Consider the following 60,948-nt stretch of genomic DNA (forward strand, 5'->3'; position numbering starts at 1 on the left):
GCTGTACAGAAACCCAGCCTGAAACCCCAAACAGCCAGCAATGCAGATGTAGAAGCACATATCTGTTCACAATTCCTAAAACCTGAAAATGCCCCAGATCTTCCATGGCCTGCAAACGCACCAGACATGTCACTCATTGAGCATGTTTGGTATGCTCTGGATCGACGTGTACGATAGCATGTTCCAGTTCACGCCAATTTCCAGCAATTTCACACAGCCATTGAAGATGAGTGGGACAACATTCCACGGGCCACAATCAACAGCCAGATAACTCTATGCGAAAATGTTGCGCTGCATGAGGCACAGGGTGGTCACACAAGATACTGACAAGATTTCTGATCCAACACATTCATATCTGTATTCCCAGTCATGTAAAATCCATAGATTAGGACCTAATGAATGTATTTCAATTGACTGATTTCCTTTATATGAAAAGGAAAATCTTTGACATTGTTACATGTTGCGTTTTATATATTTGTTCAGTATATTTTTGTTCAGTATATTAACACAACTGCACAGATCAGGTTTCCAGATGAGATGCTGTGGCAGGTACTACGTCATGTAGCTAAATGTCTCAAAGACCATGAGCTCACTGATATGGCAAGTGTGTGTGTGTGTGCGAGCACTTGTTTCAGCTGTTAAACTTGGTAAGCCAAGTGTAAGCCATCCTATCATTATTATGATCGAATCATTCAGACCATGCCATAACCATTCTCGCCAGCTATGGCATATAGTAAGGTGAATAGTTAAACTATGGATGTGATGTACAGCTATCACTTTTGAATTGCTTACAGAGAAAAGCAAAGTGATGCAGCAAATTTTCCCACCAAAATGAACGCACTCTCTCGGTACACAGTATGACTCAATGACCTAGTTATTTAGAAGAGGATGAGCTGCAATTCCCCATACTGTGACGCTGATGCAATTACTACCCAGGGTTGTTTGTTTTCAACGAGCCATAAAGAACCAACCCTGACCTGACATTGACTCAACCGGATGTAGCCTAATAAGGGAAAGAACCATGACTCCTAAAACAGGGGCTATGTCTTGCATCAAGTACAGTTCTCATTCACAAGCCCTTCATGATCAGCAACAATGGCAACTTATGATTCAACATTCTACCATCATAATTGGTTAAACTATAAAAATGTATGTCTTATCATGAATGGTCACTATGTTTTTACTGATGTACTTGAAAAGAAAGGAGGTATTCTGGGGGGGGGGGGGGGGTCGTTGGATGTGTGTAAAAGTAATACATGTAATGATGCAGACATGCTCCTGAACAGCTGGTGTCTTTGTGGACCATTGGTGCACAGTTTATGGCTGATTAACCATAACTTAACTAACCATAACTAGGGGCAATGTGGGACAAGGTCCTATTTCTTAGACTTAAATACCATGGTGTCAAAAATATTAATACCAGTCTTTAAACAAATCTACAGATTTATTCTATTGGTATCAACAATTGATATGGTTTACAAACCCAGAATTTAAATCATATATGGCCAAGGCAGCAACAGCATGCAAAATACAAATGTATGCTTGGCAATGGCATGCATGTACCCCTCAACCTTTTTACATACATGTAGACACCATGAAGTGCCATTCATGTATTCCTGTGTCATCCTCACACCAAAAGTATCTCACTTATAGCCTAAGTGATCCAATGATTATCATTACAATTATAAGCAGGCTTCATGTGAGAGATGTGTCCTCAGGTACGCAACATTTCAACAAGTCAGTAATATATTTGCAGACATTCTAGTTAATGCCCCGCTCTTGACGAGTTGGTAGTCCACAAATAATGTCCATATCACCTTCCTCAATGTACTGCAATCAGTGTAGTTAATGTTCAATGAAGGGAGTCAGTGTTCCTCCGGTCATCCACCATCACAGTTGGAGACTAATAACCTCATCTGAACCAAGGACAGGAGGCTCCTAAAACATAGCCCAAATAGAGGAAGTATATGTTATTACAGAGACCGATCTGTGCAAACGTGTTAACATAATACCCGGCCTAAGTGACGATTTTCTTGCAGTTCACTGGCAAATTGCCTCATTGTTGAACATGTAATATGCTGTTCAAGCAAACATTCTAAGAGAGAATTTCCAGCTTAGTTAGTTCCCAAGAGACCATGTTTGGGGCAAAAAGTGATGGCAAAAAAAAAAAAAATGATGACAGTACAAAACAGTCTATTATGAAAGATTTGGATTTGAATAATGCACACTTCAACATATTCAAAAACATAGTATGGATTAGTGTGTGTATGTCATATATAAAGATATGAGGGAAATCAGTGTGGCCTATAAATTGAGTACCTTGACAGTTAAATTAGCTGTACTGCTCCACTTGAAACCAGGGGTGCTATAGCGCGATACCGCATCAGATGCTGAGAATCCACATCAAGATCCACAACATACTCTCTGAAAGAAAATATTGGACCAGAAAATTCAATGGAGTTCTTAGCAAACGACCGGGCATTTCAATCAATAAGAATACAGTGTCCGTGGAGTAAGCTTGTATGATATTCTTGAGGATAGTAACAGTCAATAAAAAAAATGTTATATACAGACACATGCTGCCACCTTCTGGATCTACAGAATACTGCAAAATAACTTCCAATGTGCTCCTCTTCACAACAGTAATCAAGAAAACTTCTATTCTTGACACATTATCATCAAAGTGAGATAGGTAGTAAGCCTATTCTAAGCTGTAGCACCAATCAATCAGTCCAATGATCATATGTGATACTGTACCTCTGGTCATCTGTCTCAGGTTCCACCAAGATGTTTTCCTGTCTCTCCCTCACACGTAGGAACACAAAGGAGTCCAGACAGGGCTCTGGTACTGGGAACATTTCATTTTTCATTGAAGTTAATCACGTGACAAGAGAATACAATGCTTCCATCCATGAACATTATGCCACTGATAGTTTTTACAAGCAGTCATTTGAATATTGGAATAGCTCATCTAAACATCTTGCCAGGACTCACCTGCTTTCAGCATATCCACTGTCTGTAGATTGGGGGGCATGTGTTTCAGAGCGACAGCCTTCAGATAGGTCTCTGTGTTGGCCAGATATCTAAATGGAAGAGAGGGAATACATCACTAATGTTGCAAACATATTATTATAATAATATAAGTAAATATGACATCCAAACAACTCAATGACCTTCCTCCAGGGATGGTCATTGTAACTGCAAACCGCAACACGTCACCATAACACGCACTCTTTGGCGAAAGCAAACTCCTCTGGAGACAGGAACGAAGGATCTCCCTCCACTCGAGACTTCTCTTTCTCCAACACATGTGGGAAAAACTTCTCAATCTACACAGGCAACAGAGGACCAGAGAGAAAGGTGTCAGTCTGAGCACTGATTTATAGTCCCTCTCACTAGAAGATCATATCATGCTGGGTTGTTGTTGGCATTACCTTTTGGAGGCGAGAGCGGAGGTAGCTGCTGAGGACAAAGCGGATCCTGTCAATCTCCATGCGGTGGACACTTGCCTTCACATCACCCCTCCTAACCCGCTGCAGGTTGGCCTCCTGTCAATGGAGACAACACAACATAGAAGTCCTGTTATTACTGGTACCTCACTGCTTACTGAGACAGCTGCTGCACCCCTCAGTTACTTGAGGAACCCCACCACCATTTACCATGTGAGTCAGCTGCTCCATCACACACTCTCCCATCTCTGACTTGTTCTCCAGAAGCTCAGGAGAGAACTTCTCATTCAGCCAGGCCTGGGTGACAGAGGAATACACAAAGTCCACTTTACATAGAGGAGCAGCAGTGCTAAATACGTGTTTTTGTTTTGACAGGATCCGTGCATTGCAAAACGTATCGGTCTGGCTACAGTATTTTAGTGAACATGGCTAATTAGCTAGCTCGCTAACGTTACCTCTTCCAGTTTCCCAATCAGCTCCGCTGGAGTCATCACATCTTCCTGGCCGTCATCTCCCCCGCTGGCATCATCAGACAACGTATCCGACATCCTATACTTGCATAGCCTACACAAAATGTGGTACTCTATTAAACTAGCTACGCAGAGTGTTACTTTTTTACATTATATCTAGACAACACTGTAAATGACATCGACAGCTCATTAACCTCCTCCGACGACACAGGAATCTCACACTTCCGGTTAAAGTTCGCGCCAACCGAAAGCAGTGCGTGATGACGTCTGTGGAGGTTCAAACATGCGCAAAAAATGCGCAGTCAGCGAGGGTAAACAAATGCCTCCATAATCTCTGTCCTAGTGTTTGGTTTACAAAATAATGTTTTATTATTATTTGCAAAAAGGGCATGTGTTTATTGGCATTAATGAAATACAGTGGTCTACTTTCCATGGATTAAGTGCTGCATGTCCCCTCAATTAATTCAAATAAATGTAGAAAATTACAAATGACCATGGTTATTTACTTACCAAAGAATGCAGAATAGGATCAGACAGGAATTATTTTAGATTTTATTCAGAAATAATAAACAATTACATCTGTGTTGTTTCATATATTATTTCCATGTAAAATTATTTTATCATACCATAAAAAAACGTACATAGCAGTAAACCCGAAGGCTATTGTTACAAATACAGAAAGACTTGTCCTTTGTATTAGTGCAATTCTGTCAGTTGCCACAGAGGGGAGCCCATCTCGGGATAATAATCACAACACAACGTTTCTCTGTTGATCACTCACAGAATGCAGCTGTGTTCGAGTCAAGTTTAGAACGAAGCAGGTACTGTCATTATCTCCATTTGACTTGTCACATTGTCTATAAGCTCTGAGAGAGTTAGGCTGGGCTATCACAGCCTAGTTTGAGGATAATGCACACCAGTGATGCTGTATCCAGTATGGGGATTCAACATAGGAATGGAATAGGGATAGGAGTAGAGAGCAGGCTCATAAGGGGAAGCATGGGTGTGTCCCGTTGTGGCATGACGGTACATAGGGTTGATCTGGGACTGAGGCAGTCTGTTGGTGGATAGAAAGAATGGGTGTACAGGTGGCTTCTGTCTAGAGTCTCCCCTTGTCCTGTCATAGGCTGGGACGAGGTAGGACACTGGTATGCTGACATTAGAGTGGAATACAGGTTGTTGCGTTGGAAGTGGCTTGGGCAACATTGTCGTGGACTTCTCCTTTTTCTCTGTCTGATAATGTCGAGGGACCATATGTAGTTTCTTAGTATAGATCAGATCATTATCATGTAACATGGGCCTATTTGGGTTCTGGTGGAATGTGTAACCTGGTCGAAAGGGTATAGGCCGCAAAGGCTCCATAGATTTGGGATAAACTTTAGTGAAACTGGAGGTGGATGGAACCAAGCAAGATCTAACAGTATACGTGCAGGACGTTGGTGGGGATATTTGGTGAGCTGGACGTCTGTTACTCCCATTGCAGACAGGGCTCCATACAGAATTTTTACTCTGACCTTTGATAGAAACTGTGTCACCCGGTAGAGGTCTGACCTGAGGGAAATCTCTTTGTCCTCCAGGGAAGCCAACGTATTTCTTGACATCAGGGCTGCAGCTCTGAGGCTTGTGGACCCCACTGCAGGCAGATATAGGGTTGCTGGAAAAATGAAGAGGTACTTCTGGAACTGGGGGCCTCTCTTCAGTTAGTGCTGGACAGTCCTCAGAGGAGATGGAGTAGGGGGATGGGCTACGGGAAGAGGAGGAGGACGGAGGGAGAGGAGAGCCCTCAGAGGTAGTGCGTGTCCGGCTAGAACGTACCAGCCCTGGGGACTGGGAGCAGTGGATCACAGAGGGCCTGCCCTTACGGTCCTCCTGTCTGGGGCTCTGACAGTCCTGGGACTGACTCAGGCTGGCCTGGGCCATACGCTTCTTCTTCTCCAGAGGGGAGATGATGTCTGAAGCAGCAGACTGGACCTGACCTGGCTGGGATAGGGAGTACGCTGAGGAAGAGAGGTCGTCACTGACGGTAGTCTCATTGTTTGGTGGAGGACGGTCTGGGTGGAGCCTTTCAGCTGGAGTGGTCCATGGAGACGATGGAGTAGAGTGTAGCTGGCCCTGAAATAATACAACATGGAGAGGTCACTTCCAGTCGTACAGTTTGGGGTACAGTAACTGTATGACAATCATAGGCTGGAGTAATAGAAAACAACCAGTGACTTTGTTATGACAATAGTCACGAACAGGTGAAAAGTGAAGTACCTCAGAGTCTGTCTCCTTTTCCAGATGGGGCCTCTTCCTCTTGCCCTCAGACTTGCTTCCCTCGGGGCTCCTCTTGTACTGTTTGCGTGGTTTGCTTGGAGGCAGAGGTTTGTCCTCCTCTCCCCTCAACTGTCTCTCAAAGGGTAAAACAAGCCTGTATTGAACACAAAGAAATTACACAATGAAAACAGGCAGAGATGGAGTGAATTGAAGACAGGTTATCTGGAGCAGTGTTCACCTCTCATAGTGTCTGCGGGTACAGGTAGCAGCGCTGGTGCTGCCTGGGCTGCCCCCCAGCTCATCATACACATTCTTCCACAGCCGTCGTGCTGTCACCTGTTGGAAAACACACCATAGTGAGAAAACACATCCCTCTAAGTCCCTCATCCAGAACCATTATGCATTAATTTGAGGTAAAGTATACGACTGTCTAATCTGTCTTTTTATATTAAGAATATATGGAGGGGGCCTCCCGAGTGGCGCAGCGGTCTAAGGCACTGCATTGCTAGAGGCGTCACCACAACCCGGGTCGGCAGGGATGTACTTGTCCCATCGTGCTCTAGCGACTCCTTGTGGCGGGCCGGGCGCATGCATGCTGACTTCAGTTGTCAGTTGTACGGTGTTTCCTCTGACACATTGGTGCGGCTGGCTTCCGGGTTAAGCGAGCAGTGTATCAAGAAGCAATGTGGCTTGGCGGGTTTGTGTTTCTGAGGACGCATGGCTCTTGACCGTCGCCTCTCCCGAGTCCGTACGGGAGTTGCAGCGAGGGGACAAGACTAACTACCAATTGGATATCACATAATTGGGGAGAAAATGGGGTAATAAGTACCACAAAAAAAGAATAGATTATATGGAGGGAGATGATTGGCCCATTACTAAAATAGAGAACAATGTCTTACTATAGGCTAAGCTCCTGTGAACTGAATTGGCATTTCATAGAAACCCTTCCTCTCTCAGCGCATTGAGTGTGTACACATGCCACAGAGTGGAAACTTCATTCAGCAGTCAGTGTGGACTCTGCTCTTAATGTGGTGGGTATGGTCATGTTTACATCCTGTCAACTAAAGATAAATGTTCCACACAAGAAGCTAAGCTGCATGGTCTCTTTCGCAACATAAAAAAATGTGAGTAGCTGCCACTGCCATCTCTGTGTGATCAACAACCAGGTCAAGTGTAAAAAAATATAGAACTGTACTATATGGGTGTACTCACAGAGTCGTAACTGCCAAGCTTCTCAACAGCTTTGTAGATTTTCCACAGGTTAACTGCGAGCAGAAACCATATGCATTTGAACATTGGGGACATTGCACAGTTCTATAATTAATATTATATTGTATCATTACCTATGAATTTGTCTTAACACATGCATTTACAAACTACCCCAAAGATTGAGGTGATCTGGGGAGCAGGGAAAACGTATCTATATAATAGAGATTGAGTAATAAAGCTATGGCTAAATCCTTTGAACATGGACTCACTCTGCTTAAAGCCCAGGTGTGGTATCCTCTCTATGGGTGTGCCTCTGTCCTTCATGAAACAGTGCAAACTGGCTATGAAGGACCTCTCCTCTGTCTCCATTGGGCTAGACCTGGGAGGCTCCTCACATTCACTGTCTGAGTCAGAAATCTCCATCGCTGCAGAATTCTACGGTAAAGACCATCAGATAGATGTAAATCCAAATTATATGGATGCATACTATTACTGAACATATAAGTCTTCAAAACAGAACTGCAAGAAGAAAATAAACCAATCATACATTAGGAAACTATTTTTTTTTTAAATGATCTCAATGTCTTTTCTTGGGCAACTAGAATTTGAAGTGAAACATTCAGAACATGACAGAGTTGGCTTTACCACTTTCAATAAGTAACCATACATCCTGTATAAAGGGAAACCAACAGACATATGGGGTTTTCGGTCTAGACCTGATTATCAGCCTGGTGACAAGGATGTCTAGTTGAATAACAAATATGAAGATATCGAGCTCTTTATACAGTATGAAAAGGTCTCTTTCCCACCAAAGCCTTTACTCACAAGCCCTTTGTTATACATTTATTTTCCACTGACATGAAAGTGAATGTCATGAATGTAATTTAGAAATTACAAAAGACTGAGTAGCCTAGCAAGTAGTTCACATGATTAGAATATGTTCCATGAGAATGAAAAAAAGAGTGAGGTTAAAATGAAATTGCAATTATCTGTTTGAAATGATCAGTAGAGCTCTTGGTCCAGCATACACAGTAGTTTTCAGAGGCATATTTCAGGATTTGATTATTATGTTGAACTTGGAGCTTACTCTGTAAAAACGTTGTGTAAGCAAACACAAACCAAACACAAACGAGTAGAAAAGGGAAAAGTCACAAAATGCGGTGAATACCAAATGAGAAATGAAACAGTAGAGGCATGCAGAAATAAAGCCCTGAACAGATTACTGTCCTTACATTCAATGCATTCATTGGGATGAGAAGTGTCTATGACACTTCAAACTGGTCAAACTGACACTAAAATTACCAAGGTATAGGAAGCTGATATTCACAAAACTACAGACACCGTGTCATCATAATTTGTACTATAAATATTTGAAAAGTAAAACTATTATTTTTGGCAACAGTCAAAATTCTCAAAGGGACAATGTCTGATTATATCAGTTTTGTGCACAAGCATACAGGTTGAATTTGCACAGAGCTATGGACTGATAGTGTACAAGTTTGATATTTTTTATTACAATTTCTGCTCTCAAATGAGAGCAGAAAATGAAATACTGTATGTCAATACAATATCCCAATCCAAATGACCGAATACAGAGACTATTTTGTTTCTGTGGCGTATGCTGAGCTGTAGGCAACTGTCAAGCAGAGTTTCATATTGAATCAGGTTCCTCTCTGTGGTTACTGGTTCCGAGAAGCAGGACCCAGTAGTGAGTAATAGTGAAGATGTAGGCCCCTATTTGGGATAGCCCTGACTGACTCACAGCTCTATACAGCTGTCCCATAGACACGGTTCCCAGCTATATCACCCTATCTTTTATCAATGGGCCTCCTCCAGCACCATGCAATGTTCTCTCGCTTTCGTCTTCTTCCTGCCTTGACTGGCCAGCTGCTACTCTCTCGCCAGCTCTCTCTCTCTTGCTATGGATACATTTCCATGACTTACGTTGGGTAGTAGGTTATTTTCGAAGTCATTTTAGGACAAGTGCTTTACAAATTTGTAGAATAATCGTTCCACACACAGCCATCTTCACATCTAATCTAATCAATGAGATGAAAGATACAATGCAAAGTTCTTATGAACAAAGCAAAAGCATGTATGACTGGAATATGGATTAGTCATATAGGGCAACATTTCCAGAAAAGCAGAAATAGTATTTTTCTGAAAACTTAATCCATGTGTTGCATATGACTACTGAACAATGTGATGAAACAATTTTTACAGTAAGCAGTACATATTAGAAGATAAGCCTATTGTTTTATTTGTATACCACTGGATGTCATAAGGTGAATGCACCAATTTGTAAGTCGCTCTGGATAAGAGCGTCTGCTAAATGACTTAAATGTAAATGTAAATGTAAATGTAATGTAAATGTATACTATACTGAATAAATGTATCCATGGCTGGACCACAAAACAGAGAGATGTCAGTCAGCTCTACGCGACATAGGTTTCATACAGGAAACGACTGCAGTCCGAGTCATAAAGCCCACCATACAATCATCATAGTTAACCACACGAAAATAAGGCATGAATATCGTTGTGAAAGACTGTCAGTAAACAGCATCTACATTTCCACCACATTCACATTTTGGAAAAGGGCGTAGGAAATGTTGTCGTCAATGTGTCGATAAGACTCTCACTATGATTGTTGGTGGCGTGCCGGGTTGATGCTATCGACAGGCCACTTGTCACCACAGAAACCACTGGGCTTTCATCTCACAGCAATGTCTTGGAAATTTGATGCATCTCTGCACTAACTTTTATTTTCTCATCTTCAATTACCAGAACTGTGTCTAGTGGAACTCCAGTTTCTGTTTGTAGAGAGAAATGTATATTCTTTCACGCTCTATGAGACACCGCCTACTTACTATAACATTAAATAATCACTTTACTGATTACTGATCTGAGGAATAAGATAAAACGATCAGATGTGATATTGCATGGCGCCACTTCCCAATGGGTACAAACGTCAATTCAACATCTATTCCACGTTGGTTCAATGTAATTTCATTGAAATGACGTGGAAACAATGTCTATTCAACCAGTGTGTGCCCTGGGGGTTAGCAATATTATTTCATTGATGATGAGGATTTTCTGAGGAGTGTATGCAACAATGAACATGTGCAAAAAGTAAACATATAAATACACTCCTCAATAACAACTTCAATTAAATGTGTTATTTGTATAATGTAACTCATTCCCTTTTCCATATATTTCTGTTATCATATTGTATGCCCACACATGAAGTCAGACATATCAGAGACATGTAAAGAATATGTACTGTATGTAATGAAGAAGAAACAAACAATTCTTCAGAAAAAATGTATCCCTTTATAGGAGCCTAATACTTGACATGCTAATTTGATGTTTGAAGAAATAGAGAACTGAAAGCAGGGGGAAATGAAACACACAACACAAGAAATTAAGGATGTAAACATACTGGAAGTGAATGTGTTCTTGCAGACGCACATCAAAATTGAACTCTCTCTTTCCAATGTGGATGTAAATTCTAAATTCATGCAGAAAAAGACAGCCAAGTGTCTCAAGCTGCCTGGAGTCAATATGAGTCATATATGACCTGTCCTGTCTTACCTGGTTCAGTGTCCCCTCCACACCTCTGCCCTCCTCCATGACTGGTCTCTGACTGGTGTCTCGCTCCCCTTCAGGATCAAATACTGCCACAAGGCACAGAGAAAAGACAGTCACAACTAGGCCAGAGCACACACCCTCCACTCCATATGGGCAATTTGTTTACCATAAGCAAAGAATGGTGTATGTCCCATGCATCCTCAGTCAGGCCATTTAATCCAGAACAAGATGCAATGAAACCCTACCTATGTGAAAAGCTGATGCTTTGGTTCACCTATGATTGCATTTCCAGTCCTGTGCCAGCAGCAAGAACAAGTATACGTGTGATCTATCACTGAATATTCTGTAAGCTAACACACTCCAGTAACAACGAAAGAAAATGCAGTTTTAATATAAAGCCACATGGTTACAACACCACTTCCTGCTTATGAGTCTAACCGCAGTTATGTGGTACCCTGCCTGATATGAAAGCATTACAACATGTGAATGAAAATGCAAAATGTAATGTAAAAGGCAGTTTTATTTTCAGTATTTAATTTGCATACTTTGACAAGTATGACAATTTGATCATACACCAAACTCAAGGTAATACAAATGATGCCCCCCCCCCCCCCCCAAACACACACACACATCATTTTCAGGCATAACATGTTAAGTGCCTGAGAATAGCCTTAGTACTGATACAAATTTAAAAGACTTAAAGGCTGAAGTTGATAGCAAATGGATCCATGTTCAGCCATGACAACTGAAAGTCAAATGCATTTGTCATTGAACACCCACATTCTAACCTCTTCCTCAAGGAGAGTAGCAGTCTCTTCAATAGCCCACCAAACATAATTGATATCACCTGTCTGCAAACCCAATATACAATTTTCTTTCGAAATCAGCTTGAATCATGCTTTCCATAGAACTTTGAGACCTTGGACTATAACGTTATATCTGAATTTGTCAAAATTTTGTTGCCATAGCCTTGTTCTTTTCAATGTTCTCCACCTATATAGTACTCTAAATACCCAAATTCATGTTGTTATTTTCAAAATAATACAAGACAAAAATTGCTGACACCATTCAAACCAATGAGGGTTCAGAACTTTAAAGCCAATTATCTCAGAATAATCTTTTTGCAGATAGAAATGTATATTCCCAAGCTCTCGACTTCCCTATTTCATTTGTTCAAATATGTACATTAGTCAATGTATAAAGGACATTTTTGGAAGGAAAAGGGACGTTATTGTGGCAGAGTAAATTGTAATTCTGTACACAGAAAATTGAAGTACTTAGTATATCTCATGCAAATTAATCTAGTTTATACTAACCTGCTTAAAGCTAGAATCCTTAATTGAAACAATAACAGTAGTCACTCCATCTACGTTTTGGTAAAAAGCTGTGGGATGGCCTTGGAGAAATGTAGCCACTCAAATTCATAGGCAGAGCTATGGATGCAAGGACTGACCATCCATGATATCAACCTTAGTTTTAATCATGTTTTGGAGGCAATACCGTGTGAGTTTATATTTACATTGTTTACAAACATTGGGGTATAACTTGAATTTTGGGTTCTGTTTCTGATGTGGTACAAAAGTTGAACTAAGATCATGAGCAATTTAGAAGTTTATACTCTTCAAGAATCAATGGGTATATATCATTAATGTATATGTCCAAAAATGGATGTAGAAACTAAGGATTCCAGCTTTAAGTCATGATACATTGCAATTGACCAGTGTTCCAGTTTTATCAGCCCATCAGTTATTTAAATACTTACTTTCTCCAAGCCAGTAATTAGGAATGCTCCTTATATTTCTATATTGGCTTGAAATATGTATGTCAAGTGTTTCTGCTTAGTGGCGAATTACAGTACAAGTCAAAAGTTTGGACACACCTAATCATTCAAGGGGTTTTCTTTATTTTTACTATTTTATACATTGTAGAATAATAGTGAAGACATCAAAACTATGAAATAACACATATGGGAAAAAAGTGTTAAACAAATCGAAATATATTTTAGATTTGAGATTCTTCAAAGTAGCCACCCTTTGCCTTGATGACAGCTTTGCACACTCTTGGCATTCTCTTAACTAGCTTCACCTGGAATGCTTTTCCAACCGTCTTGAAAGAGTTCCCACATATGCGGAGCACTTGTTGGCTGCTTTTCCTTCACTCTGCAGTCCAACTCATCCCAAACCATCTCAATTGGGTTGAGGTCGGGTGATTGTGGAGGCCAGGTCATCTGATGCAGCACCCCATCACTCTCCTGCTTGGTCAAATAGCCCTTACACACAGCCTGGAGGTGTGTTGGGATATTGTCCTGGTGAGAGAAAAAAATGATAGCCCCACTAAGCACAAACAAGATGGGATGGCGTATCGCTGCAGAATGTTGTGGTAGCCATGCTGGTTAAGTGTACCTTGAATTCTAAATAATTCACTGACAGTGTCACCAGAAAAGCACCCCCACACCATCACACCTCCTCCTCCATGCTTCATGGTGGGAACCACACATGCTGAGATCATCCGCCCACATACTGTGCATCTCACAAAGACACGACGGTTGGAACCAAAAATCTCAAATGTGGACTCATCAGACTAAAGGACAGATTTCCACCGGTCTAATGTCCATTGCTCGTGTTTCTTGGCCCAAGCAAGTCTCTTCTTATTATTGGTGTCCTTTAGTAGTGGTTTCTTTGCAGCAATTCGACCCTGAAGGCCTGATTCACGCAGTCTCCTCTGAACAGTTGATGTTGAGATGTGTCTGTTACTTGAACTCTGTGAAGCATTTATTTGGGCTGCAATCTGAGGTGCAGTTAACTCTAATGAACTTATCTTCTGCAGCAGAGGTAACTCTGGGTCTTCCTTTCCTGTGGCGGTCCTCATGAGAGCCAGTTTCATCATAGCGCCTAATGGTTTTTGTGACTGCACTTGAATAAACATTCAAAGTTCTTGAAATGTTCCGGATTGACTGACCTTCATGTCTTAAAGTAATGATGGACTGTAATTTCTCTTTGCTTATTTGAGCTGTTCTTGCCATAATATGGACTTGGTCTTTACCAAATAGGGCTATCTTCTGTATACCACCCATACCTTGTCACAACACAACTGATTGGCTCAAACACATTAAGGAGGAAAGAAATTCCACAAATTAACAAGGCAGACCTGTTAATTGAAATGCATTCCAGGTGACTACCTCATGAAGCTGGTTGAGGGTAAGCCAAGAGTGTGCAAAGGGTGGCTAATTTGAAGAATCTCAAATATAAAAGATATTTTGATTTGTTTAACACTTTTTTGGTTACTACATGATTCCATGTGTTATTTTATAGTTGAGATGTTTATTTAAAAAAAATATTGAACCTTTATTTAACTAGGCAAGTCAGTTAAGAACAAATTATTATTTACAATTGACGGCCTACACCGACTAAACCAGGACAATGCTGGGCCAATTGTGCGCTGCCCTATGGGACTCCCAATCACGGACGGTTGTGATACAGCCTGGAATCGAACCAGGGTCCGTAGTGACGCCTCTAACACTGAGATGCAGTGCCTTAGACCGCTGCGCCACTCGGGAACAATGACGGCTTACCAAAGAGGTCTTCACTATTATTCTACAACGTAGAAAATAGTACAAATAAAGAAAAACCCTTGAATGAGTAGGTGTGTCCAAACTTTGACTGGTACTGTAAATATTTTATGTTTTATAACATTTATTTAAAATACAAATAACATTAAGAATCGTACCCTTTGCATAGAAAATGATGTCATGTTTATATGTACATGTATGTTTTTATGCCTCTATTAAAAACGTTCTGTCAGTTAACTTGCATCATGCATGAATTACAATAGCCTACCCAATGTAAGTGCCATTTCACAACTTCCCATCACATTTTATTTCGTCTAATTAAAACGTAAATGTGTGATCGACGTTACAAAAAACAATAGGCTGTTGTCTAACTGCAAACGTTGAAATAAATGATTAAACAGTGCCACAATTTGCAGCCTACGTCATCATTATAACTAAGTGTGTGCTTTTGACAAGACATGTTGATTCCTCTCCAGCTAAAATAATAAAAGCCGATGGTGCATAACAGGATTAATAAACTTCCAAACTGTTAAGAAAAACAACTTACCCATTTGCAAAATAATCCTTTGACTCGCGACTTGAAGAACGTTAACTTTGTTTCAGCACCACTTTAATGAAGAAGCTTCTCTAATTTAGCACACCTCGAAATAAGACGTTGTCAATGGATTATTATTGGTTGGTCATGTCTCCACTACAGCAAGTGAGTCTGGGAGTTGAAGTTTTAGACTCTGGGAGTTGCAGCTCTCTGAAACCCCAATAGTAGTCTCAAGGTACATTGAATCAGTTTTAATAATTGTTTACTCTCATGTAGCCTTTCTCAAATTGATGACCTGAGGCAATTTGTAATGAGTTCACTAGACTAGGCTACAAAGATGTAAAAACAAAAACGAATTATATATTTTATCGTTATATAAGTGCACATGTTGAACTAATAGCAAAAGAAACATATTGTCTGAATAGTCATAAAAATATGATTATCTGACATTCTGATCATTTCAACAAAACCACACATTTGCATTTCATCCATGGGAATAATTTGGCCAATCATAATCTATATCTATACATAAACTTTGAATTTGGAAAATAAGGCTGTATTTAACAAAAACCTATCAAATCAAATGCAATATTGGTGCAACAAACTATTTTATCCAGATTTGCTTTAGAAGTTTCAAAAGTCAGTGAAATTCTTCCACTTGTTGCAGATAGAGTATGACATTTAGATATATGTTTAACCTTTAAATGTCAAAATAACAAAACTATCAGTTGGCTGGCCTGATCTCAGAGGGATTTTTTTTTTAAAGACAAAACACCCGTTTCACTGCTGTTTGAAATAAGGATTGGTGAAATAGAATTACATTTTATATACTAATGACTTGGGCAAGTGTTGAGCAATTTCACAGAACTTACAGTTGGTCACATGCATTGGTTAAAAACATGTCATAACTATATTACTGTTCTTCTTGGTTTGTGCAATTGTGATATTGATATGAGTTGATAAAATATTTCATTTGACTCAGATTGTGATCACATGTTGAATTCACAATTTACTTGTATTAAGCTGATGAAAACATGCACTTTTAGCTCGATGTAAAAGTGTTTGTTAGATCAGGAATATATACTGAACAAAAATATAAACACAACAATTTTACTGAGTTACAGTTCATATAAGGAAATCAGTCAATTGAAATAAATTCATTAGGCCCTAATCTATGGATATCACATTACTGGGAATAGATATACGCATCTGTTGGTCACAGATTCCTTAAAAAAGGTAGGGCGTGGATCAGAAAAGCAGTCAGTATCTGGTGTGACCACCATTTGCCTCATGCAGCGCAACACATCTCCTTCGCATAGAATTGATAAGGCTTTTGATTGTGGCCTGTGAAATGTTGTCCCTCTTCAATGGCTGTACAAAGTTGGTTGATATTGGCAGGAACTGGAACACGCTGTCATAAACGCCAATCCAGAGCATCCGAAACATGCTCAATGGGTGACATATCTGGTGAGTATGCAAGTCATGAAATTACTGGGACATTTTCAGCTTCCAGGAATTGTGTACAGATCTTTGCGACATGCTGAAACATGAGGTGATGGCGGCGGATGAATGACCTAATGGGTCTCAGGATCTCGTCACGGTATCTCTGTACATTCAAATTACCATCGATAAAATACAATTGTGTTCATTGTCGATACCATAACCCCACCACTCTGTTCTCAACGTTGACATCAGCAAACCCCTAGCCCAAACTACGCCATACACGTGGTCTGCGGTTGTGAGGCGGGTTGGACATACTTCCAAATTCTCTAAAACGATGTTGGAGGAGGCATATTGTAAAGAAATTATCAAATTATCTGGCAACAGCTCTGGTGAACATTCCTGCAGTCCACATGCCAAGTGTATGCTCCCTCAAAACTTGAGACATCTGTGGCACTGTGTTGTGTGACAAAACTGCACATTTTAGAGTGGCCTTTTATTGTCCCCAGCACTGTGTTATGATCATGCTGTTTAATCAGCTTCTTGATATGCTACACCTGTCAGGTGGATGGATTACCTTGGCAAAAGAGAAATGTTCACTAACAGGGATGTAAACAAATTTGTGCACAACATTTGAAATAAATAAACTTATTGTTCATATGGATAATGTCTTGGAACTTTAATTTCAGCTCATGAAAGCCAGGACCAACACTTTACATGTAGCGTTTATATTTTTGTTCAGTATACATTGGACCTCGCAGGAGGGTTCTGTTCACACTGAGTCATAGTGAATCTTTACAGAATGCAAAATGATTCTACAAACCACCAGATTAACTGTTTCTTTACAAAACATATACATTATTGTATTTGTCAATCTATCCCTGAAATTGGAAACTTATGGAATTGTAATTCAAATAGGTATATGTAAATCTCAAAGATCTAAAATTCATGGCACCTATAAGTTAATACCAAGATAAACTGAGCATTGAGAACAGATGAGAAATGTGATGTAAAGAAAACCCCCTGCTATTCATCTCAGTCTTCCAGTGACAGAGGGGGTTGTGATGAGGTCAGCAGACTGTAAACTGAACCAGTTCAGAAGAAATGTTGTCATTCCAATCAGAACAGGTTTGACTCACAATCCTGGGAACGTATCATCTAATGGCCTTCTAGTCACACTTTGCATACTACCATTAGAAAACCACTATAGGCCTACATCTTTTCTATTTCTTTGTCATGTTTTGTGACTTTGGGTTTCTTGTAAGTTTCAACCATTTTCAGTAACACAATTAAATTACTTTTTAAAAAGGGGACTATGGAAGGTTTTTAGGCATGTTTTTTTAGTTGAGGGAAAATTAAGTGAGATCTTATCTTACAGGATGGGGGAAATGTTAAATCTTGCTGTTCTTGTGAAACTGAAACAGAGGTAATAACAATAAAAATCCCCAGCCGTTACCTTTATGCTCTCATTCCAGGAAACTGCTTATAGAACACACAGCTGAGGTTCATGTACAGCGCATTCGGAAAGTATTCAGACCCCTTCACTTTAATCCACTTTTTTTTTAACGTTAGCCTTATTCTAAAATGGATTTTTAAAAAGCAAACAGGTTTTTAGACCAATTTGTAAATGTATAAAATAAAAATAAATACCTTATTTACATAAGTATTCAGACCCTTTGCTATGAGACTCAAAATTGAGCTCAGGTGCATCCTGTTTGATCATCCTTGAGCTGTTTCTACAACTTGATTGGAGTCCACCTGTGGTAAATTCAATTGATTGGAGATTATTTGGAAAGGCACACACCTGTCTATACAAGGTCCCATGGCAGAGCAAAATCCACGAGTTCGGGAGAAATTGTCCATAGATCTCCAAGACAGGATTGGGTCGAGGCACAGATCTGAAGAAGGGTACCAAAAAATGTCTGCAGCATTGAAGGTCCCCAAGAACACAGTGGCCTCGATTATTCTTAAATGGAAGAAGTTTGGAACCACCAAGACTCTTCCTAGAGCTGGCCACCCAGCCAAACTGAGCAATCGGGGGTGAAGGGCCTTGGTCAGGGAGGTCATCAAGAACTCGATGGTCACTGACTGAGCTCCAGAGAACCTCCCAGAAGGACAACCATCTCTGCAGCACTTCACCAATTAGGCCTTTACGATAGAGTGGTCAGACGGAAGCCACTCCTTAGTTAAAGACATTACATCCCGCTTAGAGTTTGCCAAAAGGCACTTAAAGGACACTGACCATGCACAACAAGATTCTCTGATCTGATGAAACCAAGATTCAACTCTTTGGCCTGAATGCCAAGCGTCACATCTGGAAGAAACCTGGCAGCATCCCTGCAGTGAAGCATGGTGGTGGCAACATCATGCTGTGGGGATGTTTTTCAGCGGCAGGGACTGGGAGACTAGTCAGGATTGAGGGAAAGATGAACAGAGCAAAGTACAGAGAGACCCTTGATGAAAACCTGCTCCAGAGCGCTCAGAACCTCAGACTGAGGCGAATGTTCAACTTCCAATAGCAAAACGACCCTCAGCACACAGCCAAGACAACGAAGGAGTGGCTTCGGGACAAGTCTCTGAATGTCCTTGAGTGGCCCAGCCGGAGCCCGGACTTGAACCCGATCAAACATCTCAGACGAGACCTGACAATTGCTGTGCAGCGACACTCCCCATCCAACCTGAGAGCTTGAGAGGATCTGCAGAGAAGAATGGGAGAAAGTCCCCAAATACAGGTGTGCCAAGCTTGTAGCGTCATACCCAAGAAAATTCAAGGCTGTAATTGCTGCCAAAGGTGCTTCAACAAAGTACTGAGTAAAGGGTCTGGATACTTACGTAAATCTGTTTTTTCCCAAAAATGTCTAAAAAGTTATTTGATTTGTCATTATGGGGTATTGTGTGTAGATTGAGGGGGGGACAATTTGATCCATTTTAGAATAAGTCTAACGTAACAATGTGGAAAAAGTGAAGGGGGCTGAATACTCTCCAAATGCACTGTACGAGACAAAGTGATACTCCTAACTGTGCCATCAATATCAAACAGTTACTGCTCTTTGAAAGTTTCAAAAGCTTTCACTCCAAACAGATTTCAGAATAATCAATATGCCACCTTACACAATTCTGTTCCTATTCTATCAGCTAGCTCATACCGCCCTCGTATGTTTAAATTGACTTACTGCTGCCACAACAACCAACATTTACAAAAGATGTTATAAGACAGGAACACATTTCACTTTAACTCTTTTAATTATGACGAACGTATTTGCATTACAATATACTCCTGAAAAACAAAAACATGGATACATCACACCTTGAAATGACCATGACCCGTTTTAAATCATTCTTAAATTCCCTTATCATTAATTAAAGTGACAATGTCTCACAAACTTTTTCTTTCACAATGATTTCATTATAAATTAAAAAGCAGTGACGTTGCATAGCCTAATGGTTATGGAGTTTCAACAGATTACAATGAGAGAAAGCACTTTCCAGAGGACGACGTCATCCTGTTACACTCCTTTGGCACTGTCACATGATAACAGCATCTGATCAAGGCTCTTCTGCTAGATTAAGCCAATCACAGACCTGTATTTTGATGGAAGCTGGACCTGGCTGTGAAAGACTGGTTAAGCAGAGACTAGTTGTACCCAGGACTAGGGTTGCAAAATTCTGGGAACTTTCAATAAATTCCCAGGTTTTCCAGAAATCCTGTTTGGAAGATTCCAGATTTTCTGTTTATGCCCTTCCTGATTCCAGGATTCCTCCAACCACAATTTCAGGAAAACCAGGGAATTTATTGAAAGTACCCGGAATTCTGCAACCCTACCCAGGATACATATGAAAACGGCAACAGCGCGAGAGAGGAAATATGATTTATGCTTTGTTTTGTGTAACTGGTCCCTGAAATAGTCCATCATTAAAATTCTCCAGGGGCTGAAGAGAACAGGAAGGATATGGGGATGAGCTCTTTAGCATAACCATTATATACAGTTGAAGTCAGAAGTTTACATACACCTTAGCCAAATACATTTAAACTCAGTTTTTTAGGCAGTCAACTTATGTTAAACAATAAAACATAAAATCTGGGATGTGAGTCTGCAGTATGTCACCACTATGGCACCATATTCTTTTAAGTCACAAAAAGTTCTCCAAACATGACTTTGAAATAAACTTCTGACCCACTGGAATTGTGATACAGTGAATAATAAGTGAAATAATCTGTCTGTAAACAATTGTTGGAAAAATGACTTGTGTCATGCACAAAGTAGATGTCCTAACCGACTTGCCAAAACTATAGTTTGTTAACAAGAAATTTGTGGAGATGTTGAAAAACAAGTTTTAATGACTCCAACCTAAGTGTATGTAGACTTCAGGACTTCAGCTGTATTTAAAAAAAAAAAAATATTTCACAAGAATATGATTGTGTCATTATTTACACCCCTATTTTCCCTCGAGTTCAGCCACCCAGAGAGCATAGCAAATATTCAATTCCACTGCAATACCAAACTACTGTTGGAAATTCACACAGGATTCCTTTCAAGCAAACAAATTTCTGACAAAGAAATACTCACATAAAATATTAGTCTGAGGAAAAGGCAAAAAAGGCCAAAGATCATAGTTGGTACCATTATGTGAGCGATGAAATATTATCCTGAACCCAACAGGAGTGAATGCTACAAATAACAAAAATAGTATATCTGGAACAAAACTGGATTCACTTTATAAGGAATGTGCTATTAATGTTCGCAATGGAAACTTGAATTGAAAAATCTAAAAAGCCTGACAATTTACTGCATCACATTAAAAGGTGAGAGATTCAGTTTGGGGTTGGCCAATATATGGGTTTTCATCAAAACCTAAACTATGCCATCTAAGGGCTCACAACATCAACAACATAATTGAATTGCTTCCTTCAACAGGGATAGATTTGTGCAACCCCTGGTCCCATGGTTATTGTTCATATATTGGTCCTTAATGTGGCAGATCCAGTTCAGCAAACTATTCTAAAGGGTTCACTGTTGAGTTACTTCTGACCTGCTGTGTTCTGGACCCTAGCAGTTTTCCTACTGCCAAATTCTTCTGGGGGGGATCTTTTCTATTCTGCCTCCAATATGCTGATCTAGTGAGTGGGCGAGGTATGGACCTAAATAACCTCCACGTAATTGGCTGGGAACATTCCAAAATGCCCGTCTGGGCTGTAGCCCCGCCACCAGCCCTCGTCAATCATCTCGATGCCAGTAATGATGTCATCAGGATCGAAGGAGATCTCGGTGTCATCAGCTGTGGAATGAAAAGAGGAGCAATACCTCAGATCACCATGCCCATTCAGATATCCTTTATGGTATTATTTGACGGTGTCTACTCCCTCACAGACTGCCAGTTTCCTACTAGCAGTTCCACCCATATTGATTCTCCGTATTGGGGCAAAACGTCACGGTTACACATTTTTCACATAGAGAACCAGTTCAGTGGACCGAGTGTCAGCTGTAAATTGTCAGTAGGCTGTGATGATGCTTACCAGCCTGGTAGTCGTATAGAGCCCTGGCACAGACACCTCGGTCCGTCTTCTCCCCTGCAGGCACCTCAAATGTGTTCTCTTCCACCTGAGGGAATAACAAGGGGTGCTGTACCTCTGAGAATGCCCTTCAAGTGTTAAGTTCAACTGCAAATATTACCCGTTACATCTTCTTTTGGCATGAATGGCATTTGAATAATGAGAAGGTATTTTCAGATTACAAAACATATGTTATCGCCGTTTATAATTAAATCCTCACCCTTGCGGAATGATTCTCACATGTGCCATGTCAAATATTCACCTGTGGGGGCTCCTCATAGAGATCATTTTGGGCTGGCTCTGTGGGATGGTTGTGCTGAGTGGGAGGAGCTGGTGCCTTCACTGAAAGGGGAAAAGGTCAATTGTATTTTTTTTAAAGACTATCTCCCTCCACCAACAGGTGGCAGCAGCAGCAGGGATCCAGAATACAAAGTAACTTAGAAATGTGTCCAGAGAAATGGTCATGATGAGTCACAGATGAGAAGAATGACTGTTCTGTGTTCAGACTGAGGTGCATGTGGAGTAGGGCCCACCTTCATCTTGCCACTGTTCCTCAGGGACTGCATCCTGAATAGGGGTTGCATCCTGCTCATCCAAGCACTCAGACTGGGATGACTCATCCACAACGAGCTCATCCACACTGGGTTCTTATTACGACATACATACATGTACACATGATATAGGAGCACAGATACACACAAATGTACACATATACTAAGGCATGCACTCAGAAATATTCAGAAACTGAATATATCAGCCAGGTCACCCGTGATACAAGTCAGTAGTCAACGTTCATCCATGGCTGAGGATGTCAGGAGATGTGGAAACCGGCCACTAAGGGCAACAGTGAGCACTGTTACCTTCAAGTAGGTTTCGGTTTTGCTAGGGTGCATCTGCCTCTGATTCCAATGGTTGCATGTTCGAATCCAGCGATAGAAAGTTTAAGAATTTTGTTTTAAGCCTATTCTAAACCTTAACCATTCGGTGTTCATTTTATTTTTTATTTAACTTTTATTTAACCAGGTAGGCTAGTTGAGAACAAATTCTCATTTACAACTGCGACCTGGCCAAGATAAAGCAAAGCAGTGCGACACAAACAACACCACGAGTTACACATGGAATGAACAAGCGTACAGTCAATAACACAATAGAAAAAAAAGAAAGTCTATATACAGTGTGTGCAAATGGCATGAGGTGGTAAGGTAATAAATAGGCCATAGTAGCGAAGTAACTACAATTTAGCAAATTAACACTGGAGTGATAGCTGTGCAGATGATGATGTGGAAGTAGAAATACTGGTGTGCAAAAGATCAGAAAAGTAAATAAAAACAATATGGGGATGAGGTAGGTAGAATGGGTGGGCTATTTACAGATGGGCTATGTACAGCTGCAGCGATCGGTTAGCTGCTCAGATAGCTGATGTTTAAAGTTAGTGAGGGAAATATAAGTCTCCAGATTCAGCGATTTTTGCAATTCATTCCAGTCATTGGCAGCAGAGAACGGCCAAAGGAGGTTTTGGCTTCGGGGATGACCAGTGAGATATACCTGCTGGAGCGCGTGCTACGGGTGGGTGTTGTTATCGTGACCAGTGAGCTGAGATAAGGTAGAGCTTTACCTAGCATAGACTTATAGATGACCTGGAGCCAGTGGGTCTGGCGACTAATATGTAGCGAGGGCCAGCCGACTAGAGCATACAGGTCGCAGTGGTGGGTGGTATATGGGGCTTTGGTGACAAAACGGATGGCACTGTGATAGACTGCATCCAGTTTGCTCAGTAGAGTGTTGGAGGCTATTTTGTAAATGACATTGCCGAAGTCGAGGATCGGTAGGATAGTCAGTTTTACGAGGGTATGTTTGGCGGCGTGAGTGAAGGAGGCTTTGTTGCAAAATAGGAAGCCGATTCTAGATTTTATTTTGGATTGGAGATGTTTAATATGGGAGTTTACAGTCAAGCCAGACACCTAGGTATTTGTAGTTGTCCACATATTCTAAGTCAGAACCGTCCAGAGTAGTGATGCTAGTCAGGCAGGCGGGTGCGGGCAGCGAACGGTTGAAAAGCATGCATTTAGTTTTACTAGCGTTTAAGAGCAGTTGGAGGCCACGGAAGGAGTGTTGCCTAACCTTAAACACTTTTGACGTTTGAGAAACATGGATGAACATCTAATTCTGACGTGAGACAGATCTAGTTGGAATATATACTAAACCATCTGAACTCTCATGGAAAAAGACAAGCACACTGGATGAGATTGATGATTACAGTAATCTAATGTGGGCATGATGATTACAGTGAATGTTTATTATTGTTTTACTACTTTCTTCTCCCCAATTTCGTGGTATCCAATTGGTAGTTACAGTCTTGTCTCGTCGCTGCAACCCCCATATGGACTTGGGAGAGGTGAAGATCGAGATCCGTGCGTCCTCCGAAACACAACCAAGCCGCACTGCTTCTTGACAAAATGTGTCAAAACAACCACCGTACACCTGGCGACCGTGTCAGCGTGCACTGCGCCCGGGCTGCCACAGGAGTCGCTAGCGCGATGGGACAAGGACATCCCTGCCGGCCAAACCCTCCCCTAACCCGGATGACGCGGAGCCAATTGTGCGCCAGCCCGTGGGTCTCCCGGTCGCGGCCGGCTGCGACAGAGCCTGGACTTGAACCCAGAATCTCTAGTGACACAGCTAGCAATACGATGCAGTGCCTTAGATCACTGTGTCACTCGGGAGGCCTTGGTTACAGTGATCTAATGTGGGCATGATGATGTACAGTGGACTAATCATGGGCATGAGCCTCAGGGTGACGTTAAATTGCAGTAACAAGAGAGCAAATGGAGTACCATTAAGTCAATAATTTGGACTGATTGATTGAAAGGGAACAGCATCAAGTAGAGATTGGACCGAAACAAACATCTCTTGTATGTCACAGTCATCCACGTGTGAAGTATTTCTCTCTGTCTGTGTGTATGTGAGATAGGACAGTGTCAGTTTGTGTCAGTGGTATGAGTGAGCTCAGACCTGCAGTAGGGACAGGAGAGGCAGAGCCTGCAGAGAGTGGGGAGGCTTGACGCAGGGGCGAGCGGGACGCCTCAGGCTCACATGTTTGCTTAGAGAGAAAAGGGCTTTGCAAACGCCCTGAGAAACACACACCAGAGCAGACAGACATACACATTGGCCGGAGAGGTTACCCAGCAGAGCAGACAACACAAAGCAGATGTGGTCTAGAGACAAGATGTGATACGAGACAGTCTGTGTCTGAATGAGTTAAAGCTGATGAAGGCAGAGTAATGCAATAAGAATCTCCTCCTGCATGTTTCAACATGGCTCAGACAATCCCCTGATCTTACCCACACCTGACAGACAGCTAGCAAGTCCATTTAGGACACACCCATGGCAGAAACATTTTACCAAATAATCTAAAGTCCTCATTAGTAACTACACTTGGCATATTAATAGCAAACAGTTGAATTGGAATTAGTAGCCTACCTGGCTGGGGGCTGGCAGGGGCGTGGGCAGCATCAGCAGGGGTGTCCATGCCCTTCTCTCTCTGCTTGAACATCTCTCTGGGGTTCATAGAGCGCTGGGAGATCAGAGAGGCTGCCTCCTGAAACACACAGTGAGAGTCAGACATGCACACTGGCCACTGTACAGCTATAGAAAGGGAAGGGAAAGGGGGATACCTAGTCAGTTGTACAACTGAATGCCTTCAACTGAAATGTGTCTCCGGCATTTAACCCAACCCCAGGGTTAACTGCATCGCTCAGGGGCAGAAGGACAGATTTTTAACTTCTCAGCTCAGAACTCTTATTAGTTTAACACCCCAGTGAAATTCACTGCTGATAAGCAAAATGGCATAATCTCCAAAATAATCTACAGCAGGGGTCAGCAAAACCTGGCCCGTAATTGATTTTCTTTGCCCCCCCTCCCCCAAAAAAAAAGAAAAAAGGGGGGGAATTCATGCAAAAATGAGTTCAGGTGGGCCTTCACACCTCAGCAAACAAAGGAAAGGAGGGGTGCTCAACAACGATAAAAATCATGAGACGTTCTTACCAAGAAAACTTCCAAAATTCTAGGTAGAAATTAGTTGCTCTCACCACTGGTGTCCCCCAGGGCTCTGTTCTAGGCCCTCTCCTATTCTCGCTATACACCAAGTCACTTGGCTCTGTCATATCCTCACATGGTCTCTCCTATCATTGCTATGCAGACGACACACAATTAATCTTCTCCTTTCCCCCTTCTGATAACCAGGTGGCGAATCGCATCTCTGCATGTCTGGCAGACATATCAGTGTGGATGACGGATCACCACCTCAAGCTGAACCTCGGCAAGACGGAGCTGCTCTTCCTCCCGGGGAAGGACTGCCCGTTCCATGATCTCGCCATCACGGTTGACAACTCCATTGTGTCCTCCTCCCAGAGCGCTAAGAACCTTGGCGTGATCCTGGACAACACCCTGTCGTTCTCAACTAACATCAAGGCGGTGACCCGTTCCTGTAGGTTCATGCTCTACAACATTCGCAGAGTACGACCCTGCCTCACACAGGAAGCGGCGCAGGTCCTAATCCAGGCACTTGTCATCTCCCGTCTGGATTACTGCAACTCGCTGTTGGCTGGGCTCCCTGCCTGTGCCATTAAACCCCTACAACTCATCCAGAACGCCGCAGCCCGTCTGGTGTTCAACCTTCCCAAGTTCTCTCACGTCACCCCGCTCCTCCGCTCTCTCCACTGGCTTCCAGTTGAAGCTCGCATCCGCTACAAGACCATGGTGCTTGCCTACGGAGCTGCGAGGGGAACGGCACCTCCGTACCTTCAGGCTCTGATCAGGCCCTACACCCAAACAAGGGCACTGCGTTCATCCACCTCTGGCCTGCTCGCCTCCCTACCTCTGAGGAAGTACAGTTCCCGCTCAGCCCAGTCAAAACTGTTCGCTGCTCTGGCACCCCAATGGTGGAACAAACTCCCTCACGACGCCAGGTCAGCGGAGTCAATCACCACCTTCCGGAGACACCTGAAACCCCACCTCTTTAAGGAATACCTAGGATAGGATAAAGTAATCCTTCTAACCCCCCCCCCCCCTTAAAAGAGTTAGATGCACTATTGTAAAGTGGTTGTTCCACTGGATATCATAAGGTGAATGCACCAATTTGTAAGTCGCTCTGGATAAGAGCGTCTGCTAAATGACTTAAATGTAAAATGTAAATGTAGTTGGAGCACAAGATTTATTTATTTTAGCTCTCTTTAATCCATTGTACAGGACGCAAACAGGTGACTGACATTGAGGTCAAGCTGAAGTCTTCCTCAGAGTGACCTGACCATTGCGCTTAGCTCCTATTTATAGCCCAGTGGCCCATTGAGACAACAATGTAAGACAATTATAATTGAAACATAAGGTAAATGGCAAATTGTAGCACAAAATACTACTAATAATAAGAGAAATAGTGTGTCTCGTTAATAAATAGGCCATGTCAAAATATACATAGGTGATATGTGTTTGTTTGTGAATCTGGAAACACAGCGACCCCAAAAATCTAAACAAGAACATTATAGAAACGACGACAGTGAAAACTCGACGACAGTGAAAATTGTTTAGCCCAGGGGTGTCAGACACAGTACATGGAGGGCCGGCCTATTGTCAGCCTTATGTTCTGCAATGCAGAGTTTTAATGCTCATATAATTTGACCAATATAAGCAGCACCGCAGACGCATTTGAGCATGTATATAACATTTGTTGTGCTACAATTAATGACGCTTTGGATTTTATATTCTTTCCCTGTTCTCGGGTGGTAAAAAACATAAGTATTGGCCAGTCAATAATAAAAAGTTTACCACCTGAGAACAAGTAAAGAATACAAAATCCAAAGCTTCATTATTTTCTTACATTGTTGTGTCTCAATGGGCCACTAGGCTATAAATAGGAGCTAAGCGCAAAGGTCAGGTCACTGAGTACGACTTCAGCTTGACCTCAAACCGTCAGTCACCTGTTCACATCCTGTACAACGGATCAGAGAGAGATAAATGAAATCAAATCCTGCTTTTATTTTTGTTGAGTGCTCCAACTCCTTTCTACCTCGAAGTAATCTGATTTGTGTGTGTGTGAAATATATACACTGCTCAAAAAAATAAAGGGAACACTAAAATAACACATCCTAGATCTGAATGAATGAAATATTCTTATTAAATACTATTTTCTTTACATAGTTGAATGTGCTGACAACAAAATCACACAAAAATGATCAATGGAAATCAAATTTAACAACCCATGGAGGTCTGGATTTGGAGTCACACTCAAAATTAAAGTGGAAAACCACACTACAGGCTGATCCAACTTTGATGTAATGTCCTTAAAACAAGTCAAAATGAGGCTCAGTAGTGTGTGTGGCCTCCACGTGCCTGTATGACCTCCCTACAACGCCTGGGCATGCTCCTGATGAGGTGGCGGATGGTCTCCTGAGGGATCTCCTTCCAGACCTGGACTAAAGCATCCGCCAACTCCTGGACAGTCTGTGGTGCAACGTGGCGTTGGTGGATGGAGCGAGACATGATGTCCCAGATGTGCTCAATTGGATTCAGGTCTGGGGAACGGGCGGGCCAGTCCTTAGCATCAATGCCTTCCTCTTGCAGGAACTGCTGACACACTCCAGCCACATGAGGTCTAGCATTGTCTTGCATTAGGAGGAACCCAGGGCCAACCGCACCAGCATATGGTCTCACAAGGGGTCTGAGGATCTCATCTCGGTACCTAATGGCAGTCAGGCTACCTCTGGCGAGCACATGGAGAGCTGTGCGGCCCCCCAAAGAAATGCCACCCCACACCATGACTGACCCACCGCTAAACCTGTCATGCTGGAGGATGTTGCAGGCAGCAGAACGTTCTCCACGGCGTCTCCAGACTCTGTCACGTCTGTCACATGTGCTCAGTGTGAACCTGCTTTCATCTGTGAAGAGCACAGGGCGCCAGTGGCGAATTTGCCAATCTTGGTGTTCTCTGGCAAATGCCAAACGTCCAGCACGGTGTTGGGCTGTAAAGCACAACCCCCACCTGTGGACGTCGGGCCCTCATACCACCCTCATGGAGTCTGTTTCTGACCGTTTGAGCAGACACATGCACATTTGTGGCCTGCTGGAGGTCATTTTGCAGGGCTCTGGCAGTGCTTCTCCTTGCACAAAGGCGGAGGTAGCGGTCCTGCTGCTGGGTTGTTGCCCTCCTACGGCCTCCTCCACGTCTCCTGATGTACTGGCCTGTCTCCTGGTAGCGCCTCCATGCTCTGGACACTACGCTGACAGACACAGCAAACCTTCTTGCCACAGCTCGCATTGATGTGCCATCCTGGATGAGCTGCACTACCTGAGCCACTTGTGTGGGTTGTAGACTCCGTCTCATGCTACCACTAGAGTGAAAGCACCGCCAGCATTCAAAAGTGACCAAAACATCAGCCAGGAAGCATAGGAACTGAGAAGTGGTCTGTGGTCACCACCTGCAGAACCACTCCTTTATTGGGGGTGTCTTGCTAATTGCCTATAATTTCCACCTGTTGTCTATTCCATTTGCACAACAGCATGTGACATTTATTGTCAATCAGTGTTGCTTCCTAAGTGGACAGTTTGATTTCACAGAAGTGTGATTGACTTGGAGTTACATTGTGTTGTTTAAGTGTTCCCTTTATTTTTTTGAGCAGTGTATATATATATATATATATATACATACATACAAAAGTATGTGGACACCAGTTCAAATAAGTGGATTTGGCTATTTCAGCCACACCCGTTGCTGACAGGTATATAAAGCATAAGTGCCTGACCTCACTAACTCCCTGCAGCAATGTTCTAAAATCTAGTGGAAAGTCTTCCCAGAAGAGTAGAGGCTGTTATAGCAGCAAAGTGGTGGACCAACTCCATATTAATGCCCATGATTTTGGAATGAGATGTTCGACGAGCAGGTGTCCACACACTTTTGGTCATGTAGTGTATGTGATCGTGTCTCAATGTAATCATGGTATGAAATTATTGTTGTTTTTAAATAAAAAAGCAGGAAGCACCAGGAAGCACTCGTTCTATAAAAATGTGTTCAGATGAAGCAGATGCTAAACTACAGGACTGTTTTGCTATCACAGACTGGAACATGTTCCGGGATTCTTCCCGGAACATGGAGTACACCACATCAGTCACTGGCTTTATCAATAAGTGCATCGAGGACGTCGTCCCAAAAGTGACTGTACGTACATACCCCAACCAGAAGCCATGGATTACAGGCAACATTCGCACTGAGCTAAAGGGTAGAGCTGCCGCTTTCAAGGTGCAGGACTCTAACCCGGAAGCTTATAAGAAATAACGCAATGCCCTCCGACGAACATTCAAACAGGCAAAGCGTCAATACGTAGCCGACGTGAGTAAGACCTTTAAACAGGTCAACATTCACAAGGCAACATTCACAAGGGGCAAGACGGATTACCAGGATGTGTGCTCCGGGCATGTGCTGACCAATTGGCAGGTGTCTTCACTGACATTTTTAACATGTCCCTGATTGAGTCTAATACCAACATGTTTCAAGCAGACCACCATAGTCCCTGTGCCCAAGAACACGAAGGCAACCTGACTACAGACCCGTAGCACTCACGTCTGTAGCCATGAAGTGTTTTGAAAGGCTGGTCATGGCTCACAGTAACCCCATTATCCCAGAAACCATAGACCCACTCCAATTTGCATACCGCCCAAACAGATCCACAGATGATACAATCTCTATTGCACTCCACACTGCCCTTTCCCACCTGGAGAAAAGGAACACCTATGTGAGAACGCTATTCATTGACTACAGCTCAGCGTTCAACACCATAGTGCCCTCAAAGCTCATCACTAAGCTAAGGATCCTGGGACTAAACACCTCCCTCTGCAACTGGATCCTGGACTTCCTGACGGGCCGCCCCCAGGTGGTGAGGGTAGGTAGCAACACATCTGCCACGCTGATCCTCAACACTGGAGCCCCCCAGGGGTGCGTGCTCAGTCCCCTCCTGTACTCCCTGTTCACCCATGACTGCATGGCCAGGCACGACTCCAACACCATCATTAAGTTTGCAGACGACACAACAGTGGTAGGCATGATCACCAACAATGACGAGACAGCCTACAGGGAGGAGGTCAGAGACCTGGCCGGGTGATGCCAGAATAACCACCTATCCCTCAACGTAACCAAGACTAAGGAGATGATTGTGGACTACAGGAAAAGGAGGACTGAGCACGCCCCCATTCTCATCGACGGGGCTGTAGCGGAGCAGGTTGAGAGCTTCAAGTTCCTTGGTGTCCACATCACCAACAAACTAGAATGGTCCAAACACACCAAGACAGTCGTGAAGAGGGCACGACAAAGCCTATTCCCCCTCAGGAAACTAAAAAGATTTGGCATGGGTCCTCAGATCCTCAAAAGGTTCTACAGCTGCAACATCAAGAGCATCCTGACTGGTGGCATCACTGCCTGGTACGGCAATTGCTCGGCCTCCGACCGCAAGGCACTACAGAGGGTAGTGCGTACGGCCCAGTAAGTACATCACTGGGGCTAAGCTGCCAGCCATCCAGGACCTCTACACCAGGCGGTGTCAGAGGAAGGCCCTAAAAATTGTCAAAGACCCCAGCCATAGACTGTTCCATCTACTACCGCATGGCAAGTGGTACCAGAGTGCCAAGTCTAAGACAAAAAGGCTTCTCAACAGTTTTTACCCCCAAGTCATAAGATTCCTGAACAGGTAATCAAATGGCTACCCGGACTATTTGCATTGTGTGCCCCCACCCCCCAACCCCTCTTTAACGCTGCTGCTGCTACTCTCTCTTTATCATATATGCATAGTCACTTTAACCATATCTACATGTACATACTACCTCAATCAGCCCGACTAACTGGTGCCTGTATGTAGCCTCGCTACTGTTATAGCCTCGCTACTGTATATAGACTTGCTACTGTTATTTTTCACTGTCGTTTTATTTCTTTACTTACCGATTGTTCACCTAATACCTTTTTTGCACTGTTGGTTAGAGCCTGTAAGGAAGCATTTCACTGTAAAGTCTACACCTATTGTATTCGGCGCACGTGACAAATAAACTTTGATTTGAAATACAATCTTGTTGGTCTTAGTTGTGATCAATGTGCAGTGTCCAAATTCTTATACAAATTATTTTCCATCCCCCCAATCATTTGCTCAAACAAAAATCATCCCCCGGCTGAAACTAGTTGCTTACCCCTGATCTACAGTATGAATAAACATGTACAATTTCTTTATTATGTCTAAAGAAAATGTAGAAGATACAAAGAATGTACAGACAGGGAAATTACTAAGTTAAACTGTGGAGACTTTGGATTCAAGCAAAGAACAGATTTGATTGAGTCATTGAAAAGGGAAGCAGTTCTGAGTCACAGGGTATAGGGAGATTTTGGACAATCACATTTAACTCACATTGGCTTTCTCCACAGATTCACCACGCTTCATCCCTTTCTTCTGAGTTGCCTGGAAGTCCTTCTCCTGTTCCTCCTGATGGTGCATCCCACATAATTGAACACTACCTCTGAGGCTACACCTAACGGTTCTGTATAGTTTGTTCTTGTGCTAATCTTATCATGTCCTAAATTTGTGCTTTGACATTTAAAAACATAATTTAGGTGGGGTTCATGTTGCACAGACTGACCTACTGCCTCCCACATAGCGGAACTGATTTTAACTGATTCTCCTCAGACTGCAGGCCAGTCCTGCTGTAAGCCAGCAGAAAACTCACCCATTGTTGTTTCTCATCTTCTCTGCTCTCAGCTTCCTGCTGCTGCTGGTACTTCCTGTTAAACAAATGGTTGTTAAAAGGGGGAAGTAGACAATGCAAACCTGTCTGTCAATAAGGTCAGCTAGATTACCAACAGCTAAGTGAACTAACCACAGTTTTACTCACTTCTGCTGGTCGATCATAGAGGCCCTTTCCTTGTCTCTCTTCTCTCTGAGAGTTGCCTCCTTGGCCTCTCGATCCTTCCTGTCTTTCTCCAGCTTCTGGCGCTCCTCGTCTGCCTTGCAGCGCTCCTCCTGTCGCCGCTTCTCCTCATCTTTCTGAGACAGACACACGGGCCATGAGCACAAGGTTAGGGTAATGTAAAATGTGTCATAACAGCCGCATGACACCAGAACACGCTGAGCTATGATCAAGCAAATCTAACAAGTCTGTAGAGGATCAGTGAGTCCCTGTAGTGGGAGAAAGGTGTTGAAGCTGGCTTACCTCTGTCTGCGCCCAGAAGTTGTCTTTATTGGTGCGCTTGATTTCAGACATAGCGTTGGTCTTCTGATACACAGAGCCCTGTCATAACAAAATGTGTTAGATAATAACAAAAATCTCCTATGCTCCAAACAAGTTGTCACTCCTGGACACCAACCCCTACCCAGATCCAATACTGACGCAGCATGTTGGTTGATTATGGGGAGTTAACAGGCTTTAAACAACCTGCCTCGTCTCTCTGGCTCCAGCCCTGGCCAGCAATCATGAGCCTCAACTAAGCCACTGGATTCTACTGCAGACGAGTCATTGTAAACAACCAGCTGCACCATCACAACAACCAACACATTGGAAACTAACTCACACTGAAAAACTCGTGACAAATAAAATTTGATTTGTTACATGCGCTGACTACAACAGTGAAATGCATACTTACAAGCCATTAACCAACAATGCAGTTAAGAAAATTAAAAAAACGAATAAAAAGTAAGATAAGAATAACAAATAAAGGAACAGCAGTAAATAACAATAGTGGGGCTATATACAGGGGGTACCGGTACAGAGTCAATGTGCGGGGGCACCGGTGTTGCTGTAATTTAGGTAATATGTACATGGAGGTAGAGTTATTAAAGCGACTATGCATAGACAATAAGAGAGTAGTAGCATCGTAGAAGGGGGGTAGAAGCTGTTTAGAAGCCTCTTGGATATAGACTTGGAGCTCAGGTACAGCTTGCCATGCGGTAGGAGAGAACAGTACGACTAGGGTGGCTGGAGTCTGAATTTCTAGAGCCTTCCTCTGACACCGCCTGGTATAGAGGTCCTGGATGGCAGGAAGCTTGGCCTCGGTGATATACTGAGCCGTATGCACTACCCTCCGTAGTGCCTTGCGGTCGGAGGCCGAGCAGTTGCCATACCAGGCAGTGATGCAACCCGTCAGGATGCTCTTGATGGTGCAGCTGTAAAAACTTTTGAGGATCTGAGGACCCGTGCCAAATCTTTTCAGTCTCCTGAAGGGGAATAGGTTTTGTCGCGCCCTCTTCACGACTGTCTTGGTGTGCTTGGATCATGTTCCTTTGTGTCCACATCACCAACAAACTAACTTGAAGCTCTCAACCTGCTCCACTGCAACCCCGTCAATGAGAACTGGGGCGTGCTCGGTCCTCCTATTCCTGTTGTCCGCAATCATCTCCTTTGTCTTGATCACGTTGAGGGAGAGGTTGTTGTCATTGCACCGCATGGTCAGGTCTCTGACCACCTCCCTATAGGCAGTCTTATCATTGTCGGTGATCAGGCCTACCACTGTTGTGTCATCAGCAAACTTAATGATGGTGTTGGAGTCGGGCCTGGCTGTGCAGTCATGAGTGAATAGGGAGTACAGGAGGGGGCTGAGCACGCACCCCTGAGAGGCCCCCATGTTGAGGATCAGCGTGGTGGATGTGTTGTAACCTACCCTTACCACCTGTGGGCGGCCCGTCAGAAAGTCAAGGAACCAGTTGCAGAGGGAGGTGTTTAGTCCCAGGGTCCTAAGCTTAGTGATGAGCTTTGAGGGCACTATGGTGTTGAACGCCGAGTTGTAGTCAGTGAATAGCATTCTCAAACACAGTTGAAGTCGGAAGTTTACATACACCTTAGCCAAATACATTTAAAAACTCAGTTTTTCACCATTCTTGACGTTTAATCCAAGTGAAAATTCCCTGTCTTAGGTCAGTTAGGATCACCACTATTTTAAAAATGTGAAATGTCAGAATAATAGTAGAGAGAATTACTTAAAAGATTAAATTATTTCTTTCATCACATTCCCAGTAGGTCAGAAGTTTACATACACTCAATTAGTATTTGGTAGCATTGCCTTTAAATTGTTTAACTTGGGTCAAGCGTTTCGGGTAGCCTTCCACAAGCTTCCCACAATAAGTTGGGTGAATTTTGGCACATTCTTACTGACAGAGCTGGTGTAACTGAGTCAGGTTTGTAGGCCTCCTTGCTCACACACACTTTTTCAGTTCTGCCCACAAATATTCTATAGGCTTGAGGTCAGGGCTTTCTGATGGCCACTCCAATACCTTGACTTTGTTGTCCTTAAGCCATTTTGCCACAACTTTGGATGTATGCTTGGAGTCATTGTCCATTTGGAAGACCCATTTACGACCAAACTTTAACTTCCTGACTGATGTCTTGAGATGTTGCTTCAATATATCCACATAACTTTCCTTCCTTATGAAGCCATCCATTTTGTGAAGTGCACCAGTCCCTCCTGCAGCAAAGCATCCCCACAACATGATAACATGACACCATCCCAACCGTGTTTCACGGTTGGGATGGTGTTCTTCGACTTGCAAGCATCCCCCTTTTTCCTCCAAACATAACGATGGTCATTATGGCCAAACAGTTCTATTTTTGTTTCATCAGACCAGAGGACTTTTCTCCAAAAAGTATGATATTTGTCCCCATGTGCAGTTGCAAACCGTAGGCTGGCTTTTTTATGGCGGTTTTGGAACAGTGGCTTCTTCCTTGCTGAGCGGCCTTTCAGGTTATGTCGATATAGGACTCGTTTTACTGTGGATATAGATACGTTTTTACCTGTTCCCTCCAGCATCTTCACAAGGGCCTTTGCTGTTGTTCTGGGATTGATTTGCACTTTTTGCACCAAAGTACGTTAATCTCTAGGAGACAACGCGTCTCCTTCCTGAGCGGTATGACGGCTGTGTGGTCCCATGGTGTTTATACTTGCGTACTATTGTTTGTAAAGATGAACGTGGTACCTTCAGACAGTTGGAAATTGCTCCCAAGGATGAACCAGACTTGTGGAGGTCCACAATTTTTTTCTGAGGTTTTGGCTGATTTCCTTTGATTTTCCCATGATGTCAAGCAAAAATGCACTGAGTTTGAAGGTCGGCCTTGAAATACATCCACAGGTACACCTCCAATTGACTCAAATTATGTCAATTAGACTATCAAAAGCTTCTAAAGCCATGACATCATTTTCTGGAATTTCCCAAGCCGTTTAAAGGCACATTCAACTTAGTGTATGTAAACTTCTGACCCACTGGAATTGTGATACGGTGAATTATAAGTGAAATAATCTGTCTGTAAACAATTGTTGGAAAAATGACTTGTGTCATGCACAAAGTAGATGTCCTAACCAACTTGCCAAAACTATAGTTTGTTAACAAGAAATTTGTGGAGTGGTTGAAAAATGACAACCTAAGTGTATGTAAACTTCCGACTTCAACTGTAGGTGTTCCTTTTGCCCAGGTGTGAAAGGGCAGTGTGGAGTGCAATGGAGATTGCATCATCTGTGGATCTCTTGGTGCAGTATGCAAATTGGAGTGGGTCTAGGTTTTCTGTCATTTAGGCAGGTTACCTTAGTGTTCTTGGGCACAGGGACTATGGTGGTCTGCTTGAAACATGTTGGTATTACAGACTCAGACAGAGAAAGGTTGAAAATGTCAGTGAAGACACTTGCCAGTTGGTCAGCGCATGCTCGGAGTACATGTCCTGGTAATCCATCTGGCCCTGCGGCCTTGTGCATGTTGACCTGTTTAAAGGTCTTACTCACGTTGCCTGCGGAGAGCGTGATCACATTCGTCCGGAACAGCTGATGCTCTCATGCATGTTTCAGTGTTACTTGCCTCGAAGAGAGCATAGAAATTATTTAGCTTGTCTGTTAGGCTCGTGTCACTGGGCAGCTCTCGGCTGTGCTTCCCTTTGTAGTCTGTAATAGTTTGCAAGCCCTGCCACACTCGGCGAGCGTCAGAGCCGGTGTAGTACGATTCAATCTTAGCCCTGTATTGACGCTTTGTCTGTTTGATGGTTCGTCGGAGGGCATAGCAGGATTTCTTATAAGCTTCCGGGTTAGAGTCCCGCTCCTTGAAAGCATCAGCTCTAGGCTTTCGCTCAGTGCGAATGTTGCCTGTAATCCATGGCTTCTGGCTGGGGTATGTACGTACAGTCACTTTTGGGACGACGTCCTTGATGCACTTATTGATAAAGCCAGTGATGGATTTGGTGTACTCAATGCCATCAGAAGAATCCCAGAACATATTCCAGTCTGTGCTAGCAAAACAGTCCTGTAGTTTAGCATCTGCTTCATCTGACCACTTTTTCTATCGACCGAGTCACTGGTGCTTCCTGCTTAAATTGTTGCTTGTAAGCAGGAATCAGGAGGATAGAACTATGGTCAGATTTGCCAAATAGAGGGTGAGGGAGAGCTTGTACACGTCTCTGTGTGTGGAGTAAAGGTGGTCTAGAATTTGTTTCCCTCTGGGTTGCACATTTAACATGCTGATAGAAATTAGGTAAAACTGATTTAAGTTTCCCTGCATTGAAGTCCCCGGTCACTAGGAGCACCGCCTCTGGATGAGCATTTTCCTGTTTGCTTATGGCGGTATACAGCTCATTGAGTGCAGTTTTAGTGCCAGCATCGGTCTGTGATGGTATGTAGACACCTACAAAAAATACAGATGAAAACTCTAGGTAGATAGTGTGGTCTACAGCTTATCATGAGATACTCTACCTCAGGCGAGCAAAACCTAGACTTCCTTAGATATCGTGCACCAGCTGTTGTTTACATATACACATAGGCCCCCGCCACGTGTCTTACCAGAGGCTGTTCATCTGCAGTCTTGTGCAGTAAATCTAACCAAAATGTCCGCAGAGAAGTTATTACCGAAACAAATTAGCTATATGAAGGCATTTTATCGGACCACAACACATCTTGCCTCACTGTACAACATAATGTATGCACAGATCCTGATAAAATGATGAAACAAACTCATAATGCACAACTAAAATGTTTTAATCTCTAAAAAGGATAAGACGCTGTATTTGGTACATACCACAGGCCCCTGGGGACCAGCGTCTCGGAACTTGTTGGACTCTTTGTGGAAGCTATAGTTGGCCCCCGAGGCCTTGCCCACCTTTTGCATAATAGCCTCAGGTTCCACATCCTCCTCTGCACGGGCATTTATTGTGACATGTGCGCCCTGGAATTACAGCAGACATTTTAGCTACAAATAACACGCATCACAAATTCCAGATAAGGCCATGAAAGGGCTGTCCGTAGGAGGGATATTTGATATCTGACAACCACCACCCATAGGATTTGTTGACATGCAGTTAGCAAGGTGACTTTCATGATAACTGATAATTCAAGAGCCGATTTAGAAACCACAACTTCACCCAAAGCAGCCTCCAACTGCTGCTTAACTCAAACTAGGGCTGTCAAACGATTAAAATAATTTAGTTAATGGCATTAATCGCGATTAATTAAAATGTTTGGATTTGCTCAAATTCGGTCCTAACGATCTGGGCCTTTTTCCATTTAAAAAACAGTGCATTAAGTTACAGGCATACTACGCTTTGATTGTCAGAGAAGGAAACACAAAATGATCTACATCAGAATGTTTTAATAGCTTAACTGTGTCAAAAAATGTTGCGCCAATAAACATGTCACGCATTAACTTTGACCTCCCTATCTTAAACACCAACATGCTACTACTGGCACTTACAGGGGTGTCTATTCCTTTCCTGCAATAGCTATACATTTCATTTCCTGTTAAGGCCAGTGTTACAAGTGTACACACAAAAAGTTGCATCCAATCGATTTTCTTCCTTAACTAAACACAAGTTGTCTGTGTGGAGAAAATGTCTATACCATGCCAAATGAAATACCTTGAGAAAATTTGCCATGGAGCTGACATGATTGGCACATAGTCCTTTCCTGGCATCTTTCACACCTTCTCCAGTCTGAAACACAAATACTCATGAGCATCATTCAACTTAAATTACAAAATACAGAGGAGTGCCACCTTCAGAAGAAAAGGGAGCGTAGCACAGCACTCACCCAGTTGATGAGGACGTATTTGCACAGGCCAGAGTTTGGGTCCTGGACACGACAGAACGCGTACATAATTTTCCCGCTGCTAAGTTCCTCCACCAGTTCCTCCAGTCCACCATCTGAAACAGTATTGTAATGTTGGCACATTGTAGAATGTATGTTCTATGCAAAGTAATGTACATTACTGTGTAAAGCTTACATTTTGTATACAATATGGCTACATGGCAAACAATACTGCCGTAGGCACTTTCAACATGTTCCGTTTTTGACAGGGTATGTGCTGGAAGATTCTTCCTGCATTATACATGATTTGTTTGCTACCTATCTTTTCACATATGAAAATTGTTCTTATTTTATTGAAACAATAAAAGACCCACCTACTGCAAAATACTTACTACCTTTGCTTTCATCTTTTAAATTGCCTTACTGTGCTTAGAGAGCAATTCAGTGGCACACCATAAGTTAAGGTGATGATGATCTCAGACAACACTGCAGACTCGATTCCAAACGGAAAACATTTAAATGTTGGAGCCTTTCTAAGATCCTGTGTACCACACTCACCTCCCTTCTCTGCCAATCGGATATCATTAGTGTTCCCCTCATAGGTGTACAATGCCCTGCAGAGAAGAATGCCTGGTTACAGGATCACACTACTATTGCAAATAGTAGATTGTTGTTTACACTGCTTATTAGGCTACCATACTGTCAACATCATTGTTCACATCCATGTAACACTTAGTAACACTTGCTTAAAAAGTTATTGCAGAATAGCATCCTGGTTAGGTGATGTGCCCTGATCAAACAAAAACATGACACTGGGTTGAACTGCATAACTTTGGAACAGACCATTAACGTGAGCAACTGAGATCCTATAATAGTGTACTATGTAATTATATGGTTAAAAAAAACACTTCTGAGAGTCTGGTCCCCATTCAGCAACAGGAAGTGTGCTAAGACTGAAACCCTCTGGGTTTGATAAACCTCTTGAGAGGTAAACCAGGTTAATTCATTAATTCAGGTCATCTTGATCTTTAAACACTTCTTTAGCTAAAATTTGCTGCCTAACGTTAGGTGCATGCAATATTTAGGCATTGCAATGACCTAAGAAATCAACAAAATAAAAAACACAAACAGCTAACGTAGCTACTAATGTTATCTAGCATCATCCTTACTTAGCTAACTAGCAAGCTAAAACGCTAAGGAAATTGGCAGACAACATGACATGGTCATCCGATTTGTATAATTGGCTACTGTACAAACATGGCAATAATATTTATACTGTTTCGTTGATACAAAATTCGTTCTCATTGCACAACAAGCAAGCCAGCTAACTAACTTACATGATAGGCAAGGGAAATTAAATGCTGTTAACTAAGGAACTAACGTAGCTAGCTAACTAAAAATAGCGGATGCACCATTTTATGGCGATGCAATTAGATAGCTAGATAACGTTAGCGAGCTTTCCTGCGATGCTACGGTCCTTACCAATTGGTGTTGCATTTCTCATCTACCACCTCTTTGTAGGCATTTGTCAGGGCAATGCCGTTTTTGCTTAGGTTCACTGCCATCGTTCAGTCACTGAAACAGTTGTGTATAGCCGTGATAAGCCCGTCCTACTCGCAGAGGAGAGGCGGTAAAACCGAATCGAATTGACTTCTGATTGAGATCTCAGCACACAGGAAGCTCGCCTTCCAGCAGCACAAACGATGACGTCACTCGTACGGTAATGAAGCAAGCTTCCAAATAAAAGCCCACATTTCAAAACATTGCAATGTAGATAACTCATTTAAATATATTAAAATAAAAAATATGGTTTTAAAAAACATTTTTCTACCCCCAGTAATGAATTAATGCAATGTTAACACTGATATGTTGAGAATATTTGGCTGTAGAGAGAAAACTAGTCTTCCTGTTTCAGCTAAAGTGAGGTCGGAAATACTCAGTAGGGTCTCTACTAACCAAATATGTGTGGTTTTGGAGGCAGACTGTGTCCTACAAACGCAGCAGCACTTCGTTCTCTGCCCACTCTATAGCGCCCAATGCAATATTCTGTAATAGACTGTACATTGGATACATATTGGCTTGTAGAGAGAAAACTGTTCTACCTGTCTCAGCTAAAGTGGGGTGGGAAATACTCAGTAGGGTCTCTACTTAACAAATATGTGTAGTTTTGGAGGGGGACTGTGTTATAGACATATGCATTTAGTCCTATACATTATAGTCATTCCAAAACAATACATTAATGTACTGTTGTGGTTAATATCAGTTGTAAAGACAAAACACGAATATTTTTTTTGCTTACCCTGTTTTCTTCCAGTGTGAAATGAAATGTACACAAAAACAGACACAATGTAAACAATGATGGACTGGCATACGTTTCAACAACCTAGATTAACCTAATGGTGATGGTAATGGGTGCACGTTTACACATTTAAATCAGCCTAACGTGTAAAAAAAAAAAAAAAAATGCATCAGGTCAATCGCTTGGCCTGACAAATAAAGTCATTTTTAGGCAGTATTCTAGTAAAATCATGTTGCTAGTGGTTTATACAGTGCATTTGGAATTCAGACCCCTTGACTTTTTCTACATTTTGTTACGTTACAGCCTTATTCTAAAATGTATTAAATTGTCCCCCCGTCATCAAACTTAACACAATACTCCATAATGACAAAGCAAAAACTGGTTTAGAAATTTTAGCAAATTTATACAAAATAAAAACTGAAATATAACGTTTACATAAGTATTCAGATCCTTTACTTAGTACTTTGTTGAATCACTGAAAACAATTACAGCCTCGAGTCTTCTTGGGTATGACACTACAAGCTTGGCACACCTGTATTTGGGGAGTTTCTCCCATTCTTCTCTGCAGATCCTCTCAAGCTCTGTCAGGTTGGATGGGGAGCGTTGCTGCACAGCTATTTCAGGTCTCTCCAGAGATGTTCGATCGGGTTCAAGTCTCGGCTCTGACTGGGCCACTCAAGGACATTCAGAGACTGGTCCCAAAGCCACTCCTGCCTTGTCTTGGCCGTGTGCTTAGGGTCGTTGACCTGTAGGAAGGTGAACCTTAGCCCCAGTCTGAGGTCTTGTGCGCTCTGGAGCAGGTTTTCATCAAGGATCTCTCTGTACTTTTCTCTGTTCATCTTTCCCACAATCCTGACTAGTCTGCCAGTCCCTGCCGCTGAAAAACATCCCCACAGCATGATGCTGCCACCACCATGCTTCACCGTAGGGATGGTGCCAGGCTTCCTCCAGATGTGACGCTTGGCATTCAGGCAAAAATAATTACATCTTGGTTTCATCAGACCAGAGACAATCTGAAACTTTTTGTCCAAAAATTATGCAGAAAAGCTAATCCATGCTTGTATCACTTCTAGATTAGACTACTGCAATGCTGTACTCTCTGGCTACCTGGATAAAGCACTAAATAAACTTCAGTTAGTGCTAAACATAGCTGTTAAGGTTAGGGCTTATTTCAAGGTTTTACTGATAAACTACAAAGCATTACATGGGCATGCCCCTACCTATCGCTCCGATTTGGTTCTGCCGTACATACCTACATGTACGCTACGGTAACAAGACGCAGGCCTCCTTATTGTCCTTTGAATTTCTAAGCAAACAGCTGGAGTCAGGGCTTTCTCCTATAGAGCTCAATTTTTATGGAATGGTCTGCCTATCCATTTGAGAGACGCAGACTGAATCTCAACCTTTAAGTCTTTATTGAAGACTCATCTCTTCAGTAGGTCCTATGATTGAGTGTAGTCTGGCCCAGGGGTGCGAAGGTGAACAGCAAGGCGCTGGAACAACAACCCGCCCTGGCTGTCTCTGCCTGGCCAGCTCCTCTCCACTGTGAATCTCTGCCTCTGACCCAATAATGGGGGCTGAGTCACTGGCTTACTAGTGCTCTTCCATGCCATCCGTAAGAGGGGTTCATCAATTCAGTGGGTTGAGTCACAGACGTGATCTTCCTGTCTGGTTTTGCGTTCCCTCGGGCTTGTGCTGTGGAGGAGATCTTCGTGGGCTATACTCAGCCTTGTCTCAGGGTTGCTCTAGTGGTGTGGGGGCTGTGCTTTGGCAAAGTGGGTGGGTTACATCCTGCCTGGTTGGCCCTGTCCAGGGGTATCGTCAGACGGGGCCACAGTGTTCCCCGACCCCCCGTATCTATGTTGCAATAGTCTATGTGCTGGAGTCAGTCTGTTATATATGGTGCCCTGTGTGAATTTAAGTATGCTCCTTCTAATTCTCTCTCTCTCCCTCCCCTCCCCTTCCAGAGGATCTGAACCCTAGGACAATGCCTGAGGACTACCAGGTCTGATGAATCCTGGCTGTCCCCAGTCCACCTGGTAGTGCTGCTGCTCCATTTTCAACTGTTCTGCCTGCGGCTATGGAACCCTGATCTGTTCACCGGACGTGCTACCTTGTCCCGGACCTGCTGTTTTCAACTCTCTCTCTCTCCATACTGCACCTGCCGTCTCGACCTCTGAATGCTTGGCTATGAAAAGCCAAATGACATTTACTCCTGGGGTACTGACCTGTTGCACCCTCTACAATCCTGCTGGTCATCTTTGAACGTTTTAACATTTTTAAGAACAATCTAGCCTTAATGGCCACATACTCTTAAAATCTCCACCTGGCACAGCCAGAAGAGGACTGGCCACCCCTCAGAGCCTGGTTCCTCTCTAGGTTTCTTCCTTTCTAGGGAGTTTTTCCTAGCCACTGTGCTTCTACATCTGCATCAATGGAAACTTTGAGTCTCATAGCAAAGGGTCTGAATACTTATTTACATAAGGTATTTCTGTAATTCCAAAAATGTTTAAAAAAAAACTGTTTTCGCTTTGTCATTATGGGGTATTGTGTGTAGATTGATGAGAACTTTTATTTATTTAATCCATTTTCCAACACATACCAGAAAGCTGAGAGTAGGGAATTGGTCACTGAGGTCTGGTGTTCGTGGAGGGACTGGAGGGGGCAGGCAGCAGGGTAGGGCAGTGGTTAGACTCTACAAGCCAATATGTATCCCATGTTCAGTCTATTACAGTATTTTGCATTGGGCGCTATAGAGGGTGGGGGGGGTGTTGCTGGGTATGTACAACACAGTCACAGTAGAGACCCTACTGAGTATTTCCCACCCCACTTTAGCTGAAACAGGTAGAAAAGTTCTCTACAAGCCAATAAGTATCCCATATACCATGTATTGCATTTCATTGAAAGGAGTGGTTGGAGTAACCAGTACTCTGTTTTAAACCCATTGCCCAGCACAAGAGACCCATTTATGTTTTGAAGACTTAAGTGTATTTCTTTACATATAGCCTACACAATAGCTTTCAACATACCAGTCTTTGTGTAAAGTAAAAAAATAAATGCTGTATAAATAATACAATATTAAAATACGTCAAACTTTCCATAATTGTTTTCAAATGTGATTGCAATGTTGTGAAAAACAGTTGTACTGCACTAGAGCGCAAAAAAAAGTATATTCCCAAAGTTTAGCATGTAGGGGGACTCTTATTATTATTATTTTTTATCTGCGATCGTGTAGCCAGCATAAGATCCTGCTGCTGAGAGAACGGTAATCGATTCACCACATCATGAAGAGAACATTCCAATCCTCCACTCTTCCCATTAGGGATGAAGAAAAAATACAATGACTATGCGCCCTCTTCTGGAGGATTGAAGTGAATGTGGCCATGGGGACCAAGGCAGACTGGACATCTTCTTCATGTAGCTTTCCGACAGACTAGACGCTATGTTGCGTATTGCTGCCTTTCAGTTTGGAAAGTGCATAACACATTTGTTCACAGAAAAAGGCAAAGGGGAAATGGGGAAAAAAGGATACAGCACCTCCATCTACACTGAGTGTAGAAAACATTAGCAACACCTTCCTCATATTGTCTTGCACCCCCCTTTGTCCTCAGAACAGCCTCAATTCATCAGGCATGGACTACAAAGTGTCGAAAGCTTTCCACAGGGATGCTGGCCCATGTAGACTTCAATGCTTCCCACAGTTGTGTCAAGTTGGGTGGTGGACCCTTCTTGATACAGTTGAGTGAAAAAAAACAGCAGCGTTGCAGTTCTTGACACATTCAAACCGGTGCGCCTGGCACCTACTACCATACCCCGTTCAAAGGCACTTACATCTTTTATCTTGCCCATTCATCCTCTGAATGGCACACATACACAATCCATGTCGCAATTGTTTTAAGGCTTAAAAATCCTTCTTTAACCTGTCTCCTCCCCTCCAACTACACTGATTGAAGTGGATTTAACAGGTGACATCAATAAGGGATCATAGCTTTCACCTGGATTTACCTGGTCAGTCGATGTCATGGAAAGAGCAGGTTCTCCTAATGTTTTGTACACTCAGTGTATATACCACTATCCCCAACACATCCCACCACACCTTCCCACTACTTTGGCCCCAACAGAACCTACTCCAGGCCATCAGCCTAGGAGGCTGGAACCCCTTCTCTCAAAACCAAACCACCTGTAGTTCTTCTGCACTAAAATCTCTGATACCCAAAAACATATCTGCTGCTGCTACCAATTCAATCTTCTGGGATTTCCTTTCCATCTGTGCTGTACAATTAATAACCATAGCAATAAACAGCAACAAGCCAACCTTACACAAACTGTTCAGGTCACTCTGTACTTGCCTACTTCTCACAGGGATCTTCTCAGGCTCCCTCCCCCTTTGCCCACCATCCTCTACTTTCCTTACTGCCTCAGCATATGACACTTTCTGCACTGTCCTCACCCTGAAAACTTAAATTTGTCTTACTTGCATAAGACATTTCTGATCCCCAGCAACATAGTCAACCCCACAATTGAAACGCTCCACCTTTTCCAACAAAACAACACACTTCTCACACCTCGCAATCTTCCTCCTACATACTGCTGCAACATAACCATGAACTTGGCACATGAAACACCATAGTGGGTTCGGAACAAAAGCTCTCACGGGATAACTTAAATACAGTGGAGGCTGCTGACTGGAGGACGGCTCATAAGGTCTGGAATGGAGACAATGGAATGGTATCAAACACGTCAAAGATGAGGTTTCCATGTGTTTGATACCATTCCATTGACTCCATTCCAGACATTATTATGAGCCGTCCTCCCGTCAGCAGCCTCCAATGTTATATACCCTACCATGACTTTATCCAGCAAGCACATCAAAACGTAAAAGAACAGACAAGGTTCTCCTCAGTCTCGCGCTCACCACCGCACTGGGTCTGCGTCGCACCAAAGGCGGAGATCCCCAACTTCAGTTGATCCACCTTAACACTCAACCCCACCCTTCATCACTCCTTTCAGAGCTCTGCTCCGGAGAGCAAAGCATAACACCACTTTCATCCCGAGTCTCGAAACGTGCAGCGTCCTCTCCCACCGAGCAGCAGATACGCAAAAACTCTACACAAGTCCATCTCTGGATACTTTGACCGACTTGACAGAACCCAACTCCTTCTTTACTCAGCCTGATACAACAAACAGATCGGCCAAAAGGGATGGATCCACTTTCTCCAAGAATCTTACTCCCACTGGGTCAGAGTCCTCTCTGGCATTTTCCTGATCATGTCGGTGAGGTTCAGAAACCTTCACCTCACCTGATAACACAGGTTCTTTCTCCTCACTTTTGTCAGGATCAATTTCAAGTTAACAATCCATCGACTGCTCAGGGCATTCAGGCACGTAACATGTATTTCTCTCTCCTGCACTTGTCTCAGCAAGGAGAAAATACTTAGCTTGTCTATCAGTTGGTTTGGGTTCGCACCTCGTGCCGTTTTTCCTGTCTTGCTCCTTCTCGCTCGTTCCTACAACATGAATTCTATCTCTGAGTGGGACTTCTGGAAACTCAGTATCGTCCACTTCTGCCATGCCACAGGTCAGCTAGCTCAATTAACTTAATACCATGGCATTGTTGAATACTTGTTTCTGATTGGCTTGAATGGCATTCTAGAGTGCATTCTTTCCCGATAATGCATGGTATATTTGCGCGGTAGAATTCAATAGTTTTGAAAGAAAGTCGTATTGAAAATATTCACATTGTTGAATTTGATTTTCATAATGGCAAGAAAGGACTGATGGTTTGGTTAGCTAAATGAATTACTGTAGGTATCTAGTAAACTTGCTAACTAATTCAGTGGATGTTTAACACATTTCTAGTGGCAAATGTGTTAAATTATAGGCATCGTAAAAAAGGCATAATCAGCTCGGGGCTCTATGCATTCTCTGGACAATGCAACTCCATGGAAGGTCAGTTCTACGTCATTCATTGTTTTCCATAGAACACAAAGCACATTTTCAAGTCTTCATACTGTTTGTGTTTCGTGAAATCCACCGACTTGTCTCTGAAAAAAATGACAATTCAACATGGCCTTCAGCTGGTTGTCTCTTTGGCCATACTCTTTCTTAACCGCCTTGTCTGCACCGTATAGGCAACCATGGAGTAGAAACCTGAACTCCCTAATCTCTGATATTTCATTATTTGTTACAAAGTTGATAAAACCCTGATAACAGCCCGTCAGACCAGACATGGAGAAAAAAATATACACTGAAAACTACACAGATGAGGTAATGTATATTTTACAATAGTTTTAGATGAGTCAATAAATGAGTATGGGATTAATTTCAGAAACATAAAACAAAAAGGAGTTTTATTTTTTTAAATTGACAACCCAATTGTTATTTTCTGTCATGTGTATGCAAGGGGAGATAATTGGTTATGGGAAGTCTTAATGACATACCTATAAATTTGAGATGCATTTATTTATGAAGACTGGTCCTGAATTTCAAGTTAGCAAGGCTGTACACTAAAAAAATTAGTTGTCCAATTTACATATTAATCGCAAGTCTCTAGTGATAAAATGAAATTGATTTCCCTTTAGGGGAAACAAGCCCTGATAGCAATTTACAGTATCTATACACAAAATGATGGTTAAGGCTAAGATTTTGTCAGGGGTGTCAGGCAAATGAAATGTAAAGAAATCCCTGATATCTGACAAACGGTTGTGAAAATGTTCTCCAGAGTGCAAAGCATGCCAAGCTGCCTATCGTGACCTCCATTGAGAACCCATTGGACCAATGAGATAATTAAGTTTGTATCTCTTTGGATCAAACCAGGATGTCATACTGAAAGAAACATTTGATGGATTGAGGCTGACTGCACACAAAACGGACAACTGGAAGACAGATTACAAAAATAAATAACCAGACAACGCAATATACGGAGCAAAATCAAGCAAGCTGAAGAAATAAGTTTTGTCCAGTGGCATTACTCACTGCCTCAGTCTTTTAAAGAAACGGTTTGACTGCCAGATGATTGACTGTATTCAGTGGATATTCAATCATAGCCTCATGACCAATTCTAAATGTAATTCATAATGACAGTATGCGTCGGGCTCCTAAATCAAACCAGGCTACAGTATAGTATAGACTAGAGTACAACCTCTTTTCCACCCCAATCAACCTACATGATCTTTCACTAAATCCATTAAGCGTTTCGATGACCAAATTTCTCACATTATCCCCCCCCCATACTTTTTATTCCCTTTCCATGGCAACAGACAATTTATAGCTCAAGACAGATGCAGTCTAACTAGTCCAGCACCTCCACTGGATTATGTTTACTTCAAATGTGATATTACTAATGCAAGATTAAACGGTGGTCATTTTAGTGACATAAAAAAAAAAACTACAATCAAGCTTGCAGAATACTAGGTTACAAATGTATTGCCTATGTGCACTATTGCGGACCCTCTAAAAATAAAGAGAAAGTAAAGTTCCAATGATAAGAACAAAATCAAGACATGTGCTAAAACAAATATGCAGCTGGCACGACCCAGGTTACAGCTCATGTTATGTTAAGATGTAAAAGGCATGGGAAACATTTGTGAAACACCTAATGAAACTTCACAATAAACAAAAGATGAGTTAAAGTTACTCACTTGAACAACAAACAAAAAAAAGCGACATGTTCATTCATAGATCTGCAACAGTTGTCATTAAAGAACGTATTTTCAAGCTCCCATCTAAATTAAAAATGACTCCAGTTTTAACCAATGGCATATTCAAAGCAATAGCATGTATGAACAAAAACTGTTTGAAAACATTCACATCATAGTGTTGTACAGTAAAACAATCTGTGATAACGGCGAGAAGTTGAGTAGGGAAAGCTAATGAATGACCCATGTCAGATAAAGTCTCCAAAGACAACTTCTGGATTAAAGCAGCATGTCAGTGTGCAACACAGATCTGGTCATTTTCATCACAGGCCACTACAATGCCCTTTCAGACAGGTGAGTTCAATATATACCTGAGCTACTGTATTTACAGGGTTGCACTCTAACACCAGCCTCATGAATCATCCCAATCTCACAAGTTTACATTCTGTTACGCTATGCGTGTACTCAACTGTAAGTGCTACCTTACAGTAGGATTTTATGAAGTAAGATGCTAGCCCTGGATGGATCTAGGACAAGAAGCAGGGACGTAGACGACACAGGTGAGAGAAGTGGTGGAGGTTCCAGAACTGTCTCCCTGGTCTCTTGCCCATGAGCACAGATGCCAGTCCAACCCAGGGCAGCTCACCTTGATAGCACCTCTCCCCAGGCTCTCCAAGGACCACCTGTCACTGCATTTGGGACATTTCCAAATACATTGACGGATACAATTAATTGGCTCAGGGGGATACAGAATGACTGTCTGAATCGTCTCACATTACATCCGGGTGTGAGAGTTTGGGTAGAACCATCTCCAGAGTCTTAGTGAGCCATTGAACAACGCTGCTGCATATAGCCATGCACCATTATGTGCTGAGCACTCCAACTCAATTGCACTTCTAACGTCTGAGAGGAGGTTGTTACAATAATACAGCAAGGCCACTGAATACATGAACATACAGTAATACAAGACATTCAGAGGGGCAAAGAAAGTACCTTTGAAAGGAGTGAGAACCAAGCTGCTAACTAGTCCCCTCCAAATTCAAAACCCAATGTTTCAGCATTCAGTAGAATAACACAATGATATCATTATAATAACAAGTGATCATAAGAATATGAATAGTAACACTGATAATAATAGTCACAATAGAAGTAGTAATAGTTAAAGTCAGGGTGTGGTGGTCTGGACTATGGGGAGGTTCCAGTATTCCATAAGGGAGTGCTTTCAGGAGTCCCTTAGGCCTTGCTCAGCTGATCCATACAAGTCATGAAGAATGGCACATGGCAGCAGCTCGGCACTTAGCAGCCAGGTTGCACTGTCCCTTATTTTATCGCTTCCTTCTCCTGCCAGAGTGTGTAGTTATGTTTCCCCTCTTGTTCGTTTGCCTTGTGTTAATATTAAACATGTGTTTCTTCTTTTAGTGTTTTCATTTCACAGGCATTCTCACATTGCATACTTCTGTGTCCATTCTCTTGCTAGTCTGTTGTACCTGTAAAACAAAATGGAAGGTTTGCGCTATACCTGAAAAACAGAACTAGCACACTGGTATTCTAGACCTTCAGTCAGTTGACTGAAATGTTGGTATCAAATGAAGGTCTATTGACCAAAATGTTGGCATTAAAAGATACATTTAACTGTTTGTGGAGTAGGCCCTATTTGGGAATACCAGTATGCTGGAGTTTCAAAGCAAAGGAATCAAACACTATGGCACACTCACTTTTCCCTGTCAGCTTTGTAGGTGTGTGCAATCTCTGGTACAAGAGGGTCATCTGGGTTCGGATCGCAAAGCAGAGAGCAGATTGACAAGAGAACTACAAAAAAAATGGACAAGAAAATAATCAAAATGCAATAACTACATCTGAAACCCCTCACACTGCAGACACCCACACACATGTCAATAAAAAAGTTATTTTAAATATTTTATTATGCAAAAAGGAGGCCAAATGCTTCTGTAACGGCTCTTAACCATGCATTTTCTTTAGGGGAACTAAGAGCCTTTAATACATCTACACACAGCTTTCCTCCATATTGCTATGACAACAGTTGCTGTTGTGTTGACCACCTCTTCACCTGAGACACAAAGTGGCACATGATAACGATTTCCCTTCAAGTCTAAGAATAATATATTTACTATTCTGACAACCATTTGAAGTAGAAAATAACAATGGATTGCTAAATTTGAACTAATTGTCTTGTACATTATTACCACACACCCCCATATACGGTACATTCATATACACACATTACAACTGCTGCTGCCAGACTTATTATTACTAAATACTGCACAATGTAAACACTTGCCCCCCAATACCCACTTCCCAAAACACATATAAATATTAGATTATAAATTGTGCCTTCCTGTACTATACTTATGCAAAAAAAAAGTGATATTCTACTGAGCCATTTACTTTACATTCATATTCTTATCTTTTATTATTTCTTATTGTTGCATTGTCGAGAAGGAACCTGCAAGTAAACATTTTGTTGGATGGTGTATACCATGTGTATCCTTTACATTCGAATAATAAAACTTAACTACCTGGAGAGACATTGACTCGGTCAAACAATTGTTTCTTAAAATGGTAAGCCTTACGGCTTGTAAACAAACCAACTAAATGTGTACGCCTACAGTTCTAAAATTAGCATGTTTGGAGAGATATGCTGTCTCCATCCTTAAATCAATGCTAACATTTGAAAAGGTCCTATGCATTATATTTAAATATATTTTCCCTCATCATAAGTTATATTGAAGTAATCCCAGGAAATATTTAATTCCAACCTCATGTCAGATCCTATAGACTAGAGCTGGGCGATATGGACAAAAATCCACGATAAATTGACTGAATTTTCACAATAACGATCAATTGAACAATGTTTATAGTGTGCATCTATATCAGTAAAATGTCTGAAATAATTGGTTTGATAGGTATCAATCTTCTATTCATCATCCCAGCTCTACTATAGACAAACATTCATAGGGGCTTACCTTTTGATACAGTGAGTGCAGGCGACCATTGAGATCTCAATATATCCAGACAAATGCTTCCATTACTGTTGATATTGGGGTGGTAGATCTTTGTCGTGAACGCAACCTGCAATTGAATTGAAACATTTTATCAACCAGCACATACTGCTAGCACTATGAATTGTTTCCTAACGTAAACTGATCTTATGTGCTTTTTAAACCCACCTTTGGTGGTTTGAAGGGGTAATCTGTAGGGAAGTGTATAGTCAAAAAGAACACCCCTCCCTGATAAGGACTGTCATTCTAAAAGAACAGAAGAAAAACATGTTTAGAAGGAGAAGAATACCCGTAAAAGCTTAATTGTTGCTAAGCTATTTGTTAATAAGAGAAAAGGGAAATTAAATCACATACCGGACCCATTATTGTCGCCTGCCAGTGAAACACTAAATACAATTTAAAATGGGTTACAATTAATACAAAACAATGCAATGTCATAGCCTAGCCCATTGCATGGGTCCCCATCAAAAGTTACCTAAATGTATGTATAGTGTAGGTGTGCATTTCACACTACTGAATGTCTAACAGACTGGCACAGACTGTTTTTAAAAACATGGCAAATAAGTCTTTCATGTGATCAATATATAGGATTTATCCCATAGTTACTTACAATCATCTCCAACTGGTCCCGCTGAGCACTGTGCAGGCGGATCCCTCTGCAAATCTGTCAGTTCCTAAAGAGATGAACAATAATAGATAAATTACCTTTTTGAGTCCACTTCTAGCCGATGTGGCAGACAAGGAAATAAATTCTGTCATGGATATACCTGTGTCATATGTTACAGATATACAGCACCAGTCAAAGTATGGACACACATACTCATTCTAGGGTTTAGGCTTGCACACTTTGGGGAATATTCAGAGGTGGAAACTTTCCGTGGGATTTAACAGGAATACATGGGAACTAACAGAAATATATGCAAATGAATACCATTTAAATGTAGATGTTTTTTGCATTGGATATATTTACCATATGGAGACAGAAACATAAACATTTTACCTTATCATAAGTAGACAATTGCAAATGATTAAATCCTTCCAATAGAAAAAAATAAAACTATTTAGTTATGAATTGGACTTTAATTAAATGAGTTGACTCTTCACATGGGATGATTTCACTGAACAACAAAAGAAAGGGAATATTGAATGATCCCCAATGATCCATCGCATCTCCCAAAAACGTTTTCAACATACATCTGTAAAATGATCGTCTAGAAACTAAACTTTGGTTGTCTTCCTCTCAGGCTTCCATGTCTTCTCCCTTGACCTCCTCAATGTCCACCTCTTGAACATCAGACTCTGAGGCCTCATCTTCACTGTCACTTTCCAACCTTGTTGAGGATGGCTCATTGTCAGGCTCAAAAAGCCTCAAATTTGCCCGGATGGCCACCAATTTTCAGAGCCTTGTATTGGTCAGCCTGTTGCATGCTTTGGTGTGTGTTCCCAAACAAGGAGCAGTTGCGCTCTGAGGCGGCTGATGTTGGGATTTGGCCATTTCTTGGAGAATCCTTCCCCTCCAGGAGATAGTCAAACATGATGACAACACCACTCCAACGGGTGTTGCTGGGCAGCTTCAATGTGGTGCTCTTATTCTTCTCACCTTGCTTGGTGAGGTAGATTGCTGCTATAACTTGATGACCCTTTGCATACCTAACCATTTCTTTGGCTCTCTTGTAGAGTGTGTATCCATTGTGACTATTAAAACCTTCCCTAACCAAAAACCGTGGATTGATGGCAGCATTCACGCAAAACTGAAGGCGCGAACCACCGCTTTTAATCATGGCAAGACGACTGGAAACATGACCGAATACAAACAGTGTAGTAATTCCCAAGGCAAGGCAATCAAACAAGCAAAGCTTCAGTATAGAGACAAAGTAGTCGCAATTCAACAGCTAAACATGAGACGTATGGTGGCAGGGTCTACAGTCAATCACGGGCTACAAAAAGAAAACCAGCCCCGTCGCAGACATCGACATCTTGCTCCCAGACAAATTAAACAACTTCTTTGCTCGCTTTGAGGACAACAGTGCCACTGACACGGCTCACTACCAAAGCCTGTGGGCTCTCCTTCTCCATGGCCAACGTGAGTAAAACATTTAAACGTGTAAATCCTCGCAAGGCTGCCGGCCCAGACTACATCCCTAGCCGCGTCCTCAGAGCATGCGCAGACCAGCTGGCTGGTGTGTTTACGGACATAATCAATCAATCCCAATCTGCTGTCCCCACATGCTTCAAGATGGCCACCCTTGTTCCTGTTTCCAAGAAAGCTAAGGTAACTGAACTAAATGACTATTGCCCCGTAGCACTCACTTCTGTCATCATGAAGTGCTTTGATAGACTAGTCAAGGATCATAACACATCCACCATACCTGATACCCTAGGCCCAATCCAATTTGCTTACCACCCCAATAGGTCCACAGACGACGCAATCGCCATCACACTGCCCTATCTCATCTGGACAAGAGGAATACCGATGTAAAAATGCTGTTCATTGACTATAGCTCAGCATTTAACCATATAGTACCCTCCAAACTTGTCATTAAGCTTAAGACCCCGGGTCTCGACCCCGCCCTGTGCAAGTGGATCCTGGACTTTCTGATGGGCCGCCTCCAGGTGGTGAAGGAAGGAAACAACGCCTCCACCCCGCAGATCCTCAACACCGCACCCTTGTGGGGCCCTGTTCTCAGCCCCAAGTTTGGCTTGTCACCTAAAACACTCAAACTTCTACAGATGCACAATCAAGAGCATCCTGTCGGGCTGCATCACCGCCTGGTATGGCAACTACACAACCCTCAACCGCAAGGCTCTCCAGAGGGTAGTGTGGTCTGCACAACGCATCCCCGGGGGCAAACTACCTGCCCTCCAGGACACCTACAGCACTCGATGTCACAGGAAGGCCAAAAAGATCAAGGCCAACAACCACCCGAGCCACTGCCTGTTCACCCCGCAATCTTCCAGAAGGCGAGGTCAGTACAGGTGCATCAAAGCTGGGACCGAGAAACTGAAAAACAGCTTATCTCAAGGCCATCAGACTGTAAAACAGCCATCACTAACATAGAGGCTGCTGCAACAGACAGTCTCAAATCTCTGGCCACTTAAATACATGGATTTAATAAAGGTATCACTAGTCACTTTAAATAACGCCACTTTAATAATGTTTACATATCCTACATTACTCATCTCATACGTATATACTATATTCTATACCATCTACTGCATCTTGCCTATGTCGCATGGCCATCGCTCATCCATATATTTATATGTACATATTCATCCCTTTATATTTGTGTGTATAAGGAAGCTGTTGTGAATTTTGCTTTTTGCTGCACTCGCATTAACAGCTGCTAACCATGTGTGTGTGACCAATAAAATGTGATTTGATCGTGTTTCTTGGCCCAAGCAAGTCTCTTCTTATTGGTGTCCTTTAGTAGTTTATTTTTTATATTTCACCTATATTTAACCAGGTAGGCCAGTAGAGAACAAGTTCTAATTTACAACTGCGACCTGGCCAAAATAATGCAAAGCAGTGCGACAAAAACAACAACACCGAGTTAGACAAACCTACAGTCAATAACACAATAGAAAAGATCTATATACAGTGTGTGCAAATGAGGTAAGATTAGGGAGGTAAGGCAATAAATAGGTCGTAGTGGTGAAGTAATTACAATTTCGCAATTAAACACTGGAGTGATAGATGTGCAGAAGATGAATGTGCAAGTAGAGATACTGGGGTGCAAAGGATGTAGTGTAGTGGTTTCTTTGCAACGATATGACCATGAAGGCCTGATTCACACAGTCTCCGCTGAACAGTTGACGTTGATGTGTCTAAACTTGAACTCTGTGAAGCATTTATTTGGGCTGCAATTTCTGAGGCTGGTAAATCTAATGAACTCATCCTCTGCAGCAGAGGTAACTATGGGTCTTACTTTCCTGTGGCAGTCCTCATGAGAGCCAGTTTCATCATAGCGCTTGATGGTTTTTGCCACTGTACTTGAAGAAACTTGCAAAGTTCTTTAAATGTTCCAGATTGACTGACCTTCATGTCTTAAGGTAATGATGTACTGTCGTTTCTCTTTGCTTATTTGAGCTGTTCTTGCCATAATATGGACTTGGTATTTTACCAAATAGGGCTATCGTCTGTATACCACTCCTACCTTGTCACAACACAACTGATTGGCTCAAACGCATTAAGGAAAGAAATTCCACAAATTAACTTTTAACAAGGCACACCTGTTAATTGAAATGCATTCCAGGTGACTACCTCATGAAGCTGGTTGAGAGAATGCCAAGTGTGCAAAGCTGTCATCAAGGAAAATATAATAAAATATATTTTTTATTTGTTTAACACTTTTTTGATATGTGTTATTTCATAGTTTTGATGTCTTCCCTATTATTCTACAATGTAGAAAATAGTAAGAATAAAGAAAAACCCCGGAATGAGTACTTGTCCAAACTATTGACAAGTACTGTATATTTTTTCTAAACAGGCTGCTGTTGTCTCTGCAATTCTGCAAATGTTGGAAAAGCAACTTGGCATAGGTAGTCACATCTGGGTTGAGTTCACTGGGTCGTATTATTGGACTGGTAGTCCATACCCGTTTCGGTCTGTTCTCTTCTGTTTGTTTTCTAGTGAATACGACCCTGATTCAGACACAGTCACACACTGACTGAGGAAATTGATGTGGAAAATTATTCAGATATTGTGAAATAGGCTACACCACATTGTTTGACAACGGTTGTCTGGTTGAGCACTGAGTTGGGGTGAAAGGTGTAACAGCCAAATTAACTATCAAAGCCTCTTCTCAAATTTGACATTTAGGCTAACATGACCAATTACTACACAGTCCCCGTCTGTACCATACTGTGAAGTGATGATAATGTTACACCCTACAAATTGTTTTACTTTTATTATAGTGAGAATATAAACAAAATTAACCACTGTTTCAATTGTTCGCCAAATTCACAAAACTAATATCCCTACTAATGAAAACTTTCATTACAGTGAATACAAACAAAATAAAAACAGCCCACTGCGGTTTCAATTGTTCACCAAAGTCACATATGTTAGCAGTTATGGTGTTTACTAGCGGTGTACCATTTTAGTTTATATGGTATGACATCACTGTTATTGTTGTACAGAAATCAGTACACTAGTTAGTTAACTATTTATGCAAACGCTGTCCATTCTGTTATAAATACACTTGCTTGCCCCAGTGCCCCATTTGCCATTCCATATATGGCAACATTGACATTGGGGTTCAGTATTTGGCAACCTGCAAACAGCTGTCAGATGTCACGCGTGCGCATTAGTTTCCAGCACACTCATTCATGATGGAGCAAAGATGGCAAAAGATAGCTACCGCTAGCTAGCATTAGCAAGCTAGCCCCAAATTGTACTCTCACCGGGTTCGTCTGACAAATAAATGACTAGCTAACTAGTGATTTAAAAAAAAAAATACACGCACAATGTAGTCATATTACTTGCACCCCAACCAAATGCAATTGGTACAGGCCCCTTTACATTATCTAACGTTAACTAGATGGGAGGACCGCTAACTAGCAACAAAAAAAAAATACTGTCCTGCTAAGCTAACGTTAGCTAGCTAACAGCTTCCTAGCATGCAATGCGTCAATTGCAAAAGGCCACCATTGGTTACTCGTCTTTGTCTATATGTGAAGTATTCAAGGGGAGCACAAATAAGTGTGTGTTACATGAAATGTGGACGACTATAACGTTTCTGATTGTAAGCATAACTATTTAGTTGACTAACGTTACCGTTAGTTACAACGCAGGATGACAGGAAGAAATAAGCAAACAATAACAAACACTCACCTTTTGAATTCTTTTCAACGCCATTGCTCGTTTAATTAGATATGTCTCTCTAATACACTGGCACAGATAATTTGGGTTAAATTACGATGTTTTCAAAACAGTTACTTTGTGTATATAAATAATGTAACTATCGTGGGATCTTTCGAATATAACTGTAGTTTCCACGGTAGAAGGTTGGCTAGCTTTCTCACCCACTGAGGTATAATATAAGAACGTTCTCACCCCCTCTCTCCTTCCACTGCTGCTGGAGAGGAGTTCCGGAATATCGCGAGACGAGAAATGCATTGGACAGCTGACCCTAACCAGACAGGAAGAGGCGAAGCGAGAGGGACAACAGGGTCCAAATATCATAATGTTAGCAGAAATGCATTGGACAGCTGACCCTAACCAGACAGGAAGAGGCGAAGCGAGAGGGACAACAGGGCCCAAATATAATGTTAGCAGTGTGGTTAGGTTTATGTTTAAAATCACATTTTAAGAAAATAAATTGTAGAAATAGGCGGGTTTTATGACTTTGTGGCTGTAATAACTAGTGACGACCAGGCACAACACCGATATAGTGTTTTTTTCTCAAGGTTGGCGGGATAACTACTTATATTGGTACACTTTACAACCTAATCATTACAAAACGTCTATTTGATCAAATAAGCCCACGTATCAAATAAGCTATTCAATGTTTTGTTAACCAAATTAAACACTCATTGACCTCCATACAAAAACTTGGGTATCTTCCGGTCTTACATTCTCCCGACTGCGTTCCATTTTTTAAGACATTTATTTTCATGCTTAGAGTGGCCACTAGAGTATCTGATCAATTTAATGGATATTTGTGTCGTAAACTATTTTTTATACATTCAGAAATGAAATATCGGTTTGGGGCGTCAGATGTGGCCTTATAGCCTTTTCCAATTTATTAGGCCTACGCTTTTTGGCCTAGCTACTTATCTGACAATGAAGGCAGTTATTTTAGACATGAGCATCGATTTATTGACTGCCCTTTTGTAAGTAAAGAAAATCTATATGCTTCTCATATTTTGGTTAATATTGATTCATATTTGATTTAGGTCAGGTGTGGTGCAGATTATCATTGTGTTTTAGCTGGATGAGAAGAACCAACATGTTTTTGTTTCTAAGTGGGTATCCTGTTTGGACCACAAAGATTTTCAACATGATTTAGGGTTATTCCAAAAAGAGTCTGATCCTGCCAAGATGTGGTAGGTACAAGACATTACAATTCATTATAATGGAGAGCTCAAGCAAAATTACCATATTAAGCATACATTTACAGGGGCAATCTGCAACCATTTAGAACACAGCAGCACATACAAAACTTCATAAACCACATGTGAGCCTCTGACCACAAGATGTCCCTGTTTGACTTCAAGGATAAGCAGGGCCCACTGATCTAAGGGCCCTGCAGTAAACTCACTCAGCTGACGGATCATGCCCACCATTATCAGAAGTATACTGATAGTGCTATTAAGAAGCTCCATAGCAGCTATATCAGTTTGTCAACAATATTTGTGTATATTTCAAAAGTATAGATGTCCACTCTCACACAGTTTGACGGGGATGAGAAAAATATATAAATAATATAAGTTATTTTTCTGCAGAGTTTGCATAAACACCTTGGATTGATATTTCTTGCCATTTATAACCATGTAGTAGTATATATCTCAATTTCTTATTTTTCCGGTGCATCTATATTCTAGATGTATTCTATTATATTTCTTCAGCATGATACAAAACAACAGTTATGCAAGTTGTTAGGTTCTAAAGAAATGTATGAAACATTTAGCCAACAATAGGCTCCACTACATAGTCATGCACATTCAATAGCAGAAACTTTTAAATGTATACATTTGCTTTAAAATTGATTTTTCTATATAGCTTTGTCAAGTACAATGGTGATAGACCAAGGGATTGTTCAGTCAATATCCAATCATTGTAAAGGCGTATTCATCTGTGAGTCAGCTGCATCCTCCAATTTCTGCACAGCCTTGTCTTGCAAAGCCCTATGAGTTTCCCTTTATATGTCTTAAACAAAGGTGAAAAAAGAGCTCTCATTATTTTAGTGAGTATCTATGAATGGGTGGCAGTGTTCATCCTTCTTAAATGGCTGATTCAATGTCAGGTTGATGATCCCATCGTCAATGTGACACTGAGGACCATTTTCCTTTGGAAAGCTAGCGATTCCTTAAGATAATATCTATTGTTTGCTCATCTCTGCGCTCTCAATGACCTGCCTGTCCCCAGGGCCTGCCTATAATCAGATTCAGCCAGCCCAGCAGTAGAGGTAGCAGTTCAGGCCTTGTGCAGCAGGGGCCTTGTGTGCTGACTCTGCCTACTTGCTAAGAACATTCAGCATGGAGTTGTTTCCCCCACACTCTCTGTTGGCCTCAAGCCTCAGCTCAAAAAACTTCCCACAGTCATTCCACCACTGTCTCCCTCTTAGAAATTTAAATGTGCACTGTTTGGCAACTGTGGGCTTTAAACTTAGATCATCTGGGTGACTACCACTAGAGAGCCCTAACCCATCATACATCCTGCACCAATAGCCGATCTACATTCTTTAAAAAAACGTTCCTACAGTATCTAGAACCTAAAAGGTTTCTCTGACTGTCCCCATAGGTGAAACCCTTTGAATAACTATTTTTTGTTCCAGGTAGAACCCTTTCCACAAAGGGTTTTACATGTAACTCAAAAGGGTTCTACCTGGAACCAAAAAAGGGTTGTACTTGGAACCAAAAAGGGTTCTCCTATGGGGACAGCTGAAGAACCCTTGTGGAACCCTTTTTTCTAAGAGTCTAGGACGGTCTGTCAGGGTGATATGGATTAAAAAAAAAAACTTTCTTGGCAGAGAGCATGTACAGTTTCCTTGTTTCTTGGGTAACCCATTACCAGTGGTACAAGGGAAATCCCCACCTATCCCTTGTAGTGCGGAGTTTTTAGTTACAATGTTAGTGCCCCCAGACCTAAAGTTATGTATGTGTCTTGGTGTGGATGCCCAGTATGATATGGGTAGG

At 42.1% G+C, this 60,948-nt stretch overlaps 4 protein-coding genes across 9 annotated transcripts; all 4 read right to left on the bottom strand.

Moving 5' to 3' along the window:
* Positions 1–1,415: 1,415 nt before the first annotated feature.
* Positions 1,416–4,153, bottom strand: LOC120054736 (DNA replication complex GINS protein SLD5-like). The gene is made up of 8 exons (XM_039002303.1): positions 3,905–4,153; positions 3,660–3,746; positions 3,435–3,548; positions 3,232–3,329; positions 2,995–3,083; positions 2,758–2,848; positions 2,320–2,424; positions 1,416–1,938 (listed from the first exon to the last, which is right to left on the bottom strand). Exons 1-7 carry the CDS (start codon positions 3,995–3,997, stop codon positions 2,328–2,330), a joined length of 669 nt encoding a protein of 222 aa, XP_038858231.1. The 5' UTR covers positions 3,998–4,153; the 3' UTR covers positions 1,416–1,938; positions 2,320–2,327.
* A 327-nt stretch (positions 4,154–4,480) lies between these two features.
* Positions 4,481–12,434, bottom strand: LOC120051196 (AT-rich interactive domain-containing protein 5A-like). The gene is made up of 7 exons (XM_038997928.1): positions 12,428–12,434; positions 10,978–11,060; positions 7,654–7,819; positions 7,388–7,440; positions 6,414–6,511; positions 6,176–6,329; positions 4,481–6,031 (listed from the first exon to the last, which is right to left on the bottom strand). The coding sequence occupies exons 1-7, from the start codon at positions 12,432–12,434 to the stop codon at positions 4,808–4,810; spliced, it is 1,785 nt and encodes a 594-aa protein (XP_038853856.1). The 3' UTR covers positions 4,481–4,807.
* An 8,388-nt stretch (positions 12,435–20,822) lies between these two features.
* Positions 20,823–40,811, bottom strand: dbnlb (drebrin-like b). 5 transcript variants are annotated; one of them, XM_038964363.1, is made up of 15 exons: positions 40,616–40,811; positions 39,692–39,747; positions 39,137–39,249; positions 38,965–39,039; positions 38,211–38,276; positions 33,301–33,378; positions 32,983–33,134; positions 32,818–32,872; positions 32,502–32,576; positions 25,549–25,666; positions 25,081–25,197; positions 22,602–22,715; positions 22,331–22,410; positions 22,033–22,117; positions 20,823–21,794 (listed from the first exon to the last, which is right to left on the bottom strand). In XM_038964363.1, the coding sequence occupies exons 1-15, from the start codon at positions 40,696–40,698 to the stop codon at positions 21,658–21,660; spliced, it is 1,404 nt and encodes a 467-aa protein (XP_038820291.1). In that variant the 5' UTR covers positions 40,699–40,811; the 3' UTR covers positions 20,823–21,657. The 5 variants fall into 5 exon arrangements, with proteins under 5 accessions (XP_038820291.1, XP_038820165.1, XP_038820225.1 ...); XM_038964237.1 differs by having other exon boundaries at positions 38,130–38,276; XM_038964297.1 differs by lacking the exon at positions 32,502–32,576 and having other exon boundaries at positions 38,130–38,276.
* Positions 40,812–47,691: 6,880 nt separating this feature from the next.
* Positions 47,692–58,176, bottom strand: ube2d4 (ubiquitin-conjugating enzyme E2D 4 (putative)). 2 transcript variants are annotated; one of them, XM_038964533.1, is made up of 7 exons: positions 57,923–58,176; positions 52,700–52,763; positions 52,444–52,475; positions 52,258–52,335; positions 52,054–52,159; positions 50,785–50,878; positions 47,692–50,556 (listed from the first exon to the last, which is right to left on the bottom strand). In XM_038964533.1, exons 1-7 carry the CDS (start codon positions 57,944–57,946, stop codon positions 50,511–50,513), a joined length of 444 nt encoding a protein of 147 aa, XP_038820461.1. In that variant the 5' UTR covers positions 57,947–58,176; the 3' UTR covers positions 47,692–50,510. The 2 variants fall into 2 exon arrangements, with proteins under 2 accessions (XP_038820461.1, XP_038820540.1); XM_038964612.1 differs by lacking the exon at positions 52,444–52,475 and having other exon boundaries at positions 57,923–57,951.
* Positions 58,177–60,948: the final 2,772 nt, after the last annotated feature.

This window comes from Salvelinus namaycush, chromosome 1, assembly GCF_016432855.1.
Source record: "Salvelinus namaycush isolate Seneca chromosome 1, SaNama_1.0, whole genome shotgun sequence".
NCBI lineage: Eukaryota > Metazoa > Chordata > Actinopteri > Salmoniformes > Salmonidae > Salvelinus > Salvelinus namaycush.

Excerpts from the sequence above, each read along its gene's own strand:
- LOC120054736 (XM_039002303.1), bottom strand. The coding sequence starts at position 3,997 with ATGTCGGATACGTTGTCTGATGATGCCAGCGGGGGAGATGACGGCCAG. Across the intron at positions 3,747-3,904 it reads TGATTGGGAAACTGGAAGAG|GCCTGGCTGAATGAGAAGTT; the intron begins GTAACGTTAGCG and ends TCTGTCACCCAG. Across the intron at positions 2,425-2,757 it reads CCTGAGACAGATGACCAGAG|AGAGTATGTTGTGGATCTTG; the intron begins GTACAGTATCAC and ends ATTTTCTTTCAG.
- ube2d4 (XM_038964533.1), bottom strand. The coding sequence starts at position 57,946 with ATGGCGTTGAAAAGAATTCAAAAG. Across the intron at positions 52,764-57,922 it reads CGTTGAAAAGAATTCAAAAG|GAACTGACAGATTTGCAGAG; the intron begins GTGAGTGTTTGT and ends TCATCTCTTTAG. Across the intron at positions 52,476-52,699 it reads GGGACCAGTTGGAGATGATT|TGTTTCACTGGCAGGCGACA; the intron begins GTAAGTAACTAT and ends AATTGTATTTAG.
- LOC120051196 (XM_038997928.1), bottom strand. Across the intron at positions 7,820-10,977 it reads TGGAGGGGACACTGAACCAG|AATTCTGCAGCGATGGAGAT; the intron begins GTAAGACAGGAC and ends TCTTTACCGTAG. Across the intron at positions 6,512-7,387 it reads AGCTTGGCAGTTACGACTCT|GTGACAGCACGACGGCTGTG; the intron begins GTGAGTACACCC and ends GTTTTCCAACAG.
- dbnlb (XM_038964237.1), bottom strand. The coding sequence starts at position 40,698 with ATGGCAGTGAACCTAAGCAAAAACGGCATTGCCCTGACAAATGCCTAC. Across the intron at positions 33,379-38,129 it reads CTGGTCCCCAGGGGCCTGTG|GGCTCTGTGTATCAGAAGAC; the intron begins GTATGTACCAAA and ends TTGTTATGACAG. Across the intron at positions 32,577-32,817 it reads AAGATGAGAAACAACAATGG|GAGGAACAGGAGAAGGACTT; the intron begins GTGAGTTTTCTG and ends ATGCACCATCAG.